Source organism: Dreissena polymorpha, chromosome 11 (assembly GCF_020536995.1).
Source record: "Dreissena polymorpha isolate Duluth1 chromosome 11, UMN_Dpol_1.0, whole genome shotgun sequence".
Taxonomy (NCBI): domain Eukaryota; kingdom Metazoa; phylum Mollusca; class Bivalvia; order Myida; family Dreissenidae; genus Dreissena; species Dreissena polymorpha.
In genome coordinates, this window is record NC_068365.1 from 23,607,770 (window position 1) to 23,679,858 (window position 72,089).

Here is a 72,089-nt window from a genome sequence, read left to right on the forward strand (position 1 = left end):
AATGTTGCCCCCTAGAGAGGTAATAAGGTTTTTCTAACACTTGACCAAGTGACATAGTATTTTAATGCACATGACCCAGATTTGAATACATCCTCAGTATTGCCAAAATAAACAATCATATCAAGTTTCATCATGATTGAATCATAAAACAAGGGCTGTTTGTAAAACATGCATGCCCGCATATGGGCTGTCAGTTGTAGTGGCAGCAATTGTGTGAATATATTTTTGTCACTGTGACCTTGACCTTTGACCTAGTGACCTGAAAATCAATAGGGGTCATCTGCCAGTCATGATCAATGTACCTATCAAGTTTCATGATCCTAGGCCTAATTATTCTTGAGTTATCATCAGGAAACCATTTTACTGTTTCGAGTTACTGTGACCTTGACCTTTGACCTAGTGACCTGAAAATCAATAGGGGTCATCTGCCAGTCATGATCAATGTAACTATGAAGTTTCATGATCCTAGGCATAACATTCTTGGGTTATCATCCGGAAACCATTTTACTGTTTCAAGTCACTGTGACCTTGACCTTTGACCTAGTGACCTGAAAATCAATAGGGGTCATCTGCAAGTCATGATCAATGTTCCTATGAAGTTTCATGATCCTAGGCGTAAGCATTCTTGAGTTATCATCCGGAAACCATTTTACTGTTTCGAGTCACTGTGACCTTGACCTTTGACCTAGTGACCTGAAAATCAATATGGGTCATCTGCCAGTCATGATAAATGTACCTATGAAGTTTCATGATCCTAGGCCTAGGCGTTCTTGAGTTATCATCCAGAAACTATCTGGTGGACGGACCGACGGACCGACCGAACGACCGACCGACATGTGCAAAACAATATACCCCCTCTTCTTCGAAGGGGGGCATAATAATGTGGCCTATAGATTGGTAACAAGGTTTTCCTAAGATTTTACCAATTGACATACTTTTGGACCCATGTAACACAGATTCAATCTCAGCCTAGAAAATGTCAAGATAACCATTTTGACCAAGTTTCATCCAGATTGAAACAAAAAGTGGCACTAAGCGTTACCAAAGTTGTTCGACCTGTTGATCTTGTTTTTGAATGCACAAGACCAAGATTCAAACTTCGCCATAGATTAACATATCTCTTTTTCATTAAGATTGAGTTGAGGGTGTGGCCATTAAAGTGTTAAAAAAATGTTTCTAAAATGTGGTGACCTACGTTTTGGACGCATGTTACCTAGATTTTAAAGGGTTGGATATTCTCCAGCAATACAATCCGACCAAGTTTCATCGAGATTGGATGAAAAGTGTGGCCTTTAAAGTGGTAACAATCTTTTGTAAAAGATTTGACCTGGTGACCTAGTTTGTGTATGAATGTGACCCAGATTCCAACTTAATCAAGTCATATTTTTACAAATTTTCTCATCTGAGTCCTGGGATTCAATAACTTGCAAATCTATGAGTCCCTGCATTGAAAGAATGAGTCCAAATATTAAACAATATTATTTTTTGAGAAATTTCCATCCATTTTTGGGACTCACATAATTTGAAACTTTGCTTACCCAGAGGTTTTTAAGAATCCAGGACGCTGGACTCGCAGGTAAAAAAATCAATGTCAATCTGACAAAGTTTCCTCAAAATAAAGTTTCCTCAAAATGTGTTAATAAATGTGGCCTCTAGAGTGGTAACAAGTTTTTTTTTTTAATTTGATCTTGTGACCTAGTTTTTGGATACATGTGACCCAGATTCATATTCATTAAGATTGGATGAAAAATGTGGCCTCTAGAGTTGTAACGAGCTTTAAGTGAAGACCCACACAGCACAACGCACGACACTAGATGAGACAGGATGCGGGACATAGGATGATCACAGTATCTAAAACAAGAGCACCGCCTTGCGTGTGCAGACCGCTCATCTATTTTTCTTTTTAAAGGTGGAGGGACCTATCTCATTTTCAATCACAAAGGAGGGAGGGGTGGAGTGGAGGGGGGTGTATAGTGTGGGGGTGTGGTCATTTATTACATTATCTTCCAAAAATGCCAAAAAAATGCCCCCCCCCTTTTTGGGGGGGGGAGGGGGGGCGTGAGGGATGGTTTCGGTGGAGTCTATTGTGGTTTGTCAGGTAAGAGTAGTTTTGTCAAAGTATCAATCAAATCTAATTATAAATAAAAAAAGTTATGGCAATTTTAGCATAATTTAATAATTTGACCTTGAGAGTCAAGGTCATTCAAATGTCAAGGTAAAATGCAACTTGCCAGGTACAGTACCCTCATGATAGCATGAAAGTATTTGAAGTTTGAAAGCAATAGCCTTGATACTTTAGAAGTAAAGTGGATCTAAACACAAAATTTAACAATATATTCAAAGTTACTAAGTCGGAAAAGGGCCATAATTCCGTAAAAATGACAACCAGAGTTATGCAACTTGTCCTTTACTGTCCCCTTATGATAGTTTGCGAGTGTTCCAAGTATGAAAGCACTATCTATGATTCTTTAGGGGCAAAGTGGACCAAAACACAAAAATTAACCAAATTGTCAATGTTCTAAGTATAAAGGGCCCATAATTCCGTCAAAATGCCAGTCAGAGTTACATAACTTTGCCTGCACAGTCCCCTTATGATAGTTAGTAAGTGTTGCAAGTATGAAAGCAATAGCTTTGATACTTTAGGAATAAAGTGGACCTAAACACAAAACTTAACCAAATGTTCAATTTTCTAAGTATAAAATATGCACTCAATTCTGTCAATATGTCAGTCAGAGTTACAATTCTTTGCCTGCACAGTCCCCTTATGATAGTTAGTAAGTGTTGCAAGTATGAAAGCAATAGCTTTGATACTTAAGGAACAAAATGGACCTAAACACAAAACTTAACCAAAATTTTCAATTTTCTAAGTATAAAAAGGGCCCATAATTCTGTCAAAATGCATGCCAGAGTTATCTAACTTTGCCTGCCCAGTCCCCTTATGATAGTAAGTAAGTGTACCAAGTTTGAATGCAATAGCATTGATACTTTATGAGAAAAGTTTACCTAAACGCAAAACTTAACCGGACGCCGACGCTGACGTCGACGCCAAGGTGATGACAATTGCTCATATTTTTTTCAAAAAAAGATGAGCTTAAAAACTAACATAGTGAATATATGTTTAATTTTTCTTTTTTTTCCGATACATTCATATTAAAAACTAAAAATTATTTCTACTTAGTAAGCAAAAAGTGAATTTCAATCTTGATAAACATTATCCATTTTATAAAAAAATTTAATTAGACCAGCAAAACAATCATATACATACAAAGCAATCATGACATGTACAATGTATAATACATACACTCATATTCATGAAATAATAATCATTATTTACAGTTTGTTACTACAACAAATCAGTGAAAACCTTAATGGTTTGTGTTTTTATAAGCAGTGAATTTTGTGCAATGTCATAACAAACACAGTAACACAAACACAGTAACGAGGGAAGGAGGCTCAAAACTTCCTCAAATTATTGTGGGTAAAAAGCAATGTCATGTTCGATTAGGAAGCAACAGTCCAAGGCCCATAACTTCCCAAAAAATCAATGGACCTGTTGTGACGTATCCAGTACGGTACGGGTGGGTATGGTAAGTACGGGTTTTACGCTTACTCTTGCGGAAGTGGGGTTCACAAATTGCGTTTCACGCTCTCTTAGGATCCAGTAGTAGACCGAGCAAGACGTGTTCCTAGGAGTAGGTATTTTTCCAATCCCTGGCCAGTTTCTATAGTGTTGTATTAATATTACCACTAGGTTTACTTTATTGGGCAACGAGGTTCATTTGGAAGTTACTGTGTACAGTCGGTTTTAAGAATTATTTTTCACTTTTTTCCAGAACATCCGGTTAGGTACGTTTTGAAAAGCGGGTGGGGAAATTGTGGGTTTTGAAAATAATTGGTTGATTGTACAGCAGTTTCTCGGTGGGGGTTAAAGTTTTACACTGTAGTAAGGAGTATCGGTGTAATTAATTAATTAATTACACGGATTTAAGAAGCCAGTGAGTCCGTCAACAATATTAAAGGGACAGTGTTGGGAAAATTTTGGATAAATAAGTAAAGCCATTATATTTTAATATTTGTTATATTTGTATAAGCAGTGTCTTTTAGTCACGCTTAAACCATTTAACTGTCAAGCTGTGTCTTAGTGTCCGTAAAGGTGACCGGTAGCTGCGAAGTCCTACATCCAAATATCCTTTAACGTATCCTTCCTTAAAAAACATTGTTTGCATTGCTTTTGTGTAATATTAATTTTTTATTGCAATTAAAGTAATTTATAATTTATTGAATATTTTGGTTTGGTAGTTCAATAAATAAAACAGTAGTGACATTGTTTTTTTGTGTTGGTTACATTTAATTGGCCCTGCACTTGTTTCTGCAATAAAAATGTATATCAACGTGAATACTGCATCTGTGCTAGAATTAATGCAAATTCCGGGAGTCGGTGAGAAAATTGCTACCCTTATTGTGGAATTGCGCTCCTCGTATGGATATGTCACCAAAGAAGTGCTGCATTTAGCCTTGTGGGGCAAGATGACGTCAGAAGTGTTAGCCATGTTGAACTTTTCTGAGCCAAAGCCTAAACCCCTAAATTTGATGGATTTTGACTGCTTGTCTATGCATGAAGATCTAAATTCAATGGCTGCAGCACTCCCTTCATGTCCTTTGCGCTTGAATGCATACCTGTGTCTACGAGTACAAGACTATCAGTGGCACACACACAGTCTTCGTGGATAACCACGAATGCCCAAATAATGTTCTCGTGCGCGAACCCGCCGTACAGTAGGGCATCATGGCCTGGTTTGTTGACACAGAAAAACCAACGGTCTGTCATTACAGTCCAGTGAAGTTTGAAGATGACCAGTGTCAGCGTTCTTGTACTGGTAGTTCAAGAGCCAGCTCATGTTCTCCGGTTCGGACAAGTTCACAGGTCGCAAAGACACAGAAACCAATTGGTTAGGTGGAGTCATCGGACCATGAATATGGGAAATTGGGGAAGTCTAGCTCTCACAGTGCTGGGCAGTACCCAACACCAAGTTCTAAACAAGAGCACCGCCTTGCGGGTGCAGACCGCTCATCTATTTTTTTTAAAGGTGAAGGGACTCTCATTTTCAATCACAAAGGAGGGAGGGGTGGAGTGAAGAGGGGTGTATAGCATGGGAATGTGGACATTTATTACATTATTTTCCAAAATGCGAAAAAAAATGTTTAAAAAATGGTAAAAAAAAAAAGGGGGGGGGGGTTTAACCATTTAAAAAAAAAATGAAATTTGGGGTGGAGGTGGGGGGGTATAGTGTGAGGGTGTGGTGGTCATTTGTGAGATGATCTTAAAAAAAAAAAAAAAAAAAAAAAATTAGGGGGGGGGGATTCTGGTGGGGGGAGGGGGGGGTGGGGGGATTCTTGGGTGCGATGGTTGGACGGTATTTCAAACATAAAATAATAAAAATTTGGGGGGAGGGGTGGGGTGGGGGTATAGTGTGAGGGTGTGGTGGTCATTTGTGAGATGATCTTAAAGAAAAAAAAAATAGGTGGGGGGGGATTCGGGGGGGGGGGGGGGGCGGGGGAGAGGGGAGGGCACGGGGGATGGTTTGGGTGGAGTATATTGTGGTATGTCAGGTAAGAGTAGTTTTGTCAAGGAATCAATCAAATCTAATCATAAATAAAGAAGTTATGGCAATTTTAGCAAAATTTAATAATTTGACCTTGAGAGTCAAGGTCATTCAAAGGTCAAGGTAAAATTCAGCTTGCCAGGTGCAGTAACCTCATGATAGCATGAAAGTATTTGAAGTTTGAAAGCAATAGCCTTGATAGTTAAAAAGTGAAGTGGATCGAAACACAAAATTTAACTATATATTCAAAGTTACTAAGTCAAAAAAGGGCCATAATTCCGTAAAAATGACAACCAGAGTTATGCAACTTGTCCTTTTACTGTACCCTTATGATAGTTTGCGAGTGTTCCAAGTATGAAAGCAATATCTATGATACTTTAGGGGTAAAGTGGACCAAAACACAAAACTTAACCAAATTTTCAATTTTCTAAGTATAAAGGGCCCATAATTCCGTCCAAATGCCAGTCAGAGATACATAACTTTGCCTGCACATTCCCGGTATGATAGTTTATTAGTGTTGCAAGTATGAAAGCAATAGCTTTTATACTGTAGGAATAAAGTGGACCTAAACACAAAACTTAACCAAATTTTCAATTTTCTAAGTATAAAAAGGGCCCATAATTCTGTCAAAATGCTAGTCAGAGTTACATTTCTTTGCCTGCACAGTCCCCTTATGATAGTTAGTAAGTGTTGCAAGTATGAAAGCAATAGCTTTGATACTTACGGAATAAAATGGACCTAAACACAAAACTTAACCAAAATTTTCAATTTTCTAAGTATTAAAAGGGCACATAATTCTGTCAAAATGCACGCCAGAGTTATCTAACTTTGCCTGCCCAGTCCCCTCATGATAGTAAGTAAGTGTACCAAGTTTGAATGCAATAGCATTGATACTTTCTGAGAAAAGTGGACCGAAACGCAAAACTTAACCAAAATTTTCAATTTTTCTAAGTATAAAAAGGACACATAATTCTGTCAAATTGCACGCCAGAGTTATCTAACTTTGCCTGCCCAGTCCCCTCATGATAGTAAGTAAGTGTACCAAGTTTGAATGCAATAGCATTGATACTTTCTGAGAAAAGTGGACCGAAACGCAAAACTTAACCAAATTTTCAATTTTCTAAGTATAAAAAGGGCCCATAATTCTGTCAAAATGCTAGTCAGAGTTACATTTCTTTGCCTGCACAGTCCCCTTATGATAGTTAGTAAGTGTTGCAAGTATGAAAGCAATAGCTTTGATACTTACGGAATAAAATGGACCTAAACACAAAACTTAACCAAAATTTTCAATTTTCTAAGTATTAAAAGGGCACATAATTCTGTCAAAATGCACGCCAGAGTTATCTAACTTTGCCTGCCCAGTCCCCTCATGATAGTAAGTAAGTGTACCAAGTTTGAATGCAATAGCATTGATACTTTCTGAGAAAAGTGGACCGAAACGCAAAACTTAACCAAAATTTTCAATTTTCTAAGTATAAAAAGGACACATAATTCTGTCAAATTGCACGCCAGAGTTATCTAACTTTGCCTGCCCAGTCCTCTCATGATGGTAAGTAAGTGTACCAAGTTTGAATGCAATAGCATTGATACTTTCTGAGAAAAGTGGACCTGAACGCAAAACTTTACCGGACGCCAACGCCGACGCCGAGGTGATGACAATAGCTCATAATTTTTTTCAAAAAATAGATGAGCTAAAAACAGCGGGACAGGGAACAAAGTGATGCAGGTGGACAACGAAAACTGGTGACCGGAAGTAGAAGTCAAAATACTGCAGGTGGTAAACCTTCTAGATCACCATCTTTCAGTAGGTCAAAGTCACCAGAGGACAGAAGAGGTTCTTCATGCAACCGGAAGCGGACAACCGGAAGTGCTAGTAAAATTACTGCAGGTGGTAGTTCTTCTAGATCACCATCTTTCAGTAGGTCAAAGTCACCAGAGGACAGAAGAGGTTCTTCACACAACCAGAAGCGGACAACCGGAAGTGAACTTAAAATTACTGCAGGTGGTAGGTCTTTTAGATCACCATCTTTCAGTAGGTCAAAGTCACCAGAAGACAGAAGAGAGTCTTCACGCAACCGGAAAAGGACAACCGGAAGTAGGAGAAGAACAACTGCAGGTGGTAGGTCTTATAGATCACCATCTTCCAGTGGATCACAGTCACCAGAAGATAAAAGAAGGTCTTCACGTAGTAGTCGGAACTGTAAGACTTATAGCGATAATGGGCACCGGTAGTCACCAACAGGAGATGAAAGCAAAGATAATGAAAGGACTTATAGTTCTCCATTATTATCGTCTAAAAAACGGTTGACGGTTTCGCACAAGACAAACTGACGACAATCAAGAAGAAGAAAAGTAAATGTGCATAGATCGTCCTCCATTTCCGAGTCAGATGGAAGTGTAAGATCACGTAGGTGTCCCTCAGTACACATGAAAAGTAAAAGGAAAACAAGAAGGGCACATTCACGTCATTCATCAAGTTCAGACTCCGAATCGAGGTCAAGGTCATATAAAGATCATGCAAAGAACAGGCGAAAGTACGATAACGATGGTCCTTTTCACAAACGTAGCTCTCGAAGACAGGGTGATCTTCGGAAACTACCGAAGGCGTTGCGTTATGATGGGAAAACCAGTTGGCTATCATTTAAGCGAAAGTTTGATAGTTTCCAAAAGGTGATGAATTGGTCGGAAGACGAATGCAAAGATTATCTGTTGTGGAGTTTAGAGGGCAAGGCTCATGACTTCTTCACTATTACGACAACAGAAAATGAACGATATTCGTTTCGCCGGTTAATGAAGTCGTTGGAGTCTCGTTTTGGTACTAAGGAACTTCGTGAGACACCGAAAGCTAAGTTCCAGCAGGCTGTGCAAGGACAGGAGGAGTCGATGGAAGATTGGGCCGACCGTGTGCTTACTTTAGCCACATCAGCATTTGCGGACGGGGCCGTGAAGACATATCAGTAAATGCTGTGCAGGCATTTTCAGAAACAAAGCCAGAAGTGCTTATAGCATCTGCTTTGAAATAATTTTCCAAGCAAATGCACATTACCCCGCCTACAGCTGTGGTAAAGGAGACCCAGCCTGATGAGAAGCCACAAAGATGGGGGCCATGTTTTTTCTGTGGAAAGATGGGTCACCGGAAACGAGATTACATACAGTATCAGGACTGGTTGAAGAAAAAAGAAAATAAGCCCCTTACGTTTAAACGACAAGGGGCTGGACGGGAAGACCACACGTCTGAGCCCACAAAAGTGAAAACTGATGGTCTACCAGAAAGGTCGGTTGGGGGGAGAGAGATAGGGGCCATTTCTAAGGGCAGGGTCTGTGACTCGCCAAAGGTTTTCAAGTAATCCTCACAGATAATATCTCAAGAGATAGGGGCAATTTCTAAGGGCAGGGTCTGTGACTCGCCAAAGGTTTTCAAGAAATCCCAGCAGATATCTCAACCAAAACAACAACAAAGTATAAAGAGCAGTGATGTTCCTAAACAACCAGTTAACTGCGGACCACAAGTGAATCAATCAGCCGTTACAGATGCATGCAGTAGGGTCTTTGACTCGCCGAACATGTTAGAAGAACCAAAACAGGCAGAAGAGGGGAGAAGTCAGCATAGCTCACAGCATACTCCACCAGTTTCAGTAATAACTCCTGTAGGTGTAGCCTGTGGCTCGCCTACACGGAAAGAGCAAATGCAGAAGGATCAATTGAGTCAACAGAAAGAACATTCAAGTCTGAGTCAAAGCGACGACGGTAAAGATAAGCAGTCCACTGAGCAAAGGACAAGCTCTGGAGGGTCAAGTGACTCAATAAAGATATGCAGGGTACAGGCCGGTGGTGTATCGACTACAGAGCCTTGAATGAGGTTACCGTTAAAGATACATTTCCATTACCGTTGAATGAGGATTGCCTAGACACCCTAGCGGGAAACCTGTGTTTTTCCAAATTGGATGCAAATTCCACTTATTGGCAGGTTCTGGTCAATTCTGAAGACCAAAAGAAGACTGCGTTTATGACCAAATATGGGTTGTTTGAACATGTGCGTATGGGTTTTGGAATGAGTAATTCTCCGGCCACGTTTTCCCGGGTTATCAACCTGGTGTTGCGTGGGCTGACATGGAAGACGGTGCTTGCGTTCCTAGATGATGTCCTGGTCCTAGGTCAAGATTTTGATAACCATTTGAGGAACTTGGTAGACACTTTACGTCGGTTCAGACAACACGGTTTAAAATTGAAGCCCCGGAAATGTATTCTCTTTCAACGGGAAGTGGAGTTTTTGGGCCGGCTAGTTACCAGTAACCAGCTTAAGATGGCTTAAAAAGATATACAGACATTTGCTGAGTGGCCCGTTCTAGTTTCATCTAATGTAGAAAGGTTCCTTGGATTGGCAAATTATCAGCGTTCATTTGTAAAGGACTTTGCACAATTGGCTCAGCCTTTATACAATTTAACAGGAAAGAATAAATTTTGGTGGTATGAGGAAGAACAAGAGGCTTTTGATGCATTAAAGAAGGCACTTACTCATCCACCAGTATTGAGCATTCCAAACAGTAAAGATCCATTTATTTTGGATACAGATGCTTCAGACGTGGCAATTGGTGCTGAACTTATCCAGTGGCAAAACGGGGAAGAAAGAGTTATTGCTTATAGCAGTCTGTCTTTAACCCCAGAACAGCGAAAGTATTGCACAACCAGAAAGGAACTATTGAGCATTGTAAGATTTACTAGCCATTTCCGGTATTATTTGCTGGGGCAAATGTTTACAGTGCGAACAGATCATTCCAGTCTGAAGTGGTTACTGAAGTTCAAGGATCCCCAAGGACAGTTGGCTAGATGGATTGAAGAGTTGTCCCAATACCACATGGTTATTCAACATCGGCCGGGTATGAAACACGCTGATGCAGGCAGTTTATCCCGAAGGCCCGATGATCTGGTTCCCTGTTCGTTTTACGTAGCGGGTATTCGTCCAGAGCGCTTGCCATGTGGGGGTTGTCATTACTGCAAACGTGCAGATGAACAATGGGGTGGTTTCACTGAAGATGTGGATGATGCAGTTAATTTGTCCAATTTCGCAAATAACCAGGTGAACAAGGTTTTGATGGAAACTGTATCAAGTGCAAGTTCCAGTTTCAGTGCGCAAGCCAAAGACAATGTTGTAGTCCATAGTGAGGATTTAGGATTGAGTGATGCTCATTTTGATATCATCAACGTGGGTGATCAGTGCGTCAAAGTGTGTGATGTAAAGGTGATGCAAGAAAGTACTGCAGAAACACCTACGTGTTGGGGTTTTACCCTGGAAGAACTACAGGTGGAGCAGAGCAAGGATAAAGATTTGACCATTATCATCGAGTGGCTGTTAAAGGGCAATGAGCCTGATGAAGGAATTTTATTCCTCGCCAGTCAAGAAGCCAAGTACTACTGGGTGAATAAAGAACTGTTCCAGCTAGTGGATGGTGTTTTGTTTAAACAGAAACTGAACAGTTAAGATCTGGAACTAGTGGTACCCAACAGCCTTCAAGAACAAACGTTGGTGTGGCATCACAATATACCATCATCAGGTCATCAAGGTGTGGCTAGAACTAAAGCAAAGTTGAAGGAAAAGTTCTTTTGGGTAAGATTGTCCAAAGATACTGAAACCTTTGTGCTAACATGTCCCGTGTGCAATAAGAATAAGAAGAACAAACACTACGGGAGGGTCCCAATGACTATGTATCAGGCTGGAGCCCCGATGGAGAGAGTGCACATTGATTTCATTGGCTCATTACCCAAGACCGAGCGAGGAAATGAACACTGCCTGATGATGGTAGACCAATTCACAAAATGGGTGGAATGCATACCACTACCCTCACAGAAAGCGGAAATAACTGCACGGGCAGCAGTAGACGAGTTTTTCTCTCGATTTAGGTTCCCTTTACAGTTGTTCTCTGATCAGGGGCGTAATTTCGAAAGTAAACTGTTTGAAGCATTGTGTAAAGCACTCCATATCCATAAGGCAAGAACTACACCTTATAGGCCTTCTGCAAATGGACAATTGGAACGCTTTAACCGGACATTGATGGACGCTGTGAGGTGTTTTTTGGGGAAATCTCAGAATAAATGGGATCTGCATGTGCAACCGATAGCTGGAGCAATTAGAGCCTCAGTAAAACGGAGTACTGGTTTTACCCCAAATATGCTCATGTTGGGCCCAGAAGTTACTACCCCAGCACAACTCATGTTTCCAAATGTGCATGATAAACATGAGGACTGTGAAACCTACTGGCAGATTTGGTTAAAATCATGAAGGAAGCTCATGCGTCAGCTAGGTCCACCTTGGAGACTTCTCAGAAGCGTATGAAACACTATTATGATCTACGGATCTTACAGCGCCCATATTCAGAAGGAGATGTAATATATCTTTTAGATACTGCAACTCTGAAGGGCAAGTCTTGTAAGTTGTGTTCTCCTTGGAAAGGCCCAGCGGTTATCGTCAAGAAGTTGTCGGTTCGGCTTACCTGTAACAGGTATGCTTGCGCAATTCTGTATCGATAGTAAACCACGATAGGATGATGCCATGTAGGGACCGGAGTCTCCCAGAATGGATTGCCAAAATTAAAAGGGGAGAGACATCCGTAACTCCAGAACAAGAAAGCGAAGTGGATAACAAAGAGTACTGTGTTTGCAGGAAGCCGTATAGCGGTAGATTCATGATTCAGTGTGATTTCTGTGAGGAATGGTATCATGGATCATGTGTCAATGTAACAGCGACAGAGGCGCTTGAAATAGATAAATACAAGTGCAGGGCCTGTAAAAAAATGCTAATTTATAACTTCTGTTTCAGATTCAATCAGCAGATATGACATCAGCTAAATCCACTAAAGATTTTCTGTTAGTAGCTGAAGACTACCTTAGTCGTGGTCAGGTGTATAGGCCGGCAGGAGAGTTCATCAAGAAACTGGCATTGTGTCCAAGTTGTTGTGGGGGCAGACAGGAAGTGGAGCGTATGTTGGGAGTGGTCAGCCGGATGGTAGCTCTGGTGAATTCTCAGTCAAACAAGCCTTGACGGCGGAACGTAAAGCCTAACACCGCTTGGCTGAAGGGAGCTGCACAATCACTGGAGATGTACCAGCTGGTCGACCAAGATTGGATAAGTTCTAACGTATGGAGGCTCCCAACATTACCTCCACCCAAACAACAGGATTATGATCCAACTAGGGGACAGTGTGACATCCGATACCAAACAGGATCAGACTTGTTGTAGGCAGTGGGGGAGGATGAAGTCCTGGACTACGAGGATGTTGATGAGGAAAAGCTGTTGGCCTCACCAGTTTACAGTAACAGTACAGGAAGTCCTCGTAGGTCGCCTCGACTCCTGAAGTCTTCCTCCCACACTCCTGAAATAATGAAAGCTCCCACAAATACAGAGGCAAACCTCATTGAAGTGGAAACGGTGGTGACTTGTAGTCCGACCAAGGATCTCACTACAGAGACCAAGCCCATGGAAGTGGACGGCACGGTTGTAGTCCAACCAAGGACTTCACTTCTGAATTACAGGACACATCAGCGGTGAGGGCTTGTAGCTCCACCCTGGGTGTTTAAGGGATGTCAACTCTCCAGAAAGAGAAAGGTGCAAGCTCAGAAGGGGCTTCTAGCTCTTCTGAAGACCGGTCTCGAGTCCAGTGGGCGGGTGCGCGTCCGAAGACTTATAGTCGTCGCGATGTGGAGGAGCCCGTTCGCATGGTACCGATGAAGAACCCGGAGTACTCTGTATGGTAAGCTCTCCAGAAAGGCGCAAGGTCAGAAGGGGCTTATAGCTCTTCTGAGGATCGGCCTCATCGGGTCCAGTGGGCGGACGCACGTCCGAAGACTTGTAATCGTCGCGATGTGGAGCCCGCTCGTACGGTACAGATCAAGAACCCGGCGCATCCGGTAGGAATTCTGAAAAGAAATTTTCGGCGGTAAAGGGAGGAGAGAGGATTTTCTATGCCAGTGCTAAAAAGGGTTAAGACCAGCGATCTCCTTGCCCACGCCAAAGAGAAGGCTGAAGAGCGCCGGGAGGGGGAAAAGAAACATAGGAATCCCGGGATGGAAGACATGCTGGATGCCGGGTTGTATGGAAGAGGCGAAGTACTTAAAAGCTCATGCTTTTATTGAGCACATCCCTTCCATATTCAGCGAAACGCTGGATCCTACTGATGAGCGAGTACTTCGAGGGAGGAGGAGTGCATTAAGTCAGGCTGGAAGATGGCTTTTGAGAAAACCAGTTACACTGGATGAGTTGGTGGCGTTTGTTGTGGTGCAGAAGATGCTGAGTACACTGGACAACACATCAATCTCAGAGCGGCAGGAGGCAGCTATGAAGGAGTTTTGTAAATTCCTTCATGAGCCTATTCCGGAAAAAGTCACTTTGGTACCATGCAACTCCGTGGGTGCGCTATTGCACTGGAAGGTATTGTTACTCCTTGCAGCTAGTTTATCCCAGGAAGAGAGGGCCTATTGGGTACTAAACTTCCAGGCCCCTGAGAATGCACAGCCAGTTGCCGAGGCCATACCAATCCAGCCTAAGTATCCTGAAGCGTTTGACGCCCATTTCAACCTTGACAGGACACTGCACAGGTTACAGCTTCAGCAAGGGGAAATGAAGGACATGATGGATGCAGTTCCGGTAGAGTAGAGTAGGCGAACATCCCTTGTAGGGGGCATCTCTATCTACTGTGACCCAGAAACCTACCCAACGGATCAGCACCTGCGTGATCTGCCGCAATACATCTCCGTTGGGGTGGGCATCCATCCACGTCATGCGCGTTATAGCGTTGTTCGGGTGAATCAGGCAGTGGAAAGGTTCCAGAACCTGCTAGCTAATCCTCGCGTGGCGGCTTTTGGGGAGGTTGGGCTTCCGTGGAATTGAGGGTGATTGCGGTACAGAAGCGTTCTTCTTGCTCCTCCATGTCCTGAAGAGGTATGTGCGGACGCATCATCCGATACATCTGCATTGTTTCACTGGCAACATGTATGTCCAGGATTGGTGGCTAGAGAGGTTCTCACGGACATACTTTCGGTTCACCAACAAGGTGAGGACATTCTCTCAGGACCAGATCGCGGCACTACAGAATGTTGAAGATAGTCGCCTTCTCTTGGAGACGGATGCTCCTTGTTTTCCAGCACCTGGATCCAGAGTATCGTCACCCAGCCAGATATCCACAGTGGCCGAGGCGGTGGCAGCACTTCGGGGAACTACTGTGGAACATGTGTTGGAAATCTCTGTGGCCAATGGAAAACATCTTTACCTGTCCCAGTAGAGGTCAGTCGGGCTTTGAGCTCACTGGTCCTCATCTAGCGGGTCCCAGCTGGGTTTATAACTCGCTGGGTACTTACTGCGTGAGGAATTAAGCCTTCTTCAAGAAAACCCTCCATCAGTTGGTCTTCATCTATTGGTTTCCAGCTGGGTTTATAACTCGCTGGGTACTAATCTAATCCAGTAAAGTAGAAGTCATTGGGTAAGTGACTCATGACTGAAAATCATCAGAGTCCAAGCAGTTTGCGACAAAGAAGACGGCTAGAAGTAGCTTATAGCTCTAATTGGGAAAATCCTGACCACGGACTAAGGTAGTGAAAAACAGTACTGGAGAGAAACCCGCATTTGGTAGAGGGACAACCTTTATGGAGCGACTTGTACTTGCTGACCCCCTCATGCAGATAACTCCCAGACTTGATAAGGTCCTTTTTTCATAAAGTTGTGGGGAGTGTTGTGACGTATCCAGTACGGTACGGGCAGGTATGGTAAGTACGGGTTTTACCCTTATTCTTGCGGAAGTGGGGTTCACAAATTGCGTTTCACGCTCTCTTACGATCCAGTAGTAGACCGAGCAAGACGTGTTCCTAGGAGTAGGTATTTTCCCAATCCCTGGCCAGTTTATATAGTTTTGTATTAATATTACCACTAGGTTTACTTTAGACCCCAATAATTTCACACTTTATCTGTAGGTTATTTTAAGTGGACTCACATACCAAATATCAGCTCAATATCGGATAGCCTTCTGTAAAAAAAACTCCCGATCAAGTTTATTCTAGAAATAATTTCTACAACAAGGCCCATAACTTCCCCAAAAATCAATGGACAAGAACTGATTTTACGCTCCATCTGTAGGTCATGTAGGTAGACTCATATACCAACAATCAGCTCTATATCTGAAAGTGTTGCATAAAGAACCTTCAGAAAACAGATGGACGGACAGACAAACATGCGGACGGACGTACAGACAGACAGATGGACTGATAGTCCAACTGCCATATGCCATCTTATTGGGAGCATCAAAAAACATCTAGGACTTGTGGTTGGTAGCAAAAACATTTTTTATGTTAGTTTTCTGTGTAAGTCTATAATTACTTTGTGGCTTAGGTTTTACCAATGTTTACCATAGGAACATAATTTGAAAAAACACTTTTAACAGGACTTCTATATGATTTCACTGAACAAATATATAACCTGAGGACCTTGTGTTACAGAGCAATTAATTAGATAATGGTGTATATTTATAATCTTTATTGATGTCATAGACTGTATGAGCTGCGTTTGTGAAACACAATGCCCCCTACTACACTGAAAAGCCACACAGCAGCTATATCCCAATTGAAAACACCATGACGAAGAAACAATGAATTGATATTTCACAGGCCTTGGAAACAATCTGAAAGTGTTTAGTAAAAATTCTGCAAGTGTTTATTTTAAAGAAAATTCCTTAGTTCAAGGCCCGTAACTTTATAAAAAATCAATTGACCAAAACAAAACTCACACTTCATCTGCAAGTCAAGTAGGTACACTTACATACCAAAAATCAGATAAATATCTGAAAGCGTTTGGTAAAAAATCCAAAGTTCAAGGCCAAAAACTTTGCAAAAAATCAATGGACCAGAATGAAACTCACTCTTTGTCTGTAAGTCATCTAGATAGACTTGCATACCAAAAAATCAGCTCAATATCATAAAGCTTTTAGTAAAACAAACACCTGAAAAACGGTTATTATAAAGAATTTGTTTAAGTCCTAGGCCTATTTATTCGCCAAAAATCAACGGACTAACACAAAACATAGACTTCTCCGTAAGTCATGTAGGTAGATTCACATACCAAAATCAGCTATATTTCTGAAAGCCCTTTGTTCAAAATCTCGGAAAACAGTTATTATAGAGAAAATTTCAAGGCCCATAATATGCCACCCTACCGGCAGCATAAAAAGTAACATTTTGTGATTTTCACATGCTAAACCTCAAATCATTAGAAGTAATGCTTGCAAGTTTGAATGTTGTACATTTAAAGAAAAAATACCATTAAACAAATTTGTGTCAAAAGAATGACATGATGAAAGACATCAATGTTGATTACATTAAAGCCGACTTTGTGGTTGGGGGTTTAATTATTAAATTGTTTTCTCCTGCTGGGAAGGGGTTTATACGAGTCCGTCCTGAAAGTCAGTTGATTGGTCAGTCCATATGTCTGCATACCTTTGTTCAGCAAACTACTTTTGTTTCTCAAGCACTTAAATTTCAGCATAAGGTATGTGATAATAAAGAGTATATGTGAAAAACATTTTTCATTTCCTCTGATCCACACAGTCCTGATTATTTCTCCTTGAACCAATTGATTCAGAGATATTAGTCATAATTATTTTAATAATATACATTTTGTTCATGGGGATGAAGCACTTGGAAAATATGTTAAGTAGTTCACTCCACAAACTTATACCCTGTCATGACTTTACTTCATGATGATGTCATGTTTGAAGTTTCCAGTATAATCCAGAAATAAACAGGTGCCCAGACAGACAGACAGACACACAATATTTTAAATGGAAGCCGTCTCAATGATTCATTTGAAGGCCACATTACTCAAGAACAATTAAGACACTACATGTGAACATTTTGTCTTGCATATCTACACTTGATTGTACTGCCATATTTTACATTTCAATTTAATAACTTGAGATGTGTTAAGTAGTTTGCTCCACATACATTTGCCACAGAGTATTAATAAAGGATATTTATCTGACTTCAGCATAAATAAGATAATTCTTTGACCAGCCTTATTTGTATTGGATGATAATTACTGTCTAGGCAGTTCAATGATATTTATGTGATGCTGTAACTAAGTCAAGTCATGTATTCAATTGTTCATACAACAAAGTATACGGCATATAAGCATAATAAAATATATTAACTTACAACCCCTTTATACAGGTTCATAAATGAATTCATAACAGTAAACCTACTTACACAACACATTCAGTAGAAACCACTTCTCATCTGTACGGTTCTCACTAGTTCCCACAGTAGGATTCAGCATGTTGTACACCTGACAGGTATAGTTCCCATCATCACTACGAGTAACATTATTAATCACCAGGGTCTGATCAGTCTGCACCTTCCATGTGTTGGTATTGGTAGAACGAGTCCATCTAAAGTATGTTTGTTCAGGATTGCCTGGGTTGAATAGACACTTCTGTTCAAGTCTGGTGCCTTGAAGAGCATCTAAAGGTGTCAGGGCCAAAGCTCTGGGCCCATCTGTAAAACAGCACAGCCATATTAATTACATAGACGAAGAATTAAATAGGGGTTGTACTTTTAAATTAGATTGAATTATATATTACCACAGCGATACATGCAATAATGTGAGTATTACTAAATAACATGGTTTGCTAAGTATGAAGCCATCTTTGCAAACAAACACAGAAGTAAAGACTGCTATTTACAGAGGACAGATATACTGATGTCTTTTGTATTGGAACCAGAAAATGTTCCATTGTAGCTCGTCTCCATTGCGTTGTGTGCACTGCATGTAGCCACCAGTTTGGCGGGTGTTTTGCTGATGTTGGTGACGTTATATATTCCATGGGAAGTCTCTGGTGTGTCATTCCAACTGTACCTTGATTCTGGATTGCTGTTGGCCATGCACTTAAAATTAAATGAATCTCCTTCTAAAACGTTAAGGCTACTGATGTTCGTCTGTTGGGTTTGATCTTTATAATAAAATGTAACATGTGGAGTCTCTGGTGGATCTATGTAAAATAGAACAGAAGAGTTAGCATATGGTATATAAGACAGTTACATAACAAAGGAAGTAGTTAACATGCCAACACAATGTAAACATATTTAGAAATGCTACACTGACTTACATAATACAATGATGTTCAGAAGAGCCCTGTTAGTTCCATTCTTTCTATTTCCTACATAATCAATCATCATTGACCTTGCAGTACATGTTCTGTTGGTGGAATACAGGACTTGGTTTAAAGATAGCAGCTGTGAGTTTCCTGTCTGAATTTCCCATTGATAGTAAGGTGTTGGATTGGAATCCGCAATACAGGCTACTGGCAGACTTGCTGACCGCACTATTTTAATGGTGTTTCCTGGTATCGTCATACCAGATGTACTGCTATATTTGAATTGTGGCACTCGAGGAGGATCTGATACATGCATTGCTTATAGTTTATAGTAAAGTTTATAGTGTGATGCTGTGCATGGAGCATAATGTCTGAATATATGGCGATAATACATGAATAAAACAAAACATTGTAAGTATTATGTCAAGAATGTGAATCATATACATCCCAATACAATTATTTCAACTTATATCAGTAGCAGTGTTTCCAACTATAACTATGAATCATCATCATGTAGCATATATAAAAAGTCACATTATCATATATATATATTTAATCATACTCACAGAGTATTTCAACTGTTAAGATGGAGCTACTTGACTGGGGTTGCTGTGAAGACTCTCCAGTAGGTGTCAGTGTGTTCTCTGCTTTACATGAGAAGGTTCCATTATCACTGGGACCTAATGGGTTGCTTAGCGTCAGATTTTGGCCTGTCACTGTTCCTCTCGGATATGTCCAGGTATAGCTAGCGGGCGGATTACTCTGAGACTCACAGCGGAATGTCTGATCCTGTCCTTCTATAATCTTTACTAATCCCGTAACAACCGTAGAAGATACTTTAAATGTTGGTGCCATTGGGGAATCTAAACAGAATATACAAATGTAAATGGCATGTTACATGTAAAACAAACAAGACAATCAAAGAGAAAGCTTGATCCCCAGTCCTGATCTTTTTATCCTTATTTTGAGGTGACATATCATCAATATGATGAACATTTGATGTGATGCAGGATTGAAGAAAATGCTATGACGGCCTCCAGGGTTTTATTATAGATACATTTGGAATTCTTCCCAGTCCATGTTTTTCCAAAGACAGGAACCATATCTCACCGGAAGAAGAAAATATGACAACAAACTTTCTCGGCAAATTTGATTTAAAATGCACAAACAAATGTGACTTCTAAAGTGTTCACAAGATGTATTTTTTAATTTGACAAAAAAGCAATGGGATAACGTTAGGACAAATATTCTCACAAGGTTTTTTGAAAATTGGGCAATATTTCACATGATGTCATTGTTTTTTACCCCACATGACCGAATTTAAAACTTTGCAAAGATGTCATTAAAACTTTTAAAAATGTTTTCACTAAATGTCATGCAGATTTGGCAATAAATGTGGCCTCTAGCGTGTTCACCTTTTTTTTTATCTGACCAGGCCAATCAGATAACACACCAGTAGACGACATAAGATTAAGAACTCAGTATAATTATTGCTTTTGAAAGTTTGATCTGTGGTATTGCCCTAAAAAACTTGTGGACCACATGTCCAATTAACTTACACATGTTGATGAACTGAGCCAAAATTTGGTGGACTCGGTCCATGATGCACCACTTTACTTGAAAGACTGAATGTGTAAAGCTGTTGGAAATATGAGTAATGTGCATTATTTAAGTTTTTGACCAAAATGCATTGGCCAATTTTATTGTTCCGATAAGTTTTCAAATTGTAGCTACAAATAAACAGTTCTCGTATAGTTTGTGTAATTTTTTTTGCCCTGATATAAAGCATACAAATATAATACTTCATGTACAACCTCATGCCATCCTCACAGAAAGTGTGCTTTAATATTTGTTTGCTGAATAAAAACTTTGCAGGGTTGACATCTTAACTTGTGGTTAGAAAATGTTTGGGCTTTTTGTTACAAACTTTGGCCAGCCTTTTGTCTAAATAAGCGCTGCAGTAGTTGAGATACGCAAGTTTACACCTCTATGTGGACAGTGTGTTTTCCTGCATGAGGACTTATTGACTGATTTGATTACCAAGAAGAATTTGATTGACAGCTGACATCATGTCAGGAAATATAATGAGGACATTTTCCGGGATTGCATGGGTATTGACCTAAATCTGTAAATCTGGAATTTTTTTTTTTAGTTGAGTAATAGTTTGTGTAACTACTCAGTTAAGAGCGAATGTGATGTTCATTCAAGGCCCAAAAATCTGGACCTTAAACAAAAAAATGGAAGAGTAAATCATTTTCAAAGGTACCATCACACATAAAGAAAGAGATGAACATCATTTATTAAAGTATATTGACTGACTGCTTAATCATATATTAGCTGAGTATGTTTTCATTTTATTTTTCTGAATATCTAAAAAAAACTATCTAACTTTTTTGTTGTTGTGAAAACAAAATAAGTAAATGCAATTAAGTTCTTCTTTTGTCCTCCTGTATGTCAGTTTTTTGCTGGTCACTGTAGATTGAATACATCCTTTTGAAAAAACTCTAATACAAAAATAAATAAAAAATCTCTCCTTTCCTTAAACAACAATTCATTAAATGACAATGTCATATAAAGATAGCCAATAAGAATGCCTAAAATATAAGGAATCTGATTATCCACAGAGGCAACTGCTTGTAAAGATAACACTACCGCAAATATCAATACTTTCACTTATAAGACGCATTTTTATGACTCAAGGTAATAAGTTACAGTGGGGGTCTCGTATTAGAAGCGAGATACTGGTGAAAATAAACGAATTGTCTAAAAAAATCAATTTTACTGGGCTTACGCTGGCCAAATTGGACACTTGTCAGTTATTTTGAATCATCGCGGCAGCCATTTGCATTTTCTCTAAAGGTTGTATAGGCCCCTACCGTGTACCGGAACACTATGTTCAGTTACCGATATACTTGTAAAAAGGTATCGTAATTGATTTTGTTGCCTTTTATTTATAATTTGCATTTTGTTATTTTTGGGGTGTAAGACGTTATATTGTCCGGGATAATACTTTAACAGTTTGTATCATTGATGGTTTTCTTCAACCTTTTGCCCCTTTTCTGCAAAATTTGACCGCGTCTTATACGCGAGTCAGTCTTAAATCCATCCATCCTACAAAGTCCGAAGTCGGGGTGCGTCTTATAAGCGAGGGTGTCTTATAAGCGAAAGTATACAGTAATCAAATAATTTAGACAATATCAAGCATGATAGAATAATTATCATCATAGAATATTTGAGTTCCTTACTTTGCTTTCAATTTTTCAAAGTGAATGGTGAGCAGGCAAAGGCAGCTGGGAAACAATAATTCACAGTCATATTTTTATTCCATAACACTACACACACCTGGATTCACTTTTAACATTCCCAAACTGTTTCTCCAGATTCATGATGATTTTTAACATGAACTCTGAACAGACATTTATTAAATCAACAAGGTAACCTATTAACTTTTTGTAAGAACAACCAAAATGCAATTTTCTGACTAGTTTAAAAGTGTTATATATTTTCACAACCTTTATATTGTATCAAATGCATCTCAAACTGTTCAACTTAACTTTAAAATAATTATTATGACAGACAGGAATTCAGTGATTTCATTCGTAACAATTCCTTTTTAGTTTCTAAACACTAGTTTGCCTTTCCCGAAATGTGCAACTTAATATAAGCCTGTGTAATTTTATCATGACTTTTAAAGTCATCTTGTCCGAAATGGGTAAGAATTACAGGTCTCAAATATTGATGTCTTGTTATTCTTTTGCATTCCAATAATTCTGTAAGAAACATTCTGTGGATTTTTACTTCTAAAGGCTTGTGGCAATAGTTAATTGATTCACAAGCAAATACATTGATAGATTGATATTAATACCAACAATTTTTACAAGCATCTTATCATTGGGTAATTGTCATTAAACTTCTTCATTTATTACATAAAAGAAGTCACACATACCTATTATTTTGGGATAGGATGACACATGATTACATTTTGCATCAAACTTCACAAATTAAATGCTATTCAATTTTAAATAAAACAAGATATACATTAAAAGATTTTAAATTTTATGCCATCGCATAGTCAATATGTTGTCCACCTAGAGAAAGGGGGATCATGGGTTTGATCCCCACTGTGGGACCATTCTTTAGTTCTCCCTGAAGACATTAACTACTGTTTCTACTCAGGAAACGGACTTAAGAGCGAGCGAACAGGCCCCCAGCTTTCAAGATAAAATATATACATATTTAAAATAAACTAATTTTACAATGAGCAGAAAGTGCAATACTTATAAAAATTGCATAAAAAGAAAATTAGTTTCTATATTATAGCATCCCTTAAATGGCTTTATTTGATAAAACTATCAGATACAGTGAGATATTGAGTCTGACTTCGAGACAAAGATACCAATGACTAATATATTATATCATGTTTTAATAATATAGATAGTAAAGAAATTTAATCAACAACAAGAGGGCAATAACCTTGACATTGGAGATATCAACGCATGACACACAGTTCAATAACGGTGAACAAATGATTTTAAAGTCTCACAATAAATGACAAAGTTATGGCCCGGACAAGCTCAATTATGGGCAACTCCAATTGTGACCTTGACCTTGGAGATATCGACGTGATTCTTTGGCATGACACAGCGTCCCATGATGGTGAACAAATGTACCAAGTCATTTTAAAATCTAAAGATAAATGACATAGTTATGGTCTGGACAAACTTTAGGTTTAAAACGCACTAAGTGACCCCATGACCTAGTTTTTGGCCCAGCATGACCCATATTCAAACTTGACCTAAAAATCATCTAGATAAAACTTCTGACCAAGTTTATAATGAACAATAACACTTAACAAGATCTGTCAGAGGACAGCGCACTCTACTATTCGAGTGCTTGACAGTATAACGTAAGCCATCATGGAGAAATTGTTCATATTCAATAAGGTCAAGGTAATTTAGTCATATTCTTAGTGGAAGAGGACCATTATTGAACATATTGATCGCTTATATTTTAAAGAAGTTGTACTTTATAGACGATTCTGAGTTCAGGTATATTTTCCACAATCTATTGAACATTTGTAAAGGCATAAAACAAACTAATAAGATTTTATTTCAAGTTTAGTAGCAATAGCTTCGGTGGGATGGTCGGACGGTCCTAAACAAATAAAATATATATTTGTTTTGTTTTTTTACCATGTTTCAAAGAGTGGGGGTGGGGTGGCGGCCCGGGGTGGAGAGGGGGTATAATGTGGGTGGGTGGTCATTTATTAGATGATCTTTCAAAAATAAAAATAAAAAGGAAAAATAGGATGGTTTGTGTGGAGTCCGTTGTGGTATGTCAGGTAAGTGTTGTTTTGTCAAAGTATGAATCAAATCTGATCATAAATAAAGAAGCTATGGCAATTTAATTAAAATTTATTTATTTGACCTTGAGAGTCAAGGTCATTCAAAGGTCAAGGTCAAATTCAACTTGCCAGGTACAGTACCCTCATGATAGTAATTAAGTATTTGAGGTTTGAAAGCAATAGCCTTGATACTTGAGAAGTAAAGTGGATCTAAACACAAAACTTAACCAAAATGTTAAATTATCTAAGTATAAAAGGGGCCATAATTCTGTCAAAATGCCAGTCAGAGTTACATAACTTTGCCTGCACAGTCCCCAGTCCCTGATAGTTAGTAAGTGTTGCAAGTATGAAAGCAATAGCTTTGATACTTTAGGAATAAAGTGAACCTAAACACAAAACTTAAACAAATTTTCAATTATCTAAGTATTAAAAGGAACATAATTCTTACAAAATGCTTAATACAGTTGTCTGCTCTTGTTTATAGATTGGGGTCATGTTGGTAAAGAAGTATGCAAAATATAAAAGCAATATGACAAGGTACATAGACAATATTTGAGGTGGTACGCAAACTTTAACATAGATTTATCAATAATATGCATATTCTAAGTGGAGAAAGGGCCATAATTCTAAAAAAATGCTTGTTACAGTTGTCTGCTCTTGTTAATAGGTTGGGGTCATGTTGGTAAAGAAGTATGCAAAATATAAAAGCAACATGTCAAGGGACATTGAAAATATTTGAGGTGGTACGCAAACTTTAACATTGCAACGCTCAAGCTAACGCTCACTCGCACGCTGACCCCGGGGTGAGTAGGATAGCTCCACTACATATATTTCATATATAATAGTCGAGCTAAAAATGTGCAAGTTGAATTTTCAGACGCTCTTATGAGACGGTTCCCAATCTCTTCAATGAAAAACAGAGGTACTGTAATTACTCTAAGAATTCGGACACCAAAAAGAATTATTATTTTTTATTCAAAAATTTAGATACGAAAAAAATTCAAAGTTTACAAGTGTCCGACAATTGAGAGACAAAATTAAGATGTTGGAAAATCATAAATATATTAAAGTAAAAGCAATAAAACTATGTACAATAATTTTAGTGTGATTTACTCTTTTTTTCTGCATAAAAAATAAATACAACTTCACAGCTTTGCTACTCTTGCCTGAAACGATATAGAGCAAAAAAGTACAAAAATAAAACATTCTGCTTCCTTAATAGGACGAAACTGTTTCTACCGGTATACATGTTTATTTACCCAATAACGCAAATGTAATGGTCCATTGCCCTCAGGCATGCAGGTTTTTTACCTTAATCCAGTTGTAGAAATCCATGATCGAAGTATCACAAGAGAAGCGAAAACAGGGCTCAAGTCTGTAGAATAGCGCTGTAAAATATACTGTCCGAAAATGGAGAGACATTAATTATGGACGAAAACCTGTATGTCTGAAATTAAGACTCACAAAAAATAATTATTTTTGTTAAAAAAGAGGGTGTCCGAAAACTTAAGTGTCCGAAAACTTCGAGTTATTACGGTAAATTCTCCAGTCTTATAATCAAGTAAATACATGGTATATATATTGTCTAAACAAACATTCTGACTAATTTTCATCAAGATTGATTCATAAATGCCGCCTCTAGTGTGGTTTCGTTATGAGCTAAACATTGACGTAAAAAGTTTTCCTTAAATTTTACAATTTTTCATGACAGTATCCAGTTTTTTTTAAATGACAGTTTGATGATATGCATAAACCTTGTAATGCACTTAATATGTATACAAAGTGTCAATAATACGTATCAAATAATTGCCAAGTATGAACAAGATCCGTCTTCAATTTTAAGTAACAAACATCTGATGTTACTTCATGGTATGCATAATTTTAAAAAATCCCATTTATATCCGTTTGTTATATTTCATAAATGTCTTTAAGGACTTTTAGAATTATCACAGGACTGGTGTAATGTTTTGTGGACCACTGGACAAACTGCATGAAAGAGGACAAATCATCATTGTAATCTGCTCAAGTTGATGCAACTAATATTTGTTTGCGCCTGTTTTACCTAATGTCCATAAGCCACTGTTTAAATTGAATAATAAGATCTTTTATAAATATTTTTGTACTGATTACTGTCAACAAAAAATAACCCAGCAACACTGAAAATTCAGAGAATATATCTCATAGTACTATGATTTAGTGAACTTCTCTAGATATATTGCTGTTTAATAAAAAAAATAATCAACCTACATTGCACAACAATGGTGAATGTTGCATTGCCAGTTCCATTGCGAGATGTTCCCACTGTGGGAGTCATTGTATTCCAGACCAGCAGTCGGTACTGGCCACTGCGTGAAGGCTGTATGTCTGTTATACTCAAACTGGGACCTGTCTGAGTTGTGGAGTCAGGCACAGTCCACCTGTAGTTTGGGGAAGATGGGTTACTGGTGCTGAGGCATGTGATACTCAGTGTACTTCCACGTGTTATCATGATATCTCCATTCACTACAGCATTTCTATATGTACACACTGGAGTAGTTGGTTCATCTGTATGGTCAAAGATATTATTTATCAGTGGACAGTTATAAGCTTTGATATCAGCATTGCACAGACCAATAAATAATAATTTAATTAGTGGTTATATTAATACGTAGGTGTATCTACACTTAGTGTACTACTTACACAAGATGTCAATTGTGCCTGTGCCTGAATAATGTGTCGTTCCACCATTGCTTGCGCTGCAAATGACCAACATTGAGTTGTTGTCCTTAGGAGGTCTCAGGGTCAGGGTACTGGTCACAACAGACAGTCCAGTCTCCTTGGATGATATACTCTCAGACATGGATGTTATGTTAACATCTCCAGTAGATGTCCTTCTGAACCAGGACACTGTAGCTGATGGCAATCCACCCGATGTCTTACACACAAGTGTTCCTGTAGAGCCAGCTATGATCTTGACTGTACTTGCTGGACTCAGAGTGACGCCGGTGATGCCAACTGAAATATCCGAAAAATATGACTCTGGAAATAAATCTCTCTATATAAACCTATAGCCTTTATATATTTATAAACCTATAAACCTGTACATAAAGTGCAATTCTTGTCCCCCCAGCTACTGACTGGAATTCGTTAAAACTTTATGGAAAGCTTAACTACCTTTGAGGAGATGCACATGTTATTTGTGGGTTCTAGTTAGATGATTTATTTAGAGAGTTATGGCCCTTTGAAATTTTTAAGTTGCTAAACCATCCATCGTATTATTTTGTCCAAAGTTATGCCCCTCAAGATGTTTCCTTTTATCTGAATATATAGTGCAATATTGTGACCAAAAAAAAATTTGGGGAGCATCACCCGTCTCCGACGGTTTCTTGTTTTATAAAGGGGTATGGCATTAAACTGCTGTATGACAAACTCTATAAACCCATTGAGTTTATTTTAAAAGTTATTTGCCTTATCTTTTTAAAAATTTTGGAGAGACTTTTTCTGAAACAGCTTTTTTTCATTTTGCAATTTGGACACAGCCTGTAAGAGGCTGTAATTTGGGGCAGAAAAAACACTGATACGAAATATCTCGATTTTGTATTAGTTCTAAATATCATAGGTTATGATATTACATAATACTCGATGCATTACTTTTATTAGTTTAGCACTGTTAAAATAAGAAATGAGAAGTTAAGTTTTGTAAAGTAAAAAAAACATAACTCCTTAGTATGAAAGAAAAATAAGAAAGTCTTTGGCCGACACGACAAGACAGACAAACGCTGCCATTGTGTTTTCCATAAACCAATCGAATAAGGCAAAGTGTAATAACAGTCTATGTCGTAAAATGCACAGGCTAAATTAAACTAAATCATTTAATTAATGGGTGTGCAGCAAATTTGTTGCTGCAAACGCAAAATAAAAATAAACATATTTTTAGTTTGTTTTAAGATTTTTAGGTGCGGCAAATCCGTCAAACATTTAATCAATTTGTTGTGGCCTAACCATATTGAATATTTGGTTTAAAACATTAATTCTCACAAAATAAACAAGAGGGCCATGGGCCCTAAGGTGATTACCTGTAACCTGAAGGACCTTAATTATTATGAGAAGGTAAAGTCCAGAATAAGTACTATAATGAAAAATATTTTGTTTAATACATAGGAATATTTTCATTTTCAAACTTGGCTGGAATATCATTGAAAAAAATGTTCTGACCCAAGTTCATAAAGATGTGACTTGAAATGTGCCTTCTAGAGTGTTCACAAGTGTTCACCTAGTTTGTTAACTCGCATGACTCAGTTTCAAACTCCGCAGATGTATTATAAGAACAAATGTTCTGACCAGGTTTAATGAAGATTGAACTAAAAATGTGACCTGTTAGAGTGTTAACAAGGTTTCACATAGCCATACAAGGAAAACTGCCCTTGGCGGCCATATTCTTCAACAAGCCAGAACCATTTTTGACTTGGCTGAGATATCATTAAAACAAAAGTTGAACATTGTGTCCCCTACCAGCTCCACCATTGTCAGAATTTTTTGTGTTGCCATAGCAACCTGAAATTTTGACGTAGGAACAAAATGAAATGATGTGGATAATGTCTATATTGCCATCTATCAATGTTTAAAGTTTCATGAAAAAAAATGAAGAACTTTCAAAGTTTTTGCAGGATCCAGAAAACCACCATTTTCAGCAGTATTTCTAGTCTATTTGTTGCCATAGCAACCATAATTTTTTACGTATGAACAAAATGAAATGACGAGCATAATGTCCATTTTGCCATCTATCCATTTTTCAAGTTTCATGAATAAAATATGAAGAACTTTTAAAGTTACCGCAGGATCCTGAAAAGTGTGATGGACTGACAGACAGACAGACAGAGCGAAAACCACAAGTCCCCTCCGGTGAAACAGGTAGGGGACAATAACCGAACTAATAAATATTCTGCCCATTGGGAATTGGCTAAAACTGACTTTCCACAAACTGGAAATCTGAAATTCGAAATTAGGCAATCCAGTAAGATGGCGACGATCACGTGAGCTTCTTTGCATTATCCGTCCGTTTAACCAATTTTAATCGCCTAGAGGTTAAACCACCTTCGACAGCTAATTGGTGTTGATCTGTTGTGTGATGTCAATAATAAGGTGTGAAAAGCTCGTGAGTCAGTGTTTATTACATATATTCCCTATCAGAGCAGTATGTGTAAGAAAAATAAATGAAATAATCCAGACAATTTATTTACATGCTAACGCAGTGTAACTGTTAACAAATATTCACTTTCATTTTTACCCGTTCGCAGAAAGTCCCCGGGAAGCACGTTTTTTACATGCTTCGTATGACGCAATAAAACATTTTTTGGTACATGATCGTATTGCATTCAATCTAAATTTAAATTTGCTCGTCCAATGAAAGCTGTGTCCCATAATGCACTGTACTGACTTTACACATCTGAAAAATGGCGTAGGCTTATGTTGTGTTTATAAAATTCTTAACATATTTGTCGTAATAAATGTTTAAGATTATCTTTTTGTAAGTGATGTTGTAATTATGTTGGATTATCTGATAATTGTTCACATTACAAATGCGGTATGTATAAAGTTATCAATACAATTCGGTTTATATGCATGAATTGGCAAAACACCGCTGTCACCGATATCCACTGAGATCACGGCGAATCGCGATGAATCTTGGCGAATCATCACAAAATTGTGGAGAATCACCACGAAGATTATCTTGCTCTCGCGCGACGGTGGAGTTACGAATCACGTTAAATCACTGTGATTTTCCACTTAAAAATCAAACTGTCCACCGTGACTCCGCGAATAGGCAAAAATCACGGGTCGCGTAGTGTAATGGCCAGGACAAGATCATTTATGGCCATTTTTTACCTTTGAACTCACAGTGTGACCTTGACCTTGGAGATATTGACGTAATTCTTTCGGGCAACACACCGGACAATGATGGTGAACAAATGTGCCAAATGATTTTAAAATCTCACAATGAATGACATAGTTATGGCCCGAACAAGCTCATTTATGGACATTTTTGACCTTTGAACTCAAAGTATGACCTTGACCTTGGAGATATCGACGTAATTCCTTCGGGCGACACACCGGCCAATGATGGTGAACAAATGTGCCAAATGATTTTTAAATCTCACAATGAACAACATAATTATGGCCCAGACAAGCTCATTTATGGTCATTTTTTACCTTTAAAATTAAGGTGTGACCTTGACCTTGGAGATATCAACATAATTCTTTTGCACGACATACCATCCAATGATGGTGAACAAATGTGCCAAATGATTTTAAAATCTCACAATGAACGACATAGTAATTGTCGGGACAAGCTCATTTTTTATCTTTGAACTCAAAGTGTGACCTTGACCTTGGAGATTTCGACCTAATTTTTTCGCGCGACACACTGCCCAATGATGGTAAACAAATTTGCCAAATGATTATAAAATTTCACAATAAATGATTAAGTTATGGCCCGGACAAGCATTTGACCTTTGAACTACAAGTGTGACCTTGACCATGGAGATATGGACGTACTTTTTCACACAACACACCGTCCCATGATGGTTAACGAATGTACCAAGTTATTTTAAAATCTAACGATAAATGACATAGTTATGGTCTGGACAAACTTTCAGTTTAAAACACACTAAGTGACCCCGTGACCTTGTTTTTGACCCGGCATGACCCATATTCAAACTTGACCTATACATCATCTACATACAACTTGTGACCAAGTTTGGTGAAGATCGGATGAAATTTCGGGACAGACCGACAGACCGACCAACCCACAAAGTGACTCCTTAGCCCCCATTACCAATGGTAATGGGGGTATAAATATGAGAAGTAAAAATTGCATCATATTTTTTGTTAACAATCACTCAATGTTCCTGCACATGGGCACTGAACAGTTCCAAGTAAATGTTGTCATGGTTAAATGAAAATAAGTTCTGCAACTCAGATGGTTGTAATGGGGGCATTAACAGCGTGTTCCTGAACAAATTAACACTAAATAGTGTATTTTCATTGATTTATATATCTTTGTGGCCAGTTTATTGACATTTGTATTATATTCTGAGTTGGCATATTATTTCGCAACCAGGAAATAGCTTTCAATAGAATTTTCTTGATAATGATAATTGGTTTGTGCTTTTTAAACTTTAGTCTGTTTAATTATGTTATTGATATCCAACATGTGTTCTGTTGTTTTAGGTACTTCATTGATTCCTTACAAGTATGAATGTGATTTGTTGTGTAAAAATAATTTATTTACATTCTTCAGTCACTGTCATTCACTTTACTATCAGCAGTGCTTTTTTCTCTTAGTGTGGGGAAAAGGCCTGGTCTTCAATCATAGGGGGAAAATATCGACAACACTGAGAGTGGAAGAAAATATTTCCAAGAAAAACGAAACATATTTGAAATGAGCATGATTTAAAAGAGATTAAGTTGGGGGAAGGGGCCTTTCTCTTGGGGGAAGGGGCCTATATAAAGCCCCTGCTAAAGAAGGCAAAAAGCCTTGATCAATATCTGAAAACTTTTATTACAACAGCAATTTGCATACCAGTACCGAATTTTACCATGTATAGCGCGCTCCCATGTATAACCCGCATGCGATTTTTTAAAGCAAAAATGGAGAAAAAGAAAGAATTCAAGATCAAAAACCTGAAAATTGGGCCGAAAATGGCCGCCATTCTTATATTGCGCAATCATTTAATCTGAGTTTTAAAGTAGGGAGCGTTTATACGATCAGGAGCATGGGTTGCAAAGCACTATATTTTCGACAATTTTTAAGATTATTCTCTCGAGAACACCGTATATGTCCTTATTGTCGCGCACTGCGCGTGTTTTTTCAAGACCCCTGCGCGTTAAATTCGAACCACTATTACCTATTCCTCACATTTGAACAGTGTAACATTTTCATTACCTGCCGCTCACAACATCGTATGACATAGTCTTCTGCAGACCCGCAACATCGCAATGTCCAATTTTACGCAAATTGTCCGTGGATCCCATTTTATTTTTCATCGACTTAAATATTTCCCCATTAAGAGATGCTCCCGATTTAATCCAGTTTGACCCGGTATTTCGCGCCGTCACTGCGTCTAGTTGATCGGTATTTATAGTGAGTCAAACAATACACCCGAACGCTCAATTCCATACAGTTGGTGTTATCGGCGTAAAGCCATTAGACAAATATCATTTGTTTGTCTCTATTGAAAGAAACTAAAATGAGTCTATATCTCTATTGTTGGTTTGTAACCTACGTAGTATACTCGCACGGTAGCATATTAATGCAGAGATCGGAAAATCATTGATAAATGTATTCGTCGTTTCAATGCTTAGGGCCGAGAAATTTCGGCAAATCGGAACTCAACTAACGTATAACACTTGCTCAATTAACCATTTAACTCCACCTCCGTTTTTTGCAAAAAGGTTCGAAGGAGAAGCTTTGCACGTGCTATTATTTAATTGGACGATTGCCATTGAGGAACAAACACACGATTGGTTCGGCATGTTGATTGCTAGACAAAGGAAGCCAATTTTGTCGGCGAGAAACTTGTCGCTTTATTGCTTCAAACAGGAAGCGGCTTTCCTTTGATGACGACAAACGGTCAATTCACATAGAGTGCAAATTTTCGGAATTGCTAACATTAAAATTTGGATTAAATTATCAAAATAAAGCAAAAGCGAAGTTGAGAAATATGATTGAAATAATTAGCGTCAGTTCAAATAAGACGTTTTGCGTTGTAAATCAACGAGTTTTCATGACAACAAAAACTTAAACAAACAATACCGCGACGACGCGGGGATTGATATACCTCGATTTTTTTTAATGAACAATCAATAAAGAAGTGTGAAAACACCAACAAAGACATTTTTTCATCTTTTAATTTTTGTCAAAACTGTTACTACCCCGTTCATTCCTACCCTTTCCCGCTTTTTGTTGTTTCGACAACGGCCCTTTCAGTCTATAACATTATAGGGTGTAGTTTTCTGCAATAAAAAAAATGGCGGCAATTGTGAAGATATAGATTACGAAATGGATTTTTTGCAATTTAGCAACCAGGAAAGCGTTGTGTCAATGTATTACGCGCACTGAATTTTTATTTTAAAATTTGAAGGTAAAAAACTGCGCGCTATGCATGGTAAAATACGGTATACAATTATTGAATTTTCAATTGAAAAATTGCTTAACAAATTTTAAACTAATTTTTGGTTTGATTATTTTTCTATAGAATACTGTGAGTGCGGTGTGATTTGTTAGTGTTCAGTGTTGTGTTGTTTATTTACCCTTTAATTTTTCCAATTATCATTATGTCAATAAATTTGAGTCAGTGACATGATGTTTTGGTCCTATAAATCCCAGTCCGGTCCTGCAAGTTTTTTAAGTCCACAGGACCGAATGTCCTGTGGACTATTATTTCTTTTGGGAATGTCTGCAGCATGAGCATTGACGTCTATCTGCAATTTTGAAGACTATAAGGGATTGCACAATTGTTAAATCTTTGCTGCTGTTGGTCTAGGCTAGCGGACGATACACTTTATTTTTAATGGATTCTTTTTTTTTGGATTTAATTGGAAGTGAACTGCATCATAGTGCAAGTGGTTGAAATAATTTAATCTGCAACAAAATGTGCGAATAAATATGCAAACATGTACCACATCACAATATCCGCACGAAAAGCAAGGAGAGTGTGGTCATATTGACAGCTGAATAAAAACTTTGTAGCACATAGAACTATGCGATCATGTATATTGTATAAAAGTTTCTTAGCGCAACAAACTCTTGTACACTTTTCCCGAACTATTTACAGTTTTTTTCCCCCAACAGGTTTTATTTTAATACTTTATATACGTACATAAAAAGTATGACATATAGTACAACTAAGAGCTGAGTTAGTGAGTATAAATATTTAAACTGAAACTGTTCACAATAGTGATGAAGAATACCCCCACAACGCTGCATGTCGTAATATATAAACTCCCGTTGATGCAAACCAAACATACCGTACTTCAGGGCGTGGTGATGACACACTATAATTATATTAAGACTAAAATATAAAGCATGTAATTCTGGGGTTGTGGCAAGTTTTTACATGATTTAAATAAATTGTATACAGAACCACAATACAATGTTACATACCAAATATTGCTGGATATTGCAATTTCATAAGAAAAGTTTTTTATTCATACGTCAATAATAAACAATATGAACCCCAGGGCATATCATTCTTTCAGCCTGGGTCATAATGAAAGAAAGATTTGAAGAGGACTTCTGTAATTATGGTGTTACAAAAATGGGTCATAGGACATGGATGCTTGGGTTGCAACTATATGACAAAGTAAATTTCCATGTATATTGTGTTTTTCAAAAGTATTATATTTGTGAAAACAGCTTGGAGGCGTTAGTGCATTTTAGAATTTGATGTACTCATTTGAATGATAATTATGTACAATTTGTTACTTCTGACTAGTAATTCTTTAGAAATGATTGCTTTAGCAATTTTAAGTTTCAATTCAAAATCCCACCGTAAATAGCATAAAAAGTATTTCTTACGCAGAAATATGGTTCCCCTCTATGCATAACAGCGACTGAACAACAAAATGAACATAAACTGTGTTTGTGAATCACAATACCCCCCTTAAAGGTACTTTGAAGCCGCAAAGCAGTTATTTCGAAGACAATTGTTCAGGTCAAGGCCCGTTATTTCTTAAACAAGAGGGCCTAGATGGCCCGAATTCGCTCACCTTCTTTTTCTAGAGTGTTCACAAGGTTTCTCGATAGTCATATAAGGAAAACTGCCCACCCACCCCCCCTGGCAGCCATGTTTTACGACCGATCGGGACCATTTTCGAACTCATATGAGATATAAATAAAACCAATGTTTTCACCAAGTTTCATAATGATTGGGCAAAAAATTTGACTTCTAGAGTGTTCACAAGCTTTTTTTACTATATAAATATAAGGAAAATGCACCCCCCCCACTCTCTGGTAGCCATGTTTTTCAACAGATTGGAACCATTTTCAAACTCAACTCTAGTATCTAGGAAACAAATGTTCTGACCAAACTTTATGAAAATTGGGCCAAAAATAAGATGTCTAGAGTGTTCACATGTTTTCACTATACACTTCAACACCGTTATTTCGAAGTCGTCGGGACTGTTAAAAAAACTTTGGATTAACGATAATTCGAAATAAACATTTGACAGACGACTTCTTTGATTCTGAAAAAAATACAACATTGTGGAATTCGCATGGTTCGGTCATATTGTACTTTTAATAATTGTTTTACTTAAAAACGTAAACTAGTCAGATAGCAATAGATTTCTACTTGTAACAAACGGAGGAATAAAACGATTCTTTTTCTTCTTTTTATTTTTCTCTAATTACAGAACATATAAAATATAATGCATAGCGCATCATACATGTAAATACATATGAATACATTTTCGGAAATGAATTAACTTTGTTTTTAATAAGACACGATGTCTTTCTGAACACCGGCGTCAGCAGCACTAAACTGGACGCGTGTAACATATTTCTCCATTGTGTCAAGGAAATTGAAGAACTGGCTTCCGCTCGTGTTTTGCTTGCAGAACTGCCTTACGTCGTTGATGCATGTGGTCACACGTTGATTCGATATTATGTTCATTTAAGTGTTGTCAGCCTTGTCGTCGGCTTTTGACGACATTATAAAATTAACATGCTACGCGCAGGCGACAATGGTGAAATTATCGGTTTTGATGCACAACACGCAGACGAAATAGGTGTGAAATTACGCTCAGTGTTTTGCAGTTTTGACTTCGGATTAAAGATGGATAATAAGGTGCAAATTATAGTGTTGGGACCGACATAATCACTTAGAATTAACGATTTCTTCGGTTTAACGAAGTTCAGATTAACAATGAAATTTTACATTGAACAAAGAAGAACCACAATCGGGACCCGAACAATACTTCGAAATAACGGTGACTTCGGATTATCGGTGTTCAAAATAACGGTGTTGAAGTGTATATATTAGGGATGTCAACGAATATCAGAATATCCGAATATTCGGTCCCGGACCGAATATTCGGATACTATTTTCCGAATCGAATATTCGGAAGAAAAAAATAAAAAAATCGAGTAATTTTAAAGACTTTGTATTCGTGAAATTTGCTTCAAACATTGTACAAAAAGTCGTTCCTCGTGTCATAATGTTTAGTCGGGATAATTCGTCGCTATGGTGATGACAGTATACCGGTCATAAATCCCGCTAATTGCCTAACAAAGACAGTCACTTTGTGTCAAAATTATGATAGGTTCTAATCGCATCGGCAATCAAAACACCGACCTGCACTTGATCCAATGACTCGAATTACATTTAAAATTATCAAAGATTAAATGAGTAAAGGAAAAGCCGACTTGGTGTAAAAAAACAAATAAGACCGTATGGCAATTAAAACACCGACCCGTCTTGATCTAATAACTCGAATTACATTTAACATGATAAAAGATTAAATAAGTAAAGAAAGTGCCGACTTGGTGTGAAAAACAAAAAAGATTGTATGGTTATAATCACGTTGTCCAATCAAAAAAGCTTTTAGAAAATAATTTACTCAACCTCTAACCGAGCAAGAGAATTCTGACGAACTTCAGAGATATTTGCTTGTGAAAATGGAGCCAACCGCTAAACCTCTTGACTGGTGGAAACGTCACGAGAGCCAATTTCCGAAAGTCGCGTATGTTGCTAGGAGTGTTCTATATGTACCTGCAACTTCTATGCCATCTGAGCGCATATTCTCAACCACTGGATTGCTCATCAATAAACTAAGAAATAGACTCGCCAGTGATCTGGTAGACGCAATCGTGTTTTTAAATAAGAACAATGTTCATGTGCCCAGTGACGCCGATCCGAGTGACTTTTAAATGTGGCAACGGTGTTTTGTTTGCATGTGTTCGCTATGTAAATGATACGTTTAAGTTCAGTTCAAATTATTTATAGATCTAACTGTTTTGTCATGTAATTATTTTGTCGTCATGTAAATATTATGTTTCTCGTTCTATTGTTGATGTACAATATTAAAGCACGTGTTCGCTATGTAAATACTATCTTTAAGTTTAGCTTAAATTATTTATAGATCTAACTGTTTTGTTATGTAATTGTTTTGTCGTCATGTAAATATTATGTTTCTCGTTCTATTGTTGATTAAAAATATTAAAAGTTTAAAAACAGTTTTCGTCATTCAATTTTAACAATTAGCGACGGCAATGCTGTGTCAATATTTAGTCACTTCCGGGGAACTTCCGGTAAAAACGAAAGTAGAATTCATAGAGTAATGGTACGGTAAACATAGTTGATTTTTTTCTAACAGATGTTGATCGAATATCCGAATATTCGTTCGGAAGGATGACCGAATATCCGAATACCAATATCGGTATTCGTTGCCATCCCTAGTATATATATATATATAGAGAGAAAACTGCCCCGCCCCACTGGCGGCCATATTTTTCACCGATCTGGACCATTTTCAAACTCGTCCGAAATTTCAATAAAAACAATGTTTTGACCAAGTTTCATGATGATTGGTAAAAAAATGTCACTTCTTCACTGTTCAAAAGCCATTTTTACTATATAAATATAAGGAAACTGCCCCGTCCCTGTGGCAGCCATGTTTTTCAACGGACCAGAACCATTTTTGAACTTAACTCATGTACCTAGGAAACAAAGATTCTGACCAAACTACATGAAGATTGGACCAAAAATGTGACTCCTAGAGTGTTCACATGTTTTCACTATATACATTTAGAGAAAACTGCCCCGCCCCCTGGTGGCCATGTTTTTTCACCGATCTGGACCATTTTCGAACTCTTTCTAGATATCAATTAAACCAATGTTTTGACCAAGTTTCATGATGATTGGGCAACAATTGTGACTTCTAGAGTGTTCACAAGGTTTATCTATAGCCAAATAAGGAAAACTGCCCTGCCCACTGGCGGCCATGTTTTTCAACGGACCAGAACCAGTTTTGTACTCAACCAACATATCATTAAGACAAACATTTTGACAAAATTGCATGAAGATTGGGCATGAAATGTGAATTTTACAGTATTTACGAGGATTTTTTTTTTACCTAGTGACCTAGTTTTTGACCCAGCATGACCCAGTTTTAAACTCAATTGAGGTATCATAGGGACAAATCTTCTGACCAAGTTTCATGAAGATCGGACAAGAAATGTGGCCTCTAGAGTGTTTACAAGGTTTCTCTATAGCCAAATAAGGAAAACTGCCCCGCCCACTGGCGGCCATGTTATTCAACGGACCGGAACCACTTTTGAACTCAACCAACATATTATTTAAACAAACATTTTGACAAAGTTACATGAGGATTGTGCATGAAATGTGACTTCTACAGTGTTTACAAGGTTTTTTTTACCTAGTTTTTGACCCAGCATGACCAAATTTTGAACTCGATCGAGGTATCATTGGGAAAAATCTTCTTACCAAGTTTTTTGAAGATCGGACAAGAAATGTGGCCTCTAGAGTGTTAACAAGGTTTCTCTATAGCCAAATAAGGAAAACTGCCCCACCCACTGGTGGCCATGCTTTTCAACGGAACAGAACCACTTTTGAACTCAACCAAAATATCATTAAGACTAGAAATGGCGCGGCAGAGGCCGACGCGTATCCCCACGCCGAATGTTTGACCTAGGTGTGCCCCAGGGTTGGTAATGGGGCAATGCATAGCTGAGATTGACCGTATTGTCATAAGAGAAGTTCATCATCAATTAGAAGTGAATTGGTGTAGAAATGAAGAAGTTATAGTAAAAGTCAATTTTGGGTGGGTGTGACATATGTGGGCAGGGCGCCCCAGGGTTGGTAATTGTGCCATGCATAGTTGAGATTGACCGTATTGTCATAGGAGAAGTTCAGTATCAATTTGAAGTGAATCGGTGTAAAAAAGAAGAAATTATAGTAAAAGGCAATTTTGGGTGGGTGTGGTCTATGTGGGCGGGGCCCCAGGGTTGGTAATGGGGCCATGCATAGTTGAGATTGACCGTATTGTCATAAGAGAGGTTCAGTATCAATTTGAAGTGAATCGGTGTAGAAATGAAGAAATTATAGTAAAAGGCAATTTTGGGTGGGTGTGGTCTATGTGGGCGGGGCGCCCCAGGGTTGGTAATGGGGCCATGCATAGTTGAGATTGACTGTATTGTCATAAGAGAAGTTCAATATCAATTTGAAGTGAATCGGTGTAGAAATGAAGAAATTATAGTAAAGGCAATTTTGGGTGGGTGTGGTCTATGTGAGCGGGGCCCCAGGGTTGGTTATGGGGCCATGCATAGTTGAGATTGATCCTAATGTCATAAGAGAAGTTCAGTATCAATTTGAAGTTAATCCGTGTAGAAATGAAAAAATTATAGTAAATGGAATTTTTTGGTGGGTGTGGCCTATGTGGGCGGGCGCCCCAGGGTTGGGATTGGGGCCATGCATAGTTGAGATTGACCCTAATGTCATAACAAAAGTTCAGTATCAATTTGAAGTGAATCCGTGTAGAAATGAAAAAATTATAGTAAATGGAAATTTTTGGTGGGTGTGGCCTATGTGGGCGGGGCGCCCCAGGGTTGGGAATGGGGCCATGCATGGTTGAGGTCGACCGTATTGTCATAAGAGAGGTCCAGTATCAATTTGAAGTGAATCGGTGTAGAAATAAAGAAGTAAATGTAAAATAACCTAAAAAAATGAGTGATAATTTCTGACGCGGCCCCACCCCAACCGCTATAACTTTTGACCCAGGGGTCAGATCAAAATTCCAAATAGTGCAGGGTCGCACATATGCTCATAGCTACCATGTGTGTAAGTTTCAAGGTACTCGTGCTTTTAGTGTAGGAGGAGATAGTGGCCAGGACGGACGGACAGACAGACGGACGGACGGACGGCGGAGATAACCACAATATCCCCACCTTTTTTTCAAAAAGCGTGGGGATAACAAACATTTTGACAACAAGGGCTGTTTGTAAAACATGCATGCCCCCCACATGGGCTGTCAATTGTAGTGGCAGCCATTGTGTGAATACGCTTTTGGCAATGTGACCTTGACCTTTGACCTAGTGACCTGAAAATCAATAGGGGTCATCTGCGAGTCATGATCAATGTACCTATGAAGTTTCATGATCCTAAGCGTAAGCTTTCTTGAGTTGTCATCCGGAAACCATTTTACTGTGTCAAGTCACCGTGACCTTGACCTATGACCTGGTGATCTGAAAGTCAATAGAGGTCATCTGTGAGTCATGATCAATGTACCTATGAAGTTTCATGATCCTAGGCGTAAGCGTTCTTGAGTTATCATCCGGAAATCATTTTTCTAAGTTGAGTCACCAAGACCTTTACCTAATGACCTGAAAATCAATAGGGGTCATCTGCGAGTCATGAGCAATGTACCAATGAAGTTTCATGATCCTAGGCATAAGTGTTCTTGAGTTATCATCCGGAAACCATTTTACTATTTCGGGTCACAGTGACCTTGACCTTTGACCTAGTGACCTGAAAATCAATAGGGGTCATCTGCGAGTCATGATCAATGTACCTATGAAGTGTCATGATCCTAGGAATAAGCATTCTTGAGTTATCATCCGGAAACCATTTTACTATTTCGGGTCACTGTGACCTTGACCTTTGACCTAGTGACCTGAAAATCAATAGGGGTCATCTGCGAGTCATGATCAATGTACATATGAAGTTTCATGATCCTAGGCCTAAGTGTTCTTGAGTTATCATCAGGAAACCATCTTGTGGACGGACGGACGTACGGACGGACTTACAGACGGACCGACATGTGCAAAACAATATACCCCCTCTTCTTCGAAGGGGGGCATAAAAATACATGAAGATTGGGCATAAAATGCGATTTCTACAGTGTTTACCAGATTTTCTTTTTTTTGACCTAGTGACCTAGTTTTTGACCCAGCATGACCCAGTTTCGAACTCGATCGTGGTATCATTGGGACAAATCTTCTGACCAAGTTTCATGAAGATGGGACAAGAAATATGGCCTCTAGAGTGTTAACAAACAAATGTGGACGGACGAGGGATGAACTGACGACGGACAAAGACCGATCACAAAAGCTCACCTGAGCAATCAGGTGAGCAAAAAATCAATCTACCAAAACGAAATTCAAACTTGACCAGTAAGGCATAAAGTTAGACTCTCACACACAAACAATAAAATCAATATCAAAAAGCGTTTTGAAAATAATTCCGGAAAAATGTTATTTTAAAGAAATTTCCAAGGCATGTAACTTCTCCAAAAATCAATGAAGCGAAAAGAAACTCGGACTTGATATGTAAGTCATGCAGGTTGTCTTGCCAACCAAAAATCAGGCCAATATCTGAAAGTATTTATAAAAAAACAGGAAAACTGTTATTCTCGGAAAAATATGTAAGTCTAGGCCCATTACTTCTCCAAAAATAAAAGGACCGAAACGAAACTCAAACTTTATCTAAAAGTCATTCAGGTATAATCACATTCTAAAAACCAAGGTAAATACCTGAGAGCGTTTAGTAAAAACAAGAAACCGTCAGATACATATGATGCTCCCCAAAGTTTTTTTTTGTCACAATATTGCACTATATATTCAGATAAAAGGAAACGTCTTGAGGGCACAGTAGTTGGGGGGGACAAAAAAAAATTTAAAGAAAATTTCAAAGGGCCATAACTCTGTGAAAAATCATCCGACCAAATCCGGCTGATAATATGAACATCTCCTCTTGGTAGTGAAGCTTCCCATAAAGTTTCATTGAATTCCGGTCATTAGTTGCTGAGAAATATCCCGGACAAAAATTGTGCACGGAGGGACACACAGACACACGGACGAAGCGGCGACTATATGCTCCCCCCCAAAATAAATTTTGGGGGAGCATAAAAACCTCCGTAAACAGAATACCGGATGGATGGACAGCCTGACAGAAAGCCGGTGGGACAGCCGGTGGGACAGCCGAAGGACGGACTGACGGACAGTCCGACACTATATGCCACCATACTGGGGGGAAACAGTATGAAGCAAATAAAATATACGCTGTTAAATTAACATATCCCATAATGAACAAGACTATTGTCAAGCAAAATGGTCCCCTACCGGTGAAACTCCACCATTGTCAGATTTTTTTATTTATTTTTTTATTTGTTGCCATTGCCATATATCCATGTTTCAAGTTTCATGAAAAAATATGAAGAACTTTTAAAGTTATCGCAGGATCCAGAAAAGACATACTGACTGACTGACGGACACACAGAGCGCAAAAAATAAGTCCCCTCCGGTCACGGTAGGGGACAACAATTAGAATGTTACATTTTAATCACATGCACCCAGTCTACGCTTCTTCGTGTTGACGATAATATGTATTCACATCATTGAACTGTCGCTATAATTTATACATTTTGACCCCAGTAGCATGATTTCAACAAATTGGGAGAGGACTATCAAAAATGGTATATGCCAAATATTACGCCCCTGTGTCTTGTCGTTTTAGACAAGATGTTTAAAGCTATTTTGCTTAATTATTCTATATAAAGCAAGAGAATTCGTGTGCGCAGTCATTTTAACCTCAGCGGAATGATTTTAACACAAGACAAACAGCCTCCACTAGACGCTGCTACACACCAAATATTTAACTCATAACCCTTGTGGTTTCAGAGAAGGGGATTTCTGAAGTTTTCAATATTAAAACTTATTTAAAACTATGGTGACCTAGTACGTATGCAAAAGGCCAGAATATCAGAACAACTGTGAAAGAGAGTCACTCAAAGATCATTCCAGTTAAAATCTGTTTAGGCGCTCAAGAGGAGAAGTTGTTACAAGACAAACAGCATGTAAATATAAAGCAGTGTCAATAGCATTTAAAACAAGAGATTGCCAAGCAAAATGGTCCCCTACCGGTGAAACTCCACCATTGTCAGATTTAGAAAAAAAAAAATTGTTGCCATAGCAACCATAATTATTGACGTAGGAACAAAATGACTTGCATAATCTCCATATTGCCATCTATCCATGTTTTAAGTTTCATGAAAAAATATGAAGAACTTTTAAAGTTATCGCAGGATACAGAAAAGTGTGACGGACAGACTGACAGACAGACTGACAGAGCGCAAACCATCAGTCCCCCTCCGGTTTCACCGGTAGGGGACAACCACGACATTTTACCATTTACAGACATATGGACAAACAGACTACAATCTAGAAGACCATAACATTACTTCATACAAAGTAACATATTTACATCACCACAGTTGTGATCTATTGTTAAATTTATTTTTCAATTTTATTATCGTCTCCTACCGGTGAAACCAGAGGGGACTTATGGTTTGCGCTCTGTGTGTCCGTCAGTCAGTCTGTCACACTTTTCTGGATCCTGCGATAACTTTAAAAGTTCTTCATATTTTTTTGTGAAACTTGAAACATTGATAGATGGCAATATGGAGATTATGCACGTCATTTCATTTTGTTCCTACGTCAAAAATTGTGGTTGCTATGGCAACAAATATAAAAAAATAAATAACAAGAAACCATCGGAGACGGGTGATGCACCACAAAGTGTTTTTTGGTCACAATATTGCACTATAAATTCAGATAAAAGGAAACGTCTTGAGGGCACAGTAGTTGGGGGAACAATAATATTTATAGAAAATTTCAAAGAACCATAACTCTGTGAAAAATCATCCGACCAGAACCCGCTGATAATATGCACATATCCTCTTGGTAGTGAAGCTTCCCATGAAATTTCATTAAATTCCGGTCATTAGTTGCTGAGAAATAGCCCGGACAAGAATTGCACTTTTTGTACAGTTTATAGAAAATTTCAAAAGGCCAAAACTCTGTAAAAAATCATCCGACCAGAACCTGCTGATTATATGCACATCTCCTCTTGGTAGTGAAGCTTCCCACAGAGTTTCATTGAATTCCAGTCATTAGTTGCTGAGAAATAGCCCAGATAAGAATTGTACTACATGTACAGTTAATAGAAAATTTCAACGGGCCATAACTCTGTGAAAAATCATCCGACCAGAACCCGCTGATAATATGCACATCTCCTCTTGGTAGTGAAGCTTCCCATGAAATTTCATTGAATTCCGGTCATTAGTTGCTGAGAAATAGCCCGGACAAGAATTGCACTTTATGTACAGTTTATTGAAAATTTCAAAGGGCCATAACTCTGTGAAAAATCATCCCACCAGATCCACTGATAATATGCACATCTCCTCTTGGTAGTGAAGCTTCCCACAAAGTTTCATTGAAATCTGGTCATTAGTTGCTGAGAAATAGCCCAGACAAGAATTGCACTATATGTACAGTTTATAGAACATTTCAAAGGGCCATAACTCTGTGAAAAATCATCCGACCAGAACCCACTGATTATATGCACATCTCCTCTTGGTAGTAAAGCTTCCCATGAAATTTCATTGAATTCCGGTCATTAGTTGCTGAGAAATAGCCCGGACAAGAATTTCACTATATGTACAGTTTATAGAAAATTTCAAAGAGTCATAACTCTGCGAAAAATCATCCGACCAGAACCTGCTGATAATATATATATGCACATCTCCGCTTGGTAGAGAAGCTTCTCATAAAGTTTCATTGAATTTCTGTCATTAGTTGCTGAGAAATAGCCCAGGAAGGAACGACGGACGGATGGATGAAGCGGCGACTATATGCTCCCCCCTAAATAAATTTGGGGGGGGCATAAAAAATGATGACAATGGTGGAGTTTCACCGGTAGGGGACCATATTGCTTGACAATAGTCTTGTTAATAGTGTTTTCTGGAATTATTGCATACAATCCATATAAAGTGTTTATTCAATAAACCTTTTTAACATTTAATTTATATTAATATAAGTTATTCTGTAGTTATAGTGTAACAATATTAAAGGATAGCCCTTGTAAATAATGTATGTGTCTAAAATTCCATAAAGCTTTACATGAAAAGGACTTATTAATTTCTACAATTTTTATCAGAGATAAAGATTATGATGATCATTACAATATGTCATTATTGGAAAGGCAAAATACTGTTATGCTTACTTAATAACTGGAGAGTAACATCAGTGCTTGACACAGCTTGTGGTCCAATACCACTCGTACATCTCCACTGATCTCCATTCTGATCACGAGTGAGGTCTTTAATGATGCAGGTATACTCCCTGGATCTGCAGCTGCACAACATGTAACTGGGAGGAGCAGGTATTTCAGAGTTGCACTGGTCAGTGCCGCTTATTATTGTTATCACTATATTGATTTCATATGTATCACCGGGTCTTTTCCTTTTCCAGATGGCATAATCATCAACATTTGACTGTAGAGTGCATTTCAGCTCCAGTGAAGAGTACTCAGCCTGCATGGTGGAATTGGAAGTCAGCGTAATCTGTCCATAGACCACTGAAAAAGTTTCACAAAATAATGTTTTTACAGTCACACATGCCATGACATTATCTTCTAATATTGGCAATAAGTGGCTGCATCGAAAGTGCTCAGTTGGGACAATTAAGTTAGGAGTTACCACCATATAAACATTAGGCACTGAAACAGATAACAATATTAATAGAACTAATGAGCAAGACGAATATATGAATATGCACATAATTGATTTTAACATCGAGTCTCGCCCAGGCGAAACGATGTTCATCACTTTATGAACATTCATGAATGTTCATGAAGAATCATGAACAGTTCATGATTGGTTTATAAAGGCAGTTCAAGAACAAATATTCGTGAAAGTTCATGAACTGCTTTCATGGACTGTTCATGAACTTTTAAGGACATGATTATGAACCATATGATAAACTTTATGAACAATCTGATTTCATGAAAAGTTCTTGAAAAATACTTGAATAAAAAGATTCATGAAATTTCATGAAAAGAAAATTTCATTTTCAAAGGTCATTTTTTGTTTCATGAAAAGTTCTTGAAAAATTCCTGAATTTTTTTTTCCCTGAAATTTCATTATTAGATAAATTTTCATGAACTTTCAATGAATTTTCATGAATGTATAAAGACAAAATTTAGACAGTATAATGCATGAAAGTTCATCAACTAGTTTCATGGACTGTTCATGAACTTTTAAGGACATGTTTATGAACCATATGATGAACTTTACATGTATGAACAATCTGATTTTATGAAAAGTTCTTAAAAATTACTTGAATAAAAAGATTCATGAAATTTCATGACAATATGAATTTTTACGAACTTTTGATGAATTTTCATGAATGTCTAAAGGCCATTTTTGTTTCATGAGAAGTTCTTGAAAAATTCCTGAAAAATATATTCCTGAAATTTCATGATTAGATAAATTTTCATGAACTTAGCCGCCACTTAGAAACAACATAAGCAATATTTTGTCACATGAAGCAACATATCCAAATTTGAAATGGATCTACTTTTTGAGTTAAAAAAATTATCTATTTTAGTTAATCAACCAACACAATACAAAACGTATCAGTTCTTAATTACTTTAATTTGAATATTTTTGCCTTTTTTAAGAACTAATGAAGAACTTTTCATGAATCCTAAGAATACAAAAAGGGTTCATGAAATATTCTTGACTTGGTTTATCGAAAAATTTGGAATAAATAATTAAAACTATACATTAGCCTGAACTACTAAAAAGGGTCACCAGTAAAAATGAAAAGTTCCTGCCTCACAATCAAAGGTACCCACATTTGCCAGAAACACCATACTAAATTTGCGACTTTTTACATGTGAGCATATTGAGGAGTTCAAATGTTCAAAAATAGATAAAAATGAGTATGACTTTAACATGTAACAGGGGAAATAAAGCAATGCAAAATTAAGACATATGGCATATTTAATCATTCAATCATACCAGTTAAAAGGAAAATAGCTTCATTAATGAATAGTGATTAATAACATTAAACTTATTATTATATACAAAATATAAACATGATTTTCATGGTTGATTTTTGCAGAACTCCGCCTGGGCTGACAGTCTGAGTTCTTCATTATGAAAATGTTCTTGACATGATTTTTATCAAAACGTTTCTGTAGAGTAAGGTTTATGTTCCTTTTCACGCGAATTTCTATATTATTATATCCATCACCCTTTAAAATCTCAACAGGCTTGCCCTCTTCAATAAGCTCCTTGAGTCCCTTCTCACCACTGACACTCCAGTAAACTTGTGGACACAGTCAAGTGCACGTGCAACCTGGCCGGTCTGGTTTCTTTGCCGCCACTGCCACGTTTCACAGATATGTTTCACAGATACGATGAGACATGACCTACTTCACTATATGCCCTCCATACTTTTGCTTGGACATCAAGAATGTGTGTGCTGAAATAAATTTTTTGACTTTATAATAAAACTAGAACCATTGCTGAAGGAGAACTAAATATCACCCCTGACAACTAACTTGGACAGTAAAACAAGGACAACTGAACAGGGGAATTAAATCCATGAAAATGCAGCTATTGTACATATGTAGTAATGTTTGTGCACTATTTATGCATGAAGTTTGGAGTTGATATCTTAACAAGTTTAAAAGTTAAAAATAAACTGACAGACAGACGGTCAGACAGACATACATTCCTAAATTGTTTTAATAAAATTAAATGTAAAGTTTTGCTTCAGTGACAATCTATTGCTTCAAATGAAGTGTTTGTTACAATTAACTTGCATTTTAGACTGCCGAAACCCAGTTTATGCCATGAAGTATCCTGAGCTACTGACATGCCTTTTCGACGGTGTTACACAGTTACTGCCCCCGATAATTCCCTCCTCGCCTTGCCTTTTTTCTGGAAAGAAATGACATCTACAGTTTACTATAATTGACATTTTCTTCATGTTTAATATTTAACAAAACAATTGTAGTCTAAACCGGGGTCAAAAATACAAGCACTTGTATAGGAGTACCAACTGACGTGTTTAATAGTAAGTGTGATATAATCCATAGTGTGTAAGTGTCATTGCTTTTACTAATTCAGACATTCGTGACAATGCATGTCATTACTAGTATTTTATATGATGAACACTTTCAAACTGGATTAATAAATAAGGGAAAACAACATTCTTCATCCAAATTTAATACCAAATACATGTATTATTCCTAATGGATACGAAACTGACCATTTATGCTACATTTAATTTATTAATTGAAAAATGGGATATACATTAAAAATCGCATAAATCAGTGAAAAACCTACATTTCCATCTGAATTGTCAATCAGCGTCCAAATTCGACAATCCGGCGACCGCGACAGTATTTTCACTTATAGTTTTCTTTGTAGTTATCAGCACTTCCGTCCAATAGTTGACTTTTATCATTAACTCCAGTCACATAAATATGATCAACAATTACAATTATATCAATCTTTCTTTTAAACACAGTCTTTCAAAACCGTAACTTCTCCAACAAAACACAAAGTTCAATTACTGAATGATCCTTCAAACTATGATCACTGGATACGTTCTTCTCTAGACATTGTTTCTCTGCGTTTATATGAACTCCCGAAGTGTAGTCGTGGTCTAAATTACTGTTTATTTCACTTTAACTTACTGGAAACGCCCCCGTATGTCACGGATCGACATTTTGACAAGTCGCGAAAATAGATGATAGGAAATGCCGGTCTACACCAGAAGTGACATTACGGCGTTATTTTATTTAAACGTGTTCAGTGATTCGTTCTTGTCAACAAATATTGTGGTCTGCAGAGTTTACTATACGCTGTTCTACTGGGGAAAAAGTGACAAACAAACAGGTAAACACTTTAAGAATATTATGTAAAGTATAGGATGAAACATGTTGTAACTCGCAAATTTCTATTGCAATGATGAGTCATATATTTTCGTGGTATTAAATATTTATCATTATGTTGGGAAGTTTTGCTTGTGCTCTTTGGAATTTAAATTTAGATAAACAATCCGCGCGATAAGTTGGTAGTTAAGTAATTCTTAAACTTACGTGATTAGAATAATTTAAAAGGTGTCTATATCATTTACTTAGCTATAAATAAAATGGAATTATCTTTAAAGAGTTCGTACCCTGTGGACTTCGTACCATAAGTCTGTGATGTAACAGATTACTGGAAATTATGTATTTATTTGTGGTACACAGTGCATGAACAGTCTCCAAAGATATTTAACTAAAATAATTCGCTTCCAGAACAAATCTGGTTAGTTTTCTTTAAAAAAAGAAAGAAATCAAATACTACAATAAATAGTAATCTGCTATGTTAATCATAACATATGCAATGCAGATGCTTATAAATTAAGTTTTTTATGTAACTTATTGTAATGAACAGACCGATTTCAGGGTGATGAATGTCCCTCATATGGCAAAATTCAACTTGAGTAGGCATCCACAACCAAATGCTGGAAAAAGATTCAAACAGACTGCAGTGTATTCTGTCGTCAAGGTACTGGGCTTGCACTAAGTCACTGTACATTAAATTAGTATTTGTTCGTTATTATGTAAAATAATCACTTATGGGAAGTATCTTAGTTTTGGGGCCAATATAATATGTTATGATATACATATGAATTTTAAATATTACTTTTGTCTTGTTTAATTTACCCCAGATATATGTCCTACAGAACAATATCAGACCAATCACCATGCAGTAGCCTAACAAAACCAGACATTTCAGTCCATTTCCTGTTGTCAGATCCCAATGTATATTGATTATAGATTCACTTTTATAATAGTTTGAATGTAAATAACTCTTTACTATAGACCTTTTTATGACTTTTATTCCCTAGAGCACATGTGAACAGTTTACCTCATACCAGAAAGAACCCGGAGGCAGTGCATGGTGTTCAATATTCTCAAATATGCGCCAGAAAGGAAAATGGCAGTGTGAAGAAGACATTGACAAACAATTTGAAAACTAGCCTTTGTGCTAAGCCTGGCAGTCTGTGGCTGATGACATTGTTTGTAGTCTCTCATGTTTGCTTACACTTATAATAACCTTTGTAAGACCTCAGTTCATGAACTCGTGAAGAATTATAGTTCATGAACTATTCACTGACCGTGAACAGAAAATGGGCCATTGAAAAATAGAAGGAAAGTGTTCATGAACTGTTCATGAACAGCAAAACCCTAAAGAACTTTTCAAGAACTGTGTTGTTCATGAACTGTTCAAGAACACTTCATACCATTGGTGTTCATGAATAGTCTATTGTGGTATGTCAGGTAAGAGTTGTTTTGTCAAAGTATCAATCAAATCTAATCATAAATAAAGAAGTTATAACAATTTTAGCAAAATTTAATAAATTTACCTTGAGAGTCAAGGTCATTCAAAGGTCAAGGTAAAATTCAACTTGCCAGGTACAGTAACCTCATGATAGCATGAAAGTATTTGAAGTTTGAAAGCAATAGCCTTGATACTTTAGAAGTAAAGTGGATCGAAACACAAAATTTAACCATATATTCAAAGTTACTAAGTCAAAAAAGGGCCATAATTCCGTAAAAATGACAACCAGAGTTATGCAACTTGTCCTTTTACTGTACCCTTATGATAGTTTGCGAGTGTTCCAAATATGAAAGCAATATCTATGATACTTTAGGGGTAAAGTGGACCAAAACACAAAACTTAACAAAATTTTCAATTTTCTAAGTATAAAAAGGGCACATAATTCTGTCAAAATGCCAGTCAGAGTTAAATAACTTTGCCTGCACAGTCCCCTTATGATAGTTGCAAGTATGAAAGCAATAGCTTTGATACTGTAGGAATAAAGTGGACCTAAACACAAAACTTAACCAAATTTTCAATTTTCTAAGTATAAAAAGGGCACATAATTCTGTCAAAATGCCAGTCAGAGTTACATAACTTTGCCTGCACAGTCCCCTTATGATAGTTAGTAAGTGTTGCAAGTATGAAAGCAATAGCTTTGATACTTAAGGAATTAAATGGACCTTAACACAAAACTTAACCAAAATTTTCAATTTTCTAAGTATAAAAAGGGGAAAATGCACGCCAGAGTTGTCTAACTTTGCCTGCCCAGTCCCCTCATGATAGTAAGTAAGTGTACCAAGTTCTAATGCAATAGCATTGATTCTTCCTGAGAAAAGTGGACCTAAACGCAAAACTTAACCGGACGCCGACGCCAAGGTGATGACAATAGCTCATAATTTTTTTTCAAAAAATAGATGAGCTAAAAATAAATCTGCTAGCAATACTTTTTACTCACAAATTAGGTAGTCATAAAGACAGCCCTGTTGTCCCGTACTTTGTTGTTTGTTGTTGTTTGTGTTACTTGTTACCCTAGCAGTTCACATGGTGTCAACTAGTCTCTGACCATGGGTATAGACTACTAATGCGCTTTTTCGGGGACGCTGCTTTACCCACCTTTTTGCCTTTAATGACATAACGCCAGCAGACGCGAATGAATCTATTCAAATATTTCATAGGCTGATTTGAGATTAATCCACTGAAATTTGGCTACATCTCTGTGTCTGTGCACAGCGTAAAGGATGTAGCACTGTTCAGTGTATTAGTTAATCTGACTTTTCTCTGCATGTTCAAACCACACAAATTGTGGCCCATCATTGTATGGGCTTTATTCATTATATATTACTAGCAGTATAAAGGATTTTTTAAAATAAATTTAAACTCAATTTTTCTTTGTTCTTTTATTGCAATATTTTAGAGTTAAACATATAACATACTCACTTAACTTAGCGCAATAAACGGGTTATAATACAAAATTATTTTTTTTAATAAATTCTTACTGTAGACTCAACAACTTTGGCTCCGAGTCTGACTCTGTGTTTTTTGTTTTTTTGGATAGACCAAAAAATTGATCTAGCGGGCTTCATTATTAGGAAGACAGCAGTGCCGTAAAACGCTGTATTATATACCGCAAGAAACGTCTCCTTATTTAACATTCCCATGGTTATGACATCTGACAACACATTGTTAATTGGTATAATTGCCATCAAAACAATGTTCGAGATCATCCAGACGCTTATTCAATGTAAATGACAGATGCTCACTGTTATGTAGACTTCTCCACTTCTCTGAGCACGCACCCCTCCTGCTCCCCCCCCCCCCCCCCCCCCCCCCCCCCGGTAAATCCGTGCCTGTCAGACTTACTTGTATTTCGTCTATTATTAATTTCCAACATTATGCAAATAAATCTTTACAATTACCTTCAGTAAATACTGAAGTTTAATGTCACAGTACAGTTCCTTTACACTGTTTTCATTTACATCAGTTTCATGTTCTAACTTTCTAAAAAGCTGATTACACCATCACTTTACAGGTACATTGTACATGTTTATTGTGCCTTTTTACTCTAATGCAATAAACACTTGATGTCTTTGACAACATTCATCATCCTTACATCACATAATGTTTATTATCCGCGCCAAACAATTTTTCGGAGGGGATATAGTAATTGGTCCCGTCCGTCTGTCCGTCTGAAACTTTGTCCAGAGCATAACTCCAAATCTATTTCATGGATTTACTTTAGACTTAGAATACAAACAGATGACAACTAGGAGAAGTGCAGTGACCAAAACCATAACTCTATCTACCTTAGTTTTTTAATTATCTCCCTTTATATAATTTCAAAGTAAATTTTTGTCCGGAGCATAACTCTAAATCTACTGAAGGGATTTAATTGAAACTTGAAACATAAACAGATGGCAAGAAGGAGAAGTGCAGTGACTAAGAACCATAAACCTATCTACCTTAGTTTTTTAATTATCTTCCTTAATTTTATTTCAAAGTAAATTATTGTCCGGAGCATAACTCTAAATCTACTGAAGGGATTTACTTGAAACTTAAAATATAAACAGATGACAAGTAGGAGAAGTGCAGTGACTAAGAACCATAACTATATCTACCTTAGTTTTTGAATTATCTCCCTTTATTTAATTTCAAAGTAAATTTTTGTCCAGAGCATAACTCTAAATCTTCTGAAGGGATTTAATTGAAACTTGAAATATAAACAGATGGCAAGGAAGAGAAAAGCAGTGACTAAGAACCATAACTCTATCTACCTTAGTTTTTTAATTTATCTCCTTTTATTTAATTTCAAAGTAAATTTTTGTCCGGAGCATAACTCTTAATCTACTGAAGGGATTTACTTGAAACAAGAAATATAAACAAATGGCAACTAGGAGAAGTGCTGTGAACATTAACCATAACTCTTTCGGCCGTAGTTTTTGAGTTATCTCTGTTTATTTTTTTTATTTTTTTTATTTATATTTTATTTATTTATAATTTTAAATTATATTTAATTTAATTTCATAGTATATATTTTAACTTTTCAATTTTTAATATCCCCCTTTATCTAATTTTACACTAATATTTTAATTTGAACACTGAAGTATTCACTGTTAAATGAATACATGAGTGTAAGGAAAAATACAGTGATCAAGAACAGTAACTGTTTATAGTCTTCTTTTTTAATTACCTCCCTTTTTTCATCTCCATATATTTTATTCTCTACAGCATTACTCCAACACTATATATAGAGAATACACCGTTTGTGCCGAGATAGAAAAAGTTTATCCGGTGAGGCTTCCTGTGTGTACATTGTCCAGGGTAATCATGGAACTTAGGCTGGAAATCCATGGTATAACATGGAATTCCATGGAAATCCCTGGAATTTGAAACAGTTTCCAGGGTTTTCCAAGGTTTTGTTCTAGAAATGTCCATGAAACGTGGACTTTTTTTCCAAGCATTTTCCAGCCTTGCATGGAAAAGCATGGAAAAGGAATGGAAAACGCTGGATTTAGGCTGGATAACCATGAAAAGTATTTCCAGATAGCATGGAAAGTGGAACATAGAATTTTTTAAGCATGGAAAAGTCTCTAACATTTTCAGCTGACCCTGGAAAAAACTTAGACTTTATAAGAGGAGAAAATAACACATTTTATTCAAAGTAAATCAGAGTTAAACAATTTACACAACATATGAATAAAACATAAAACAAAGTGCATAGTTTGGGCAGAAATAGTAGTAGTTATAGTAGTAGTAGTAGTAGTAGTAGTAGAAGTAGTAATGCTGGTGCTGGCAGTAGAATATGTTGTAGAAGTAGAAGTAAAAGTGGTTGTTGTATAAGTTGTACAAGCAGTTAAACTACTGATAATTATACTATTGGTGCAAATTTAAGTGACAGTAGCAGTAGTAGCAGTTATTATTGTGTTGTTGTTTTAGCATTTACAGGAATAGTAGCAGTAATGGTAGCAATAGTAGTATAAAAAACAATAACAATACTAGTAGCAGCAGTAGTAGTAGTAGTTAAGGAAGTAGCATTAGCAGCAGCAGCAGTAGTAGTAATAGACGAGGTAGTAGTAGAAGTAGTAGTAGTAGAAGTAGCAGCAGCAGCAGTAGTAGCAGTAGCAGCATCAGCAGCATCAGTAGCAGTAGTAGTAGCAGTAGTAGTTGAAGTACTAGTAGTAGTAGTAGTAGTAGTAGTAGTAGTAGTAGTAGTAGTAGTAGTGGTAGTAGTAGTAGTAGTAGTAGTAGTAGGAACAGTAGCAGCAGCAGCAGCAGCAGTAGTAGTAGTAGTCGCTGCAGCAGGAGTTGTAGTAGTAGCAGCAGCAGCAGCAGCAGTAGCAGTAGACGTAGAAGCAGCAGCAGCAGCAGGAGTAGTAGCAGCAGCAGCAGTAGCAGCATCAGTAGCAGAAGTAGTAGTAGTAGTTGAAGCAGTAGTAGTAGTTGAAGCAGTAGTAGTAGTAGTAGCAGTAGACTAGAAAAAGAAACTAGGGCGAGCTTTAGCGAGCCCTATTTTTCTTTTTTCAGGCCAAACCAGATAAACTTTCTCCTTCTCGGCACCAACCATGTACACTGCAACGCCGATATATCGCGGACCGTTATATCGCGCTGTCCAATATATCGCGCTTTGGCTATGGCTCCCAAAAATCCGACGAGCATGATCACTAAATGACATGTTTTAATCTGAGAATTCGCTAACTTTAGCAAAAAACCGGATCTAGCTAATATCAACACCCCATATTTCGCGGCTTATTATTGCACGCAGTGAAGCGTGAAAAAAAGTCGATTAGTGACAATGAGGCTGGGGTTGTTTTTAACACTTAGGAAATATCCAAATTAGTGTCATTGTACACAAAAAGGTAATAATGGCAGTTTACTGGTATATAAATCGTTAAATTTCGGTACTGGTCATGAATTTCTTTGTCCTGATAAAAAGCGCGCGAAAATTAGCGTGGGTGTATTTATTTGTAAATAAAAATTTTGTAGCCGGTACAACATTGCGATAATTTAATTTCCGCTAAAAGTTTCGTTGTAAATTTTAACAAAAGTACCGCGGTATCTCGCGAAATATGTGGCATTGACATTTCCTCTTAATAAAATATAATTCAAACACGCGGTATCATTACCGTTACGCTAAGGGTAAATTCGAATCTATGCACAATGTATTTTATACGTTTTTTACGGCAAGAATTTTTCATTTTAGCTGATTCGCGAGGGATCGTACATGAAAATAAAAAACATAATTTACATTTTGGTTTTTATGATAAATACACGGATACTTATGTAGTAATGAAAACATTGATTGTAGAATTGGTTTGCAATTATTACAATACAAATATGTAGCAGCACTGTATATAAAATGAAAACATTGGGGAAATTTGACAAGTTAACCGCAATACCATTAAGTTAGAAATTTCTTGAGTTTTATCACGCGCCGGATATATCGCGCTCATGATCTTTGGACCCCACCAACCGCGATATATCGGCGTTGCTGTTTATTCTATCTATCCTGCTTCATGCCGTTGACACATTTTATCACAGACAAATGATACAATTACATAACAATATAATTATTCTTGTCGAGGGTTCTTAATGTACACAATATTCAAGACGACCGAATAACTACCGATTGTGTCACGTAAAAAAAAGTTCCATTTTAAACTGTTCCTTTTAATACTTTAATATTGAAAATATAAGAAGAAATAAAAAACAAATAGAGAATGTGATATTTTTCAAGGTTAACATGAAAAAAACAACAAGAGATGTTCTTGTCAGAAACACAATGCCCCCTATTGCGCTGCTTTGAAGCCATATATTTGAAGGATGACCTTGACCTTTCACCACTCAAAATGTGCAGCTCCATGAGATACACATGCATGCCAAATATCAAGTTGCTATCTTCAATAGTGCAAAAGTTATTGCAAAAAAAAAATTAACCAAGGTTAAAGTTTTGGGACGCACACAATAAATGAATGAATGACAGACAGACAGACAGACAGACAGACAGGCCAAAAACAATATGCCCCTGATCTTTCGATCCAGGGGCATAACAATGTAACAGCAAAACAAAAACTAAATTTTATTTACCTTAATGACAACTTTAATCCATTGCTTATAACAATAAATTTACGATATACACATCCATTATATTTCCCTTTGTCAAAATCCATTTTCTGTTTTTCCATCCCTATCATTGAAATGCATTTTTAACAACACTATTTTTTTGATAGCGTTTGTATCAAATGCTAACCACTCTGACCCAAAAACCGATTTACGAAATCGTAATCCTGCCGTAGCAAATTATTATATTCCTATAAAGGTTAACAATTATGAATGACAAACACACAATCTGAAATACGTTTATGATTCGTTCGATGCTTTAAACATGTTTAAAAAAATACTGTTAAAACCACCATGTCAAAATTGTTGTCCCTAAAATCCTGAGAGAAACTAAATAGTATGTTTCGGCTGAATAATGATGTCACACTAGATATGTCATAAATTGCGTAATCAAGTATATGGAAATGAAAAATACGGAAAGCTGGTTCGGTAATATATTTTAAAGAAGAAAAAAAAAGATGATAGATAATATAACGATATCATTCATGATACGTCCCAATAAATTTCAAAGGTCAAATATTAGAACATGTTAACCGTCACAGCGTGCGTAGGAATACACTACTTCCTGTTGACCGGATATAGGAAAATTTATTTGACCCTGCTTTATTCGGTCAATGTTAGCAACAGAGGCAGGATAAAACTAATTGATCCTTGATATCTAAAAAGATGACAAAGGTGCCATGTTGTACAAATATTATTCTACTCTCTAAAACAAATGTTGTCATACAAGAAAACGCATTTCGGCGGGGATATGGCACTATGTGAGAAGCTCTTGTTTTAATTTAATATCCTTGTGTACTTCTATCAAACTATTATATAGAACATATTTACTTCCTTAATGCTACCTAGGATTACTAGCTTCCCTTCTCGAAAAAGTGCACTAAATGCGCATTTAGTGCGCATTAAATGCACATTAAATGCGCATTTAATGCGCATGTTATTGGCACCGTATTTTTTGCTTAACAAGTGCATTTTAATCTGTTAAAAAAAAAAACTTTTTACTAGTGTGTTTATACATTTAAGTGTATTTTTTTTCCACAAAATAATACACTTAAGTGCGTTTATTATGATAATAAGTGCGCTTAAGTTTATTTTTAAGTGCATTTATACACTTGAGTGTATTTTAAGACATACAAATAATACACTTCATGGTCAAAGTAAATTTTTTAAAGCGCATTAATACACTTGAGTGCATTTCCAGTCATTCAAATAATACACATTACAGAATTAAAAGCAAATTATTTAAGCGCATTAATACACTTGAGTGCATTTCCAGTCATGCAAAAAATACACTTCATTGAGTATTCAAAGTGAATTTTTGTAAGCGCATTAATACACTTGAGTGCATTTCCACTGATACAAATAATACACCTTACAAAATTGAAAGTGAATTTTTTTAAGCGCATTAATACACTTGAGTGCATTCCCGTTGATACAAATAATACACCTTACAATATTAAAAGTGAATTTTTAAGCGCATTAATACACTTGAGTGCATTTTCAGTCATACAAATGATACACTTTTTGAAGTGTTGGAAGTGAATTTTTTAAGCGCATTATACCCTCAAGTGTACTTTTCATCACTTCAAATTAATATGCTTAAAAATTAACCAAATTAAAAAAAAATCCCAGCATTTTTGAAGTCAGCATTCATTCTTTAAATGAATGGTTAGTGTAAACACATACATAAAAAACAAAAAGTACAATTCAATAGATAAATACACCCTTTTATTAGAATGTTAAACCTTAACAAACAAAAAAAAATGTTACATATCTACATAAAAGAGAGGATTCAAACGGGCTATTGCCTATCTGGAATTAACAATTGAAAATATCAAGCTCATACCAGTGATTTTTCTCCCCTCTGATTATCGGTAACTGATTAACAGCCAAATACAGGTGGTTTCCACTTCAAAAATATTAAAGATTTCCCCTCATTAAGCTGAAATGTTTTCCCTATCATTTACTAGATTTTTATATATTACATTAATTCCAAATCCCTTTTTAATATGGACAAAAGCAGCACATTCAATTCAATCATATTCTGGATCCTAATATATGATAAATGAACAGTATTCATGAAATTTATATAAATCTATACCTTATTTTTAAGATCTTCCTTTTTTTGTTCATTATTGCGCTAAAACATGCCCTTCTGAGAGCCAGTACGTACAGGTTGTTTTGAATTTCCAAAGAAATTCACTGCATACATTCTGACAATATTTAGCAGCTTAGCCCCTGTCACTATATTTGTTGTTATGCACTGTTCCTTACAAAGAATGCATTCATAAACAACCCTTTATAGAGCACTTCACCAGCTGATCAGGTCTGAATACTACTGTCATGGTCTGCGAGGCGCTTCTCGTGCATGATCTCATTTGACATCAGGTCCTGAAAGATATTTTATAATGTAAGTGTTAAATATTGCTGTTATGGTAATCTTGTTCAACAGTTGCTATAAATATCATAAATTTAAATCAAAACAAGTTTGTTGGCTTGTTGTTTTTGTTTGTTTATTTTTGCAATTTTAATCTCGTGATCACATGTGACTTAACGCTTTTCATAAATAATTTAAAGAAATTATGTTTGATAGAAAATACTGTTAATAAATGTACTAATATATGTGGTCTCCTTTGGCTGTGTGGACTGGTCGGAAGTGTGACGTCTTTGAATTGCAATAACCTTTATTATTTAGTTTTACCTCTCAACAAATCCATCTTTTCTTGGTCAAGGACAAGCTACAGGGCATGGTTTCCCACTCCTGTTCCCCTCAAGTTGGCCTGGTATACATGTCCATACATCAGGTAGTCCCCTTTTTGCTCCCTTTTTTGGCAGGTGATGATGCACATTCTGTCCAATGGATCTTCCGATCAATGTAAATTTCACCTTGGGGTTTAACCTTCAAATATAAAATATTAAAGTTCTGATTAAATATGGGGGAAAGAAATCTGTTCATTAATGACAAGAAATAGGTATAAATAAATTTTAAGATGACAATAACCATAAAATACAGCCATAATAATTCAAATGGTGTTTTTTTCCTTAAAATTGCATTACATTTACTCGTCCAGTTACATTTCCCAGTGACAATACATAAATATGATAATGATCATAATTAATTTAATTAAAAAGAGATGCAGAAATGAAAATACAAACCTGTTACAGCTGTTCTTCAGCATTCCAAAAAAACAAAAACGGCAGTGGTTGATCACTTTAACCACCCACTTTGAATCTTCTTTGCAACAAACTTATTGTTGATTTACACATTGTAGTAAATACACATTGTTTTCATCACACAATAGTTCATGTGCTGAAAGAATTTCAAGACATTTGACACTAGAATTAATGTTGCTGAATTATACCTAACAATTTAGCTCAATTTAAGTTGCTGAAACCAAAGTGTTTACAAAAATAACTTCCTGTGCTCCAAATAACTTGCTGTGCTCCAACCAATCAAAAGTGGTTTGTTTTCAAATAGATGGTCCCAGAACCAATCAAAATTCTTTAAACACCCCTTTGTTTTGCCTAGATGGAGCACTGATAGGGATTAGTGTTTATGATGCTAATTGATCTCTTATCTGATCCTGATCTTATCTGATATTTATTGAATAATACACAGCACACTTAGCATATTATATTTAATTGTGAATATTTCAATATAACATACTGAATGGTGTTAGGAAATAAATATAATATTATAAATATTATTTAAATTGTCTTTTAAAATGTATGTTAATAGTCAATGTGGTAGACATTAATTGAATTGGGGTTAAATATCAGAGTAAGAAAGTTCAAATACTTGTTTTTTATGTTGTGAAGATATAATTGATTCTGGCAAGCCCACATAATTTTTTTGACACTTTCAATATTTTTAATTATTTACCCACAGCCAGATTTAGTTGTACTTTTCCCTTTAAAAGCTGCTCTACTGATTCACATATTTTATGAGCAGACAAATTGTAATAATAAGACCATAAACATTATGTGAAGATAAAAAAGAATCAGTACAATCCTCCTATTAAACACTATATCTCTGTCCTTTAACTTTAGTTATTTGCTATAGTGTTGCTCTTTTTTATGAAGATGCACTAAAACTACACTTGTACAGAAAGAATATTTTTTTTGCAAATCAGAAGATACACTAATATGCACAAAAAATGCACTTCATTGAAAAAATGCACTTATTGTATAAAAAGATGCACTTTGTCTACAGAAGATACACTTAAAGTACAGTAAAATACACTTAAAGATAATGAAAATACAGAAAAAATGCACTTTAGTGCACTTAATTATGAAAAAAATGCAGAAAAAATACACTTTTCGGTAAAAATGCAGAAAAAATACACTTTTTAAAGCGTATTTTGTTAAAAAGTGTATTTTATTTTGAGAAGGGTTATTTAAAGTCCTAAACTATAAAACTCTGGATTGCACTTTCGAATCCCTGTCCAGCCAAAAAAATTATGTGAATATGTACAGGAATATTTATTTATTTTCATTCATATGTTTACATTTGGCAACATCATTGTTCCAATTCCATGATTTTTCACTTGTTTCTATCCTAATCTGTCTTTGATTTTTTCATATTTGCGTTTATTAGTTTAAATATGTTTCTTTGTACTTTGTTTTGTTCATTTTTTATATAGTGTTCTGTCTTTCTGCAAAAAATTCATATCACTTTGATGCTTGCAATATTTAGTCTTTTATGTTTACATTCTACTATTGAGGGCAATCATTCACTCCAGGGCCGATTATCACTTCTGGCCCTCAAGCAACGATGGTATTAACGTCTTTAATACTTAATCCCCGTTAACTGTACTATTTAACCACGGTACATGTTACATATCATCCTATTTGTTCCTTCACTAAAATATATTGCCGAACCAGCTTTCCGTACTTATATTTTCATTCAATTGATTACGCAATATATGATGTATCTACCTTGTATGACTTAATTTCTGTGAAAACACACCAGTTTAAGCTTGACTCTCTAGATTTTAACAACAGTTTGGACGTTTTAAAATATATTTATAAACAGTAAAATATTTATTTTAAAAAGCATCAAACGAATCCAAAACATATTTCGGATTGTGTGTTTGTAATTTATAATTGGAAACTTCAAGAGGAATTAGAGAAAACACTCCAAGAAGTCATTCGATTTCGTGAAACGTTTCAAAAAGTGTAGTTTGAAATAAATTAAGATAAAGGGGTGGAAAAACAGAAAATTGAAGTGCATATCGTTGTTATTTTATTATTAAAAGCAGTGGATTAAAATTGTCATTGAGGTAAGATTGTCGTTTTCTAAATTTGATGTTGGATGACTCCTGTTAAACTTAAAGCTCAAATAGTGTCATCAATCTAATCTACAGTCTACAGTTCCAGACGCAATCAATATTTTTTATCATCCTAATTATAAGCTATGTCTAAAAAACTTTTTTTTATATTATTTCGTTGATTTGTGGCTTAATTTTATTCATCACCGTTGGCAAAGACTGAATATGGACGCCATTTTGTTCTGTTGACGTCACCGGGGCCGATTATCGATTATCAACATTTGGCCCTGCGGGCCAAACATGATAATCACCTTGCTTTGACCCAAAATCACATGCATTTGAGTCAATTTTGTTACTATATATAGTAACATAAGTATTAAGTGTCCATTTGTGAATGAATATAGTTGAAGAACTGAAACCTCTGGAATGAATTATACAACTCTTTCTTGGCGCGAAGCCGCAGTTATCAGGTTTATCGTACCTAACAAAACTGGCTTGAAAAACATGGTAATAATCTTAGTTGTTCACAAGCAAATGACTAAAAAGCAGACAGCTTAAGCTTTTTTTAACATTCTGACATTGCCAGTAGCCCTTCTAAAAAATTAACACAATTTTATACCAAAACACACTTAAACCAACATAAAACTGTGTTTATTATATGTTTTTCTAAGTGGAAGTTTGTTCGTTTAAGCGAGTTTTATTATGCTTTTAACCGAGTTGATAGTTGTTATAAGATCACCAATAAGCCTTTTGTTTAGTGGCATCATGTGAAAGATTATCTCTGACATCACAGCATCTTCTTCATACTTAATGGTAAGGAACAAACACACTCGATTGAAATCAAAATCAGCACTATTGATTTTTTTAATCTTCTGGATCATTTGATTTTGTTCGCAATATATTGATTTTTAATTCAAAATAGCCATGACGATTAAAAAAATGAGATTTTTTTTCTTTTCTTTCCAAAACGAGGCTGAATTACAACATGGACAAGATGCGTTTGTGAAACACAATGTCCCCCTATATGACGTTTGACTTTGAAGGATGACCTTGAACTTGTGAAGGATGACCTTGACCTTGACCTTTCACCACTCAAAATGTGCAGCTCCATGAGAAACACATGCATGCCAAATATCAAGTTGCTATATTCAATATTGCAAAAGTATTCATAAAATAAGCGATTTGGGCCACATATATTTGACCTCTGACCTTGAAGGATGACCTTGACCTTGACATTCACCACTCAAAATGTGCAGCTCCATGAGATGCATGTGCATGCCAAATATCAAGTTGCTATCTTCAATATTGCAAAAGTATTCATAAAATAAGCGATTTGGGCCACATATATTTGACCTCTGACCTTGAAGGATGACCTTGACCTTCACCTTTCACCACTCAAAATGTGCAGCTCCATGAGATACACGTGCATGCCAAATATCAAGTTGCTATCTTCAATATTGCAAAAGTAATCATAAAATGAGCGATTTTGGCCATATATATTTGACCTCTGACCTTGAAGGATGACCTTGACCTTGACCTTTCACCACTCAAAATGTGCAGCTTCATAAGATACACATGCATGCCAAATATGAAGTTGCTATCTTCAATATAGCAAAAGTTATTGCAAAATGTTAAAGTTGGCGCAAACAGACAGACCAACAGACAGACCAACAGACAGACCAACAGACAGGGCAAAAACAATATGTCCCCCACTACTATAGTGGGGGACATAAAAAACCTATCTGCGTCTTGATTTGATTTCTGAACATTAAAACACTGTCTGTCCTCAATCATAATGTATTTTATCATGAAAAGGTTGAAGACAGTTGATATTTCAACAAAAAGAAATCTTTTGGAAGGAAGATTTAGCACTCTGCAAATAAAGTGTTATTTTGATATTGTAATATATTTTTGCGACCCAACGAAACTTTCAACAATGTTGACATTAGTTATTGAAATATTATAGTGTTATAAAATATATATCTCCTACGTTATGGTACATTTTAATCACAAGAATGGAGTTTATGCTACTTCATAGTGACATTGATGTTTGTTAAGACTTAAAATGTTTCAATCAATATTTATATTATTATTGTTGACAAATATTGGCTCCAATTATTTAAGCAACGAATTTTACTTTTTTTGACCCAGTGAAATCCCTAAGAGTGTTAACAAGGTTTCACTATAGTCAGACAACTGAAAACTGCCCCTCTTTTGAGCAGATATGTTTTTTAAGAAATGAGGACCATTTTGAAATCAGCAGAGAAACTATTAGAACACAATCATGTTGTGACCACCTTTCATGAAAATTGGACAAAAATGTGACTGCTTAAGTGTTACTAAGCTTTTCTCCCACATTTTTACCCCATTAAACCCAGTTGCGAATGCATTTGAGATATAAATGGGGCAAATGTTCGTCCCAAGTTTCCTGAATATAGGAAATACCGCAATTACTTAGTTTTTGGACAATTACAAATAATTAATTTTTTGTGTGTCCGAAAATTTAGATACAAAATATATTCAACAAGAGGCCTCAATGGCCCTGAGTCGCTCACCATAGAGACTTAGATGGAAAGAAACAAAGATTAAAACTCTTCAGCAAATATTTAAAATTATTAGTATGACAAGACTGACTTTAAAAATAAGGTGTTCCAAAGCATTCACAATAGGCATATATAGAAAATTACCCCACCCACCCTGGTGGCCATGTTTTTAATACCCAGATTTTTTTAAATATATATATATATAAGGAAAATGCTTCTTACAAACATATTGAGAAAACTGCCCCATCCCCTGGCGGAAATGTTTTTCCACTGATCACAACCATTTTCAATCTCATCCGACATATCAACATATCAATAAAACCAATGTTTTGACCAAGTTTCATAATGATTGGCCAAAAAATGTGATTTTTTGAGTGTTCACAGGCTTTTTCAGAATATAAATATAAGGAAAATGACCCCCCCCCCCCCCGGCGGTCATGTTACTAGATAGATCAAAACCATTTTTTAACTCAACCGTCGTATCCAGGAAACAAGGGTTGTTAACGTTGTTTTGTGAAAAAAAGGTTTGCTGTTTCGGCAGATATATACATATATGCATTATCAGTAGTTTTGAGTGTGTGTGTTTACATTTTTTTTAAATAGAAATTTGTTACCCGTTGCGACAAAGCTATTATTTTGGATAAAAGTAAAATGAGGACAGTAATTTAATAATGAGCATCAGCAAACGAAAATGGAAGTACATTTTTCAACAAATTGTTGTCCAAATTTGAGATCATGAGATAAGCATCTTAGCATCTTATAGGGGATGACTGTTTACAATCTGTTTAGCAAGAACACTTTTAGATACTGAAAACAACCGAATTTGTTCAAGAGATTGTGTTTTTATAAAATAGTTTTTGCATAATTAAATAAAATATGTTGAAATGTTATCATATATCAAAGTCAGTTATAAAAAAGTAAATGAGTATGAGAATATGTACAGCTACTAGAAATTCAATATTGATCTTCTTTTATAGTACAAAACATTGCTTGATCATTCTTATAGTTATAAATCTGTGCAAATATAGAAGTAAACACACACAATTTAAAACATTTGAAAATGTATCATATCTAAACAACTATCAAACTATTTGTAATTTAAATGCACAAAAAATCTGCAGCATAAATACATTATTTTTGCAAAAACAAATGCAAATCAACTTTTCTTCGAACAGTTGTTTGTGCTTCTTAAAAGATGTGATAATTTGTTGTTTTTTTACAATCAAATTGTTCACATTTTTGACTAAGTGTTTTTTAACAACTGGAACAATTTTATAAGGACTCGCCTTGCATTGATATTTCTAATTGAAACAACAATAAAATCTGCTAAAATCACAAATCTTTCATAATCACACACAAACTACTGACTAACTGAAAATTGTAGGGGTAAAACATTTCAAGTTGTAATGTCTTATCTATCTTATGAATGGTTTCCATCGGACATCAACACAAAGGTCTTTGATGAAAGTGCCCAGTTAATTGGGGTCAATTTCCAGGAGTGTTACACAATTACTACCTGGCAACAATGCAGGCACAGGTATAAATGAGTTTTATAGAGAGTAGCCTAGGATATGTGAATGAAAAGTCAAATAAGATTCATATGTAACACTTCTTGTTGTTTTATTGGTTTTATTACTATGTTAAATTTCTGCAAAGATATAGATAACAATCATAAGTGATGGCAATTATTAATTTGAGTAATGCAATAATTATAATTAGATATTTGGGTTGTGGTAAATGTTTCTGAATCCATTACCAGTATCATCATAATCATCATAATCATCATCATTATCATCATCATCATCATCATCATCATCATCATCATCATCATCATCATCATCATCATCATCATCATCATCATCATCAATGTGCACCAACATCCGCATTACAACTAGACTGTTAACATTGTTTTAATATAGTCATATTATGAAAACTACCGCTACCCTGGCGGCCATGTTTTTCAACAAACCATAACCATTTTCGAACTCAGCCAAGCTATCAATACAACAAATCTTCGTACCATGTTCCATGAAGATTGGGCTATAAATGCTACTTCTAGAGTGTTAACAAGGTTTCACTATCGCCATATAAGCAAATCTGCCCCTCCCCCTGGCGGCCATATTTTTCAACAGACTGAAACCATTTTCAAACTCAGCCTAGCTATCATAAAAACAAATGTTCAGACAAAGTTTCTGAGTGATGAAGATTGGACTATAAATGTGACTCCTAGAGTGTTAACAGGGTTTAACTATAGCCATATAAGCAAAACTGCCCTGCCCCCTGGCGGCCATGTTTTTTTACCGATCTCAATCATCTTCAAACTCAACCGTCGTATATAGAAAACAAATGTTCTGACCAAAATTCATGAAGATTGGACCAAAAATGTGACTTCTAGAGCGTTCACATGTTTTCACTATATACCTATAGAGAAAACTGCCCCGCCCCCTGGCAGCCATGTTTTTTCACCGATCTGGACTATTTTCGAACTCGTCCGAGATATCAATGAAACCAATATTTTGACTAAGTTTCATGATGATTGGGCAAAAATTGTGACTTCTAGAGTGTTCACAAGGTTTCTCAATTGCCATATAAGGAATACTGCCCCACCCCCTGGTGGCCATGTTTTTCAATGGACCAAAACCATTTTTGAACTCAACCAACATATCATTAAGACAAACATTTTGACAAAGTTACATGAAGATTGGGCATCAAATGTGACTTCTACAGTGTTCACAAGGTTTTCCTTTTTTTTGACCTAGTGACTTAGTTTTTGACCCAGCATGACCCAGTTTTGAACTCGGTTGAAGTATCATTGGGACAAATGTTTTGACCAAGTTTTATGAAGATTGGACAATAAATGTGGCCTCTAGACTGTTCACAAGGCAAATGATGACGACGGATGCACAACGCACAACGGACAAAAGGCGATCACAATAGCTCACCATGAGCACGTTGTGCCCAGGTGAGCTCAAAAGTACTAGTATCGGAAAATTTAGAGACATATATATTTATTTTGTTTGTCAGTTATTATATTGAAATAAAACCAATTAATAAATGTGCAATAATTTTATTGTGTTGTAATCTCCTTTCTCTGCTATAAATAAAATACAACTTCACTTATTTGCAATTTCTTACCTAAAATGGTATGTAAAAACATTATAAAAAAAACAACAACCATACTGCTTCCTGACTAAGATATCATTTCAAATCCTGTTGTGTGAAAACCATTGTTTATTACCGGGTTACATGGTAATCTAACAAATAACTCAATTGTAATGGTCCATGGCCATCAGGGCATTCAATACCAGGTTTTGTGACTTTAATCGGGTTGTAAAACTCCATGATCAAAGGGTCCCAGATAAGCAAAACAGGGGAGAAATCTAGTAAAATAGCGCTGTAAAATTTACTGTCCAAAAAATTGGAGTCATTAATTATGGACAAAAACCCGTAACTCCGAAAATATAGTCACAAAACATAATTATTTTGGCTAAAAAAGGGGTTGTCCAAAATATTAAGGTGTCCGCAAACTTAAGAGTAATTATGGAAAATGTGCCTCTTAGAGTTTAAATAAAGAACAGTTTTATGATGCACCATGGACAATGCACAGGGGAAAAATAGGTGATCGCAAAAGCTTACCATGAGCAATTTAACAAGAATTGAAGAAAGCAATACAAACCTCTGATGCCCAGTAAAAACAACATGGCCACTTGAAATGTCATCGTTTTTAAGTTCACGGACATCTGAAAAATACAATAAAATATTTTAGGTTTACAATCTGATGTGATCTGAAGCTCAACTTGAATTTGAGTATTGCTTCATGTGAATTACAGGACCAAGTAAAAAATGGGGTTGAAGTCAAACATTATTAAGAAATCAAGGGTCACATAGGTTAATGATGCTTCTTTCAAGAGGAACAAAAGCCCTTGGGCGCTAAACTGAAACCAAAAGAAACTTAACTGATCTAATCCCATAATGTGATAATTTTGTAATAATATGACTTCTAATCTAACATCATTTTCCATAAAGCCTCTGGATTTCACATGAAACATAAGCATGTCTGTCAGACGCTTTACATATGGCATGCAAATTTAAAGATCCGGAAAACACACCACACACTAAACACCGCACAGTACACATCGAAGAACCCAAATAATCAGTATTTTCGATGCTTGAAGCAAAAAGCAAGATTTTCTCTGTGAGTTTTCCCAAGCCCGATATTTTATTAATTAAATTAGCTCTACCTAGGACGCAGTCCAGGTATTTCTTGTGTTTATTGTTAGAAGTTTCATTTTTTCCAGTTCTTTGCTGTCATTTAATTGTTAATTGTTTATTATTGTGAAATAAACAAAAATGAGCCAGTCCCAAAACTACATTCTCGAGTGTAATGATTTTGTCTCAAAAACGGAAAGTGATGGTGAGTTTTCGGGGTTTGACCCAGATAGTGCTGACCCAAAACAACCATAAATAAAGCTTAAATCCATTGAAAAGCTAATTCACAAAACTTAGTCCACACAAACAGATGTTAATTACAATGCGAAACAAGTGTTCCAGGGTCGGAGACATATGCCCCAAAAAACAGGGCTTTGAACGAGTGACCAGAATTTCGATAGGGGTCATCTACAGTCCAAGGCCTATGCGCATGGGAAGTATCAAGCCAATCAGTCAATTTGTTGATGAGTTATTAATCGGAAACAATGTTCACACTTATTGTGACAGTGACCTTGACCTTAAATTGACCTTGTGACCCCAATTTCAATAGGGGTCATCTATTGTCCACGGCAAATTTTTATGTGCATGGGGAGTATAAAGCCAATTGGTTGATTTGTTGATGAGTTATTGAACAGAAACGCTTTTCACACTTTTTGTGACAGTGACCTTGACCTTTGTCATTGTGACTCCAGGGTCTTCTACTTTCCAAGGCCAGTGCACATGTAAAGTATCAAGCCAATCAGTCAATTAGATGACAAGTTATTGATCGGAAACAAACTGGTCTAACATCAGACAGACTGGTCTACCAACAGACAGACCGACCAACATCCAGCAAAACAATATACCCCTTCTTCTTCGAAAAGGGACATAACAAGAGGACAGCGCGCTCCACTATTCGAGTGCTTGACAGTATAACGTAAGCCATCATGGGGAAATTGTTCATATTCAATAAGGTCAAGGTAATATAGTCATATTCTAAGAGGACCATCATTGTAACATATTGATCGCTTATGTTTTAAAGAAGTTGTACTTTATAGACAATTCTGAGTTCAGGTATATTTTCCACAATCTATTGAACATTTGTAAAGATATAAAACAAACTTATAAGATTTTATTTCAAGTTGGATAGCAATAGCTTGGGTGGGATGGTTGGACAGTCCTTCAAAAATAAAATAAATAAATATTTGTGTTTTTTTACCATGTTTCAAATTTAAAAAATATTTTTGATGGGGGTGGGGTGGGGGTGGAGAGGGGGGATATAATGTGGGGGTGTGGTCATTTATTAGATGCTCTTTCAATAAAAAAAAATGAAGAAAAAAAAACATTTGGGGGGGGGGATTCTGGGGTGGGGCATGGGGATGGTTTGAGTGAAGTCCATTTTGACATGATGTAAAGTACATGTAAGTGTTGTTTTGTCAAAGTATGAATCAAATCTGATCATAAATAAAGAAGTTATGGCAATTTAATTAAAATTTATTAATTTGACCTTGAGTCAAGTTCATTCAAAGGTCAAGGTCAAATTCAACTTGCCAGGTACAGTACCCTCATGATAGAAAGAAAATATTTGAAGTTTGAAAGCAATAGCCTTGATATTATAGAAATAAAGTGGATCTAAACACAATATTTAACAAAATATTCAAAGTTACTAAGACAAAAAGGGACATAATTCTGTTAAAATACCAACCACAGTTATGCAACTTGCCCTGTACAGTCCCATTACGATAGTTAGGGAGTTTTCCAAGTCTGAAAGCAATAGCTATGACACTTTAGGAGTAAAATGGACCAAAACATGAAACTTAACCAAATGTTAAATTATTTAAGTATAAAAGGGGCCATAATTCTGTCAAAATGCCAGTCAAAGTTACATAACTTTGCCTGCACAGTTCCCTTATGATAGTTAGTAAGTGTTGCAAGACCAGTTTATATCAAATATATTTGTGGGCAAAAAATCTTATGGAAAATTAGGACCGATTATAATCCACACAAAGTTAATTAAATTTGTTCATTATGAACATTTTAAACAAGGGCATTTTAGGATGCTTTATTTAATTCTTTTGTTCTGTGGATTTACAAGATGCATATTTTACCGTTCCTTTTCATCCTGATTATCAAAAATTTTGAAATTCATATGGAAAGGAGTTTTATTTGCATTTGTTTGCCTCCCATTCGTGTATAGTGCAGCACCAAGTGTGTTTACTAAGTTGTTAAAACCAGTTTATGCATGGTTTAGGTCCCAAAGTATGAGATGTGCTTACTATATTGATGATTCTATTAATATGAATAAAGACGAAGATATATATGTTTACAGAATGCTGAAACAATTTGCTCCACATAACAGTCTCTTGGTTATGTGGTAAATTCTACTGAGTCTGTTCTAGTGCCAACACAAAGAATTGTGTTCTTTGGTTTTATAATAGAGTCCATTCAGTTAAGTATATTCCTTACAGAGCAGAAAATAGAGAAAACAAGCAAATTCGTTGAATTGATATCCCCCACCAAATAAATTATGTTTATGGATGGGTGTAGAACTTTAGTATGGTAGAATATAAATTGTAAAAATCGTAAAAGGATTAGATATAAAAAAAGTCAGTTTCATGTGTCAGACTGATGTATCATTATTAGGTTGGAGTTGTGTTGATACAGATTCTGGAAGATTTGTTGATGCTAAATGGACAACAAAAGACTCCAAGAATCATAAAATTATAAATATTAAGGAGCTTAAAGCAATTTTTCTTAGGTTACAGTTATATGATAGTCATACAAGATAAGTATTGATGCAAAGCATAAAAGGGCGTCTGGAATTTCAGTGTAAAAGGCACTCAATGAAGTTACATGGAACGATTTTTTTCTACTGTAAATATTAATATATTGGCCTATTATTTTACACAAAATAGAAAAGGATACTGGAATAACCATTATCTATGATTTTGTGTTATAACCCCAAATAACCATAATCTATGATGTTGTGTTATAAACCCCCAAATAACCATTATCTATGATTTTGTGTTGTAATTCCCAAATATTTCATAGTTCATTTTATCTACATTGGTTTCCTTTTTTTTTTACTGGCATCCGTGTGCAGTTTTCATTAATGGAACAGAACTGTGTAGGTTTTAAAAAATCTGCTTCATCTTGTAAGCGTAATTTCATATTTTTCTCAACTTCAAGGGGAGATGATTCTGAACTCATTCTTACGTTGCTCATTTACGATAGGGGTTGAGTACTCATTGATATGAAAACACTTTAAAAGTTTTAATGTGTTTAAAGAACAAAAAATGGTAACAATAAAACAGCATATTCAGGGATTTCAATTGACGCATAATCCTGCGTTTTGACGCGAGCAAATTAAAAATAACTCGTTTTTGATGCAACCCTTTTTTCTGCCATGCGTCATTTTGACGCATCGAAAATTTGACCCGTGCGTCAGTCAGTAAACATCTCGAGTTCCATGGTAATAAATCCCGCTGTGCTCCTAATCAAAATTAATGTTTCAGAATTTGAAACTCGGTCTATAATCGAGGGAATAGAGGTCTACCCCGGGTGTTGTTTTTTTATACTAACAAGTCATATTATACTACACATAAACATTAAGAAAACACATTTCCTTGATTATATATAAATTATCCAAGTAGAATTAAATTGCTACGTCTTGA

General features: G+C 36.4%; 1 protein-coding gene across 1 annotated transcript; it reads right to left on the minus strand.

Moving 5' to 3' along the window:
• Window positions 1-17,835: 17,835 nt before the first annotated feature.
• LOC127849694 (carcinoembryonic antigen-related cell adhesion molecule 5-like) lies at window positions 17,836-28,488 on the minus strand. Its single transcript, XM_052382439.1, has 5 exons — window positions 28,464-28,488; window positions 26,825-27,068; window positions 26,322-26,491; window positions 19,297-19,593; window positions 17,836-18,131 (listed from the first exon to the last, which is right to left on the minus strand). Exons 1-5 carry the CDS (start codon window positions 28,486-28,488, stop codon window positions 17,836-17,838), a joined length of 1,032 nt encoding a protein of 343 aa, XP_052238399.1.
• Between the last annotated feature and the right edge of the window lie 43,601 nt (window positions 28,489-72,089).

Bases quoted from the DNA above. Each gene is read 5' to 3' on its own strand.
- LOC127849694 (XM_052382439.1), bottom strand. From the start codon at position 28,488: ATGGCCGCCAAGGGCAGTTTTCCTT. The intron at 27,069-28,463 runs GTATGGCTATGT...CGGATATTTCAG, and splicing joins CGCCAAGGGCAGTTTTCCTT to TTGGCATCACCGGCGTCACT. The intron at 19,594-26,321 runs GTAGGTTGATTA...TATTCTGTTTAG, and splicing joins ATTCACCATTGTTGTGCAAT to ATTCCCCAATGGCACCAACA.